Here is a 60,948-nt window from a genome sequence, read left to right as displayed (position 1 = left end):
CCTAAGGTGATTGGCTCGAATCCCGGAGTCCCATATGGTCCCCCGTGCTTGCCAGGAGCGATTTCTGAGCAGACAGCCAGGAGTAACCCCTGAGCATCGCCAGGTGTGGCCCAAAAACCACACACACAAAAATGAGTTCACAGTTCTGGGAGCCTTGCCTCTGTAATCAGGGCATTTGTTAGAATACTTGGGAAGCTGGGAGAATCTAGTTCACTCTTCATCCACCTTCTGCTGGGGGATTATGGGCAATCTTTGGCCTTCCTTGGGGTATAAAAATGTTATTCTCTACTCTGCACCTCATCTACACATGGTCAACTCTCTCCTCTTCCCTGTGTCCAATCACCCCCCCCCTTTTAATAAAGACACTAGTCCTAATAAGGTCGGGAATGCCACACACACACCCTTCTAATGACTCCAAGAGGCAGAGACCATGCAAAAGCAAGGGGTTTTTATTATACAAGCATGCAGGGGCCCTCCCAGAGGATGAGAGAGCCCCGACCAGATTTAACAAGCCTTTATATAGCTTTTTCAGACAGTGGAAAATTACAGTAGGGTGGTCCATTACAGGTAGTAGTGACACTTGACATTTGCTCAGTTACATTTTTGCAAGATTTAGATCACCACAGGTCACAAGGTTTGCAATAGTTAAAAGGTTTCTTTTTTTTTTTTCCGGGCCACACCCAGTTGATGCTCAGGGGTTACTCCCAGCTATGCGCTCAGAAATCACCCCTGGCTTGGGGGGACCATATGGGACGCCGGGGGATCGAACTGTGGTCCTTCCTACGCAAGCGCTTGCAAGGCAGACACCTTACCTCTAGCGCCACCTTCCTGGCCCCTAAAATGTATCTTTTGGTCAAGGGCAGGTTCTTGGGATTTAGGAAGGGGTGGGGTCCAGGGGATTAAGGGGGAGTCCTCGGGAAGCTGCAGAGAAAAATTATTTTATTTCTTTTGCCTTTCATTCATACTGGATTAGGACCTATCATAATGATGTTTTCAAGTTCATGCCCCTGTATAGACCTCCATATCATAGATGATCACAGTTTGAGATAGTTCTTGTGATACTCAGGCCACCATGAAGTGAAGAAGTGTTGAACCAGAATTGGCTACATATAAAGCAAGTGCCTTACTCCCTGTGCTAGGACACCAGCACATAATCATCTCATTCTTTTGTAAAGTAAAATAGTTTTAGGGGCCAGAGCAATTGTGTAGCTGTTAGGGCACTGGCTAGACTAGAGTTTAATTCCCTGCATCCCATGTGTTCTCCTGAGTATTCCCAGGTGTAATTCCTGAGTACAGAGCCAAGAGTAACTCCTGAACATCTCTGGGTATGACCCAAAATTAAAACAAAACAAAACTAAGTAAATAGGGAAATGGGAAGTGGGAGAGAGAGAGAGAGAGAGAGAGAGAGAGAGAGAGAGAGAGAGAGAGAGAGAGAGAGAGAGAGAGAGAAATGGGGAGTGGGAAATGGGGAGTGGGAGAGAGAGATATGGAGGAAAGAAGAGAGGAAGGGAGAGAGAAGATATGTCTGAGAACTTGACTTCAAGGGAGGAAAGAGCTGAAGGTACACCATAAAGTAAGAGAAGGAAATTCCTATCCCAGGTTGAAATGAGGTGATCCTAAAATGAGGGCAAACTTGATCAACACTCTTTAAGCACCACAGCTGTATAAAGGCTGAAAACCACTGGTCTGCTGCCTTGGTTATACCTACGGGTGTGAGGAGGTTGAATTCTAATCTTTTTTTTTTTTTTTTAATTCTAATCTTAACCTAAACTATTTCTTTATCCCAGGATCCTTCTCTTCCACATCCCACACTTAAGCCTTCATTATTGGTGCCAAGTCTTACTCTAAATATCTGTGCCTTCAGGTCTCTAAGCTTTTCCCATAGCCTTTCCATCCCCACCATGCTTTCTCTCCCGCTGCCTGGAAAGTTCCTACTCACTCTTCATCTCTTCTCTGAAGTGTTACTTCCTCAGAAAGTGTTCCCTGCTCAACCTGCTTTGATTGTGTCTCCCTTGCATTTATTCTCTCATAGTTTCCCTTCTTTCTGACCACACACCTCATGGCTCCTAAGTATTTATGATGGTTAATGGGAGCGCCAGATATTAATCTCTAGTCTGTAAGCACATCAAGGACTGGGATCTTTGGAGCCAGAAGCGATAGCACAGTGGTAGAGCGTTTGCCTTGCACACCTGGGCTGAACCCAGATTCGATTCCTGGCAATCCTTATGGTCCCCGAGCTTGCCAGTAGCGATTTCTCCTTCCTTCCTTCCTTCCTTCCTTCCTTCCTTCCTTCCTTCCTTCCTTCCTTCCTTCCTTCCTTCCTTCCTTCCTTCCTTCCTTCCTTCCTTCCTTCCTCCTTCCCTCCCTCCCTTCCTCCCTCCTTCCTTCCTCCTCCTCCCTCCCTCTTCCTCCCTCCCTCCTTCTTTCCTTCCCTCCCTCCCTCCCTCCCTCCCTCCTCCTCCCTCCCTCCCTCCCCCTCCCTCCCTCCTTCTTTCCTCCCTCCCTCCCTCTTTTCTCCCTCCCTCCCTCCCTCCTTCCTTCCTCCCTCCCTCCTTCTTTCCTTCCCTCCTTCCTTCCCTCCTTCCTTTCTTCCCTCTCTCCTTCCTTTCCTCCTTCCTTCCCTCCTTCCCTCTCTCCTTCCTTCCCTCCTTCCCTCCCTCCCTCCCTCCCTCCTTCTTTCCTTCCCTCCCTCCTTTCCTCCTTCCTTTCTTCCCTCTCCTTCCTTTCCTCCTTCCTTCCCTCCTTCCCTCTCTACTTCCTTTCCTCCTTCCTTCCCTCCTTCCCTCTCTCCTTCCTTTCCTCATTCCCTCCCTCCTTCCTTCCCTCCCTCCTTCTTCCTTCCCTCCCTTCCTTCCTTCCCTCCCTTCCTCCCTCCCTTCCTTCCTTCCCTCCCTTCCTCCCTCCCTTCCTTCCTTCCCTCCCTTCCTCCCTTCCTCCCTCCCTTCCTCCCTCCCTCCCTCCTCCCTCCCTCCCTCCTTCCCTCCCTCCCTCCCTCCTTACTCCCTCCCTCCCTCCCTCCTTCCTTCCTTCCTTCCTTCCTTCCTTCCTTCCTTCCTTCCTTCCTTCCTTCCTTCCTTCCTTCCTTCCTTCCTTCCTTCCTTCTGTCCGTCCGTCATACCTAGCTCTGTGCTCAGAAGTCACTCCTGGCAGGCTCAGGGGACCATATGGGATGCCAGAATTTGAACTCAGGTCCATCCTGGGTTGGTCGTGTGCGAGGCAAACACCCTTACCGCTGTGCTATCTCCCCAGCTCCACAGTAGCGGATTTCTGAGTACAGAGCCATGAGTAACCCCTGAGCACCACTGGGTGTGGCCCAAAAAACGAAACAAACAAACAAAAAAGAGGACAGGGCCCCACCAAACATGGATGTCATCCTAGCAACAACACACAGGATCCAGAAGAGAAGCCTCACGAGTATTTGAAGGAGTAAAAATACATCTTTGGGACATCTACTTCTTACTTCATATGAGCCACTTCATGTGGTATAGAACTAATGGGTGATAAGCAAAAATGTATTTCTCTGTGTGCCCTCTAGGAAACAGTGATCTCCGTGAGGATAAAATGTGGCTCCATTTTATCAGTCCGTAGCACCTTCCTCCCTGTCCTATGTATATTGTCTTATTGGAGGTAGAATAGTGGGAGGCACACCCATCTCAGCTGGATCTGTACTCAGGGTTCACTTCTGGTGGAAATCAGGGGACCAGATTTGGTGTCTGGGATCCAGCTGGGCCTGTTCAAATGTGCGAGACAAATGCCTCAAATTTTGTGCTATCTAACTCTCTTCTATGTATTCTTCATGCAAGATGTGGAACCAGAAGCTTGTCTTAGTAGTTGCATCATCTCTTTTTCTGTGGGTCAGCAATTTGAGAATGACTTCGTTGACTATCTCTACCTCAAGATCTTTTTTTTTTTTTTTTTTTTTTTTTGGATTTTGGGCCACACCCGTTTGACACTCAGGGGTTACTCCTGGCTATGTGCTCAGAAATCGCCCCTGGCTTGGGGGGACCATATGGGACGCCGGGGGATCGAACCGCGGTCCGTTCCTTGGCTAGCGCTTGTAAGGCAGACACCTTACCTCTAGCGCCACCTTCCCGGCCCCTACCTCAAGATCTTAAGGATAATCTCATGAGGTTGTCTTAAACACAGGGCTAGTCAACTGGACTTGGGCATCTGCTCAAGGCTCCCCTTGCCATCCAAGTATACTCTAGGTAGGGCATTAATATCTCCTAGGAGCAAGCCAAGAACAAGAGCAACGACTTGTTCTGTTGGTTTCATCTATGCCTTCACATGGAGACAAGTTTTCACACTATCTCATGGGTCATACAGGTCGACCCAATTCAAAGAGTGTGTGAGGCAAGGGGTGCACAATAGGGGATGGGAATAAGAGCTGGTTATGAGGAGTTGAGTGGTAGACTTTTATGCTGCCTGAAGAAGCAAGATGGGCCTGGTTTAGCGAAGGAACCACAAGAGGCACAGAGCTAGGAGAAGGTGTGGAAATAAAGGCTGTGGATTGACTGAGGCCTGAACTATGCCTGGTGGAAGTGCCTGGTGGGCGCTTCCCTGCAGGATGAACACCTATCTCAGGGCCTGACTAGTTTAAGGCCTCCATACACAAGTGCTGGGAGGCTCGAAGGCCTAGGCAGGGAGAGTGAGAAATAGTTCAACAAGAGAGACAAAGCCCCTCCACCCAAGCCCAGCCACGTGGGCGGAGCCAGACCGGCGAGCGGCGCCGGCGCGTCACTTCCGGGATCCGGGTCGCAGGGGATCACTTCCGGGTCAGCGGTGCATTGCGGCGGCGCGGAGGTGAGTGCGGCGGCGCGGGTGGCGGGCGCCGGCCCGGGGGCGGGGCAGAGGCGCCCAGACGGCGGGAACGGAGGGAACGGAGTGGGCGGGCAAGCGCGGGGGCCGGTCAGGGCGGCGGCGTCTCGGCCGCGGGCACGCGAGAAGCCTGGGAAGCCCTACCGAGAAGACGGCACCTTCTGCAAGGCCGAGCTTGCGCAGGTGCTCCTGGGCCTAAGCCTCGCCCCTGGAGCGTTGGCAGAGCCAGGTCCCCAGAGTCTAGCCCGGAGCGTGCCCGCGTCGCTTTGGGACCTTGTCCACCTTGCATGCACGCGGTGGCCACCCGTGCAGTGGGCACAGAGAGGCTCCATGTGCAAGAGGAACATGCATGGATGCTTTAGGGATGAATGCATTCCTTCTCACAAGGGAGAGAATGAGTGACATCATCTCACAACGTTTTGTTTTGTTTTTGTTTTTTTCCGTCACACCCGGTGATGCTGAGGGGTTCCTCCTGGCTCTGCGCTCAGAAGTCGCTCCTGGCAGGCACCGGGGACCCTATGGGATGCTGGGTTTCGAACCACCATCTGTCTTGGATTGGCTGCGTGCAAGGCAAACGCCCTGCCGCTGTGCTCTCTCCGGCCCTCATCTCACACTGTTTTAAAGCCATGGCAGCAAATATAGATTTATGTTCATGGATTGTTTGCTTATTTTGGTTTGGGGACCTCAGCCGGCGATACTCTCAGAGTTTATTCGTGGCTCTGCACTGAGCGATCACTCCTGGTGCTGGGGTGGGGTAGCGGGGAGATTCATATGGGATGCTGAGGATCTAAGTTGAATCTGCCGCTTACAAGGCAAGCGCACTACCCATTGTGGTAGCTCTTTGGCCCCGAATTTAATGTTTTATTACAGTGTTATAATATTTGGGGGGTCACTCCCAGCAGCGCTCAGGGGTTAGTTATTCCTGGCTCTACGCGATAGGCTCGGGGACCTTATGGGATGCCGGGATTCAAACCACCATCCTTCTGCATGCAAGGCGAACATCCTGCCTCCATGCTATCTCTCTGGCCCCCATTTTTCTGTTTTGTTTTGTTTTCAGTGTTGTAATTATTGTGGCTTTTAGACGATGCTGCGCTCCTTACTTCAGCTACTTACTTCACCCCATATGGGGGTGCCTGGGATCAATTATACTAGACAGGTCGTGTGCAAACCAAAGGACTTGCCCACTGTGCTTTCTCCAGCCTTGGGTATAATAATTCTTGAATGTAAGACCCAGATTAACTCTTGACGCTTCTTTTTCATTCCCAGGTCTGTCTCAGTTGATTTCTCAAACATTTTTAGGGTACTGCATTAAAAAAAATAAATTATTTAAGTGAATCATTGTGAGATACACAGTTACAAAGTTGTTCATTATTGTGTTTCGGCCTACAGTATCCAACTCCTTGACATTTTCTGCCACCAATGTCCCCAGTTTTCCCTCCCATCTGCTCCTGACCTCCCCTCTGCCTGACTCTAAGGCAGACATTTTTCTTCTCTATTCCTTTTTTCTTTTAGATATGGTGATTTGCATTATTGTCAAATTGTTTCATTAGAAGCCAACATACTATACTCTGGGTTTTATTAAGTCTTAGAAAAGATTTACCAGCACCACCATCCCACCACCACCACTACTACCACCACCACCACCACACCCACAAGAAAAAAAATAAGATTTGATTTGGGGCCGGAGAGATAGCATGGAGGTAGGGCATTTGCCTTGCATGCAGAAGGACAGAGGTTCGTATCCTGGCATCCCACATGGTCCCCCGAGACTGCCAGGAACGATTTCTGGGCATAGAGCCAGGACCCGAGTGCTGCCGGATTTGATTTCTGTATGTAACTTTGATAAGATTATTTTAGATTTACAAAATTATCGGGAAGATAAGTGAATTCATATAGCCAAATAATTTTCGCTTATTATTAATATCTTTTGGGGCCCCTACCTAGCGGTTTTCAGAAGTTAACACTTGGCTCTGCCCTCAAGAATCACTTCTGGTGGGCTCTGGGGACCATATGGGGTGTTAGCAATGGAACTCAGATCTGCCACGTGAAAGACAAATAGCTTATGCATTATATTATTGCTCTAGCCCTTATTTACATCTTAGTACAGTGTATCTATCACAAGTACACAACCAGTACTGATAAATTATTACTAGTTTTTGGAAGGCCCCTCAAGTAGTGCTCAGACAGCCTAGGCCCTAGAAGCTCTACCCTGATATTCTCTGCCTACCACAATCAGTGCAGTGGCCTGAGGAAGCAGCCTACTTATAGGGTGAGGAGGTTGCCAGGGTACTGTGATTGCCCAATAGTGCTGGGGCCTCCAGCTCAGTAATCTGCTGTATTTTGGGACTGTTTGATGCAGGAAATCAAACTTTGGGATACGTGCTAGTTGAGTACCCACACCCTAATGCTGTACTCTCTCTTGTCTCTGATTATGTATGATTAATGAAATAGCCCATACTTTACTGATTTACTCATCCCTTCCCTCCACCCCAGCCTATTTCTGGTCCCAGTTCCTTTGCCTCAGGCACAGCACATAATATTTAGTGCTCATGTCTCATTCCACTTCTTATGGACTTTCTTTTTTTTTTTTTTTTGGTTTTTTGGTTTTTTGGTCACACCTAACAGTGCTCAGGGGTTCCTCCTGGCTCTGTGCTCAGAAATTGCAGGCTCAGGGGACCATATAGGACGCTGGGATTCGAACCACCATCCTTCTGCATGCAAGGCAAACACCCTACCTCCATGCTATCTCTCCGGCACCCCTTATGGACTTTTATTCTTCAGTTTTGGGGCCACACCCAGTTATGCTCCAGAATCACTCCTGATGGACTTGGGCTGGGGGACCATATGGGATGCCAGGATTTGAACTTGGGTCAGCCTCATGCAAGGTGCAAGGCAAGCACCCTCACCACTATGTTATGGCTCCAGCCCCTCCTGACTTTTATGGTCTTTTAGACTTTGTTTTAGGGAAACTTGACAGTTTTGAGGAATAGTGGTCATATATTTTGTAAAAATGCGTCTCAGTTGGGATTTGTTTTTCTCAGATGATGCTGGGATTATGGTTTCTGGGAGCCTCTGCTTCTCTTGGTGCCCACCTATCCCAGCATGGTAGTCAGCGTTTCCTACCCTAAAGTGATTCCCTTCATTTTGGGGGGGAGGGAGATTGGGCTTCATCTGACAGTGCTCAGGCATCACTTCTGGCCCTGCTTTCAGGATTCACTCCTGGCAGGCTCAGGAGGACCATATCGGGTGTGGGGGGAGGGGGTCAAACCTAGGATGATTGTGCAAGACAAAAGCCTTACTTGAGCTATCCAGCCCCAAGTGACTCTTTTTCCTGCCTTTTTCTTGCAAGGAAAAGTCATATACCCTAGCAAAAAGAAGTCATGGAGAAACCCACATTTAATGAATATGAGATTGTGGTTTTCACTTAGAGACACCTGCACAAATTAAAAAAAAATATTACCCATAGATCATGTGAAAAACTCATTAATTTTTCTTTTTATTTCATTAATTTTTTTTTTTTTTTTTTTTTTTTGGTTTTTGGGCCACACCCGTTTGATGCTCAGGGGTTACTCCTGGCAATGTGCTCAGAAATCGCCCCTGGCTTGGGGGGACCATATGGGACGCCGGGGGATCGAACCGCGGTCCGTTCCTTGGCTAGCGCTTGTAAGGCAGACACCTTACCTCTAGCGCCACCTTCCCGGCCCCTATTTCATTAATTTTTCAATTCAGTCACTTAAACTACTATGGACTCGTGGATATTTGTTTTGGAGTGAGGACTGTACACAGTGGTGTGGGAGGGCTACTCCCTGTGTTAGGGAGGTTTCAAGTGACCATGCTGTTACAGGGTGCCTGGGCCACCACATGCAAGCATGTACTCTCACCCATTGGCCAGTTTTCATCTTTAGCATTATAATGTAGTACTGTTTAGTCTCTCTGTTCAAGTTTTTTTTTTTTTTTTTTTTTGCGAGTCATACCCGGTGATGCTCAGGGGTTACTCCTGGCTATGCGCTCAGAAATTACTCCTGGCTTGAGGGATCCTATGGGATGCTGGGGATCAAACCGCAGTCCGTTCTAGGCTAGTGCGGGCAAGGCAGATGCCCTACTGCTTGCACCACCACTCTGGTCCCCTCTGTGGATGTTGTTTAAACGTTGGCCTAGAAGCTATTTCAGTTGTTCCTGAATGCCCCCTTGACATATCCAATGTATATTCATGTTTTCTTTTGGTTTTTGGAAAAAACTCTGAACTCCAGGGATTGGAACAATAAAATATTAGATAGGGTGCTTGCCTCGCATGTGCCTAACCTGAGTTTGATCCCTGGCACCCTATGTGGTAGCCTGAATACTGCCAGGAGTGATTCCTAAGTATAGAGCCAGGGTGGGTGTAGTACAAAAACCAGGGGAAAAAAGACTTTGAACTCTAGATAAATATATGTTCTAGAATAGTTCTAGAATGAACCATTTCTCCAAAGCTCTAATTCCCTTTAGAAGAGAATGGCATTAGATACCAAGGCCGGGTTCTGTGTGCATTTATTGCTACTGGGATGGTCTTGAAAGGCTTCTAGACCTTTCAACAAGAGATATGTGTGTGCAAGTAAAACAGGAGTTCAGGGGCCAGAGCGATAGCACAGCCGTGCGGCTGACTCAGGACAGACCTCGGTTCGATCCCCAGATGTCCCATATGGTTCTCCAAGCAGGAGCGATCTCTGAGTGCATAGCCAGGAGTAACGCCTGAACATCACCATGTGTGGCCCAAAATCTGGGTTCACTGGGGTCTGCAACTTCTTTTCATTCCACGTAGGTCATGCTGTGTCTGGTCTCTCTGTAGCTTCCCATTGCAACTCTGACAAACCTAGCTCCCATCATGCATCTCAACTGTTCCATTCCTATATCTGCAGTAGCTTCAGGTCTGTTAACCGATAGCTCCTCTAGGTCACAAGTTGACCAAGTAGAGCACAAAGCACATCACATATAGTTCCTTTTATTTCTTGGAATAGTTTGTTTAGTCTTAGAATTCCACTCATTTCTAGAGTAAAGGCAGCATGTGATTCTCCTACCCTTCAGTCAAGTTACTTCCTACATTTGTAATATACCTGGGCTCAGAATGGCACGTTTTCCCTTTCATCCTGGGATTCCCCGACCTCGATGGTTTCTGAAACATTGACTTGCATTGCAGTTTATTCTCTGTGCCGTAAACTTTGAGAGACTTTGACAGTGCTCACTACCTTGTATTCATCATTAAACTCCTACACGGAGCTTTGCCTTCTATAGCTTTGCCTTCTCCCGGAATTATTATTTTTAGAAACTGCCTTGTATTTGATTGCGGAACTTCTGTGGTGCTGGGGGAGTGGATGGGGTGACCACACCAAGGGTGCTCAAGGGCTGTGTGGCCTTGTTTGGAACCCACGACCTCACACATTTCTTTTATTTTTTATTTTTTTTAGTTTTTGGGCCACATCCAGCGGTGCTCAGGGGTTACTCTTGGCTGTCTGCTCAGAAATAGCTCCTGGCAGGCACGGGGGACCCTATGGGACACCGGGATTCGAACCAACCACCTTAGGTCCTGGATTGGCTGCTTGCAAGGCAAATGCCGCTGTGCTATCTCTCCGAGCCCTTGGGATTATTTTTAATTTCTCTTTTTTCTGCTTTCACCTCAGCTATGCTGTTGACTCTTCAGAACATATCTATAACCTGATGTAACCTCCACTGTTTCCTGCTGCTTGGTGCTGACATGCCTTTCTGACTATCCTAAGTCATCTCCCTGGTTCTACTCTTGTTCCCCCATATGCCTGCCCATACAGCAGGAAAGATATCTTTATTTTATTTTATTTATTTATTTATTTTTTGGGGGGCACGCTTGTTTGATGCTCAGGGGTTACTCCTGGCTAAGCGCTCAGAAATCGCCCCTGGCTTGGGGGGACCATATGGGATGCCAGGGGATTGAACCATGGTCCTTCCTTGGCTAGCGCTTGCAAGGCAGACACCTTACCTCTAGCACCACCTCACTGGCCCCAGATGTCTTTATTTTAAATCATTATTATTATTATTATTATTAAAATGTTGTTGCTTTTGGGCTACTCCTGATGTTTTTGGGCTACTCGGGGCTTCGGTTCTGCTCAGGGATCACTCTTGGCAGAGTTCAGGGAATCATAGGGGCTGCTGAGGATTGAACCCAGTCAGTCATGTGCAAGGCAAATGCCTTACCCACTATACTGTTGCTTTCCTGAGTCAGATCAGTCACTCTTTTGCTCAGAGAAGAGAAGTTCTTAGAAGAATTTTATGTTGGTGCTGCTGGTTTTGATCCTGCCCCAGGCCCTCATCCCTCCCTGTTCCTCATCCTGGAGAGCTCCAGGATGACTATTGTTGACTGTTCTTGGACTTGCATTTTGCTTTGGCTGAAATTTCCCTTTCTCCAAGAGACTGTTGCTTGACTACCTTGTAGATATCATCTTCTTCCTCCTTTGATGTGGGATTCAGTTCTCGCCTGACTCACTTGGGGAGCCCATCCAACCTCTTACTACCCCTTCTGCACCATCTCCTTGTTGGAGGAAGCACTTGGTTGAAGGATCTGCTCCTGTTTTAAAGAGGAGAACAGAGACACACTGCTTCTCTTACCAAATCTTTGACTCAGCTCCTGGAATGGTCTAAAGACAGCCAGTGTGTCTGCTGTCTAGAAACTTGCCATGGAGCCACTATGAAATATTTGAGTCCAGGGCCAGGAAATAGCTATCTCATAGGACCTGGGTTTGTTCCCTGATACCACAAGACCTCCCAAGTTCCACTGGGTGTTGTCTTAATGGCCCCACACTGCTCTGGAGGACCTCCCTTCAAAAATGCTAATAATTAGGAGGTAGAGAGATGATAGTGTGATAGGCTGAGTGCAAGCTTTGCTTGCAGAAGTTCCAGGTTCAATCCTAGGCACACTTGATCCCCTGAACACTGCCAAAAGCAACCCCTAAGTCAAAATCCAAATAGCAGTTAGAATCCAGGGTAGTATTTCATGGGGTCCAGAGAGGGTAGGGTATTTACTTTGATGTAGCTGACCTGAAGTTGATCCCTGGCACTCTGATCCCTTGAACACCACTTGGAATGATTCTGTTTTTGGTTTTTCGGTTTTTTTGGGGGGGTCACATCCAGCAGCACTAGGGTTACTCCTGGCTCTATGCTCATATGGGATACCGGGATTTGAACCACCATCTGTCCTGGATCGGCTGTGTTCATGGCAAATGCCCTACCACTGTGCTATCTCTCTGGCCCCCCTGGAATGATTCTTGAGTACAGAGCCAGGAGTAATTCTTGAGCATGATTCAAAAAACGAATAAAAAAGGGGCCGGGAAGGTGGCGCTAGTGGTAAGGTGTCTGCCTTACCAGCACTAGCGTAGGACGGACCACGGTTCGATTCCCCCGGCGTCCCATATGGTCCCCCCAAGCCAGGGGCAATTTCTGAGCGCATAGCCAGTAGTAACCCCTGAGCGTCAAATGGGTGTGGCCCAAAAACAAAAAAAAAGGGGGGGGGCCAGAGAGGTGGCGCAATCAGTAGGGTATTTGCCTTGCATGCACTAACCTAGGATGGACCTGGTTTGATCCCCGCATCCCATATGACCCCCTAAGCCAGGAGCGATTTCTGACTGCATAGCCAGGAGGAATCTCTGAGTGTCTCTGGGTGTGGCTTCAAAACCAAAAAAAAAAATTTCAGTATAGTATTTCTTTTTTTTTTTTTTCTTTTTTTTTGGGCCACACCTGGCAGTGCTCAGGGGTTACTCCTGGCTGTCTGCTCAGAAATAGCTCCTGGCAGGCATGGGGGACCATATGGGACACCGGGATTCGAGCCAACCACCTTTGGTCCTGGATCGGCTGCTTGCAAGGCAAACCCACTGTGCTATCTCTCCGGGCCCTCAGTGTAGTATTTCTTAAAAAAAAAAAGAAGCATTTGGGGGCCGGAGAGATAGCACAGCCGTGTTTGCCTTACAAGCAGCCGATCCAGGACCTAAGATGGTTGGTTTGAATCCCGGCGTCCCATATGGTTCCCCGTGCCTGCCAGGAGCTATTTATGACCAGATAGCCAGGAGTAAACCCTAAGCACTGCCGGGTGTGGCCCCCCCCCAAAAAAAAAAAGCCTTTTGCTTTTTGTTTGGTTTTGGGGCCACACTTAGCAGTGCCAGAGGCTATTGCTGGAGGATCATGTGATCCCTAGGCATCTTGCATGCAAAACAAAAGTGATAAAGTACAAACCCTAAGTGGATTTCTTAGCTCACTGATGGGCCACAGCCTGCTGTTTAAAATCATGGATCTAATAATGGGCTCTGGAGAAGTCACGTGTATCCTAACTCTCAGCCAAGTAATCCCTTGGTTGGCTTTGCATCCCTTTTAACCTCAGTTCTTTGGTATTACTTCATATCCCACAATGGCTGTGAAGTAGCTGACATGCTAACTGTAGTGTGCAGTGCACATCTGGCAGATTATTATGTCCTGCTTTTGCATGACGGTGAAGGCAGGGAGGGGAGCAGAGCGTGTCTCAGGAAGCCCAAGGGATAACAGGTCTCCTAGTTAAGAGCTCATAGGTGAAGAGAACTTGTATAACTTCTGTAACTAGGAAAGGAGGACCCAGAAATACTGGCAGGCAGAGTAGAGGTGCAGAGAAGTAGCTGAGTTTCATCTTGCTGGGCACTGTACTCAGTTCACTTGGCACACTCACTGCTTCTGTGTTTGCAGTCACCATCCCCTTACATGACATTGTCTGTGTGAGAGTCTTCTATGGGAAATAATTTAAGGAAATGGAATGTTCTTAGTAGGCACATGATTGGTGCCTGCCCTATTTGAGAGCTGAGATGTAGAATATGTCCATTCCTATGCACAAACATGGAAAACGGGACATTGGTCTGTTTCTTTATTTTGGTTTTGGGGCTATGCTCTGCAGTCCTCAGGGCTTACTCTTCATGGTGATTGAGGAACCAAATGGCATGTTGGGATCAAACCTAGGTCAGCCAGATGCAAGGCAGGCTCCTGCCTGCTCTACTGTGTCTCTGTCCAATGTGTGTGTGTGTGTGTGTGTGTGTGTGTGTGTGTGTCTTAGTTCATTGTGTGTGTGTCTGTGTATTTTAGTTCATTGGATAATTATGTCTTCTGTCCAATGGGTGTGTGTGTGTCTTAGTTCATTGTGTGTGTGCCTGTGTTGTGTGTGTCTGTGTGTTTTAGTTTATTGGATAATTTTCTTTTTTTTTTTTTTTTTTTTTTTTATTAATTATTTTTTTTATTATTTTAATTATGACAACAAAGATGCAAAGAAAGAGGACAGGGTAAAGTTACAGTGGAAGCCCAATCACCCATAAACAGGATTCTCAGTAGTTCCATCGATGATATCCCAGCCTTGAACTTTCAGTCAAAGAACATTAAGAAAAACAAAACTGAACCCATGTACAATACAATTACTTTGTCCCTCAAATCCCCAGTTGTAGTACATATTGTTTCTTAGCAGCACACCATATAATCTAAAGATATTAGACTTATGTAACTCTTTAAACATTGAGGGCAAAGTACATTTATCTAGTTCCATGCACATGCTTACTAGTTTAAGTTAACCTCAAAAGTTTTAATGGGTTGTTTTTCTTAAGGATTGGAGTCAAGAGAACATAGTAAAAAACGATATTAAAGTGGCATTTGTTTGCATAGGCCCACCAAAACATAAGGGACATGGAAAGACAAATTATGGTCTAAATACATGGAGACCCTACCCCTGAAGTTTCCTGGCACAGGACTGGCTCTAGGCTCCAGGCAAACTAGTTTGTCCAATTCAAGTCATAGTCTGTAGTGGCAATACACCTCCATTCCTCACATAGTCTCTGTTGTTGGTATCATTCTTCTGTATTAAAGATCCTGGAGTCTGCATATCCCATATTGCAGTCAGGATGGTGCAGAGCATCCTCTCGTTTCACCTCACACTTAAGGGGCAATAGAGAGAACCATGTCCTGTAGAGCAGGTCATCGTTGTTGTCATGTCTTCTCGCAGGTCATTGTTGTTGTCACGTCTTCTCAGTGTAAACGGAAGTGTCTTATTAGGAGGTCGATGTCACACCCTTGGTAGTGTCTTTCCTGGTAGAGGACTGCTTCCAACTGTTGCTATAAAAGACCTTGGATGTTTCGTAGATAGCTTGCCTGGTTCCAGCGTGAATGGAGAATGCCCATTCAACTGAGGCCTATGCCAGGTCATTATATCAATATTCAGGGTGTAAGGTACATTGTAATGAGATTTATTAGATAATAACTAATCTGTATGTATAGTGTTTTCCCATTTTAATGTGTCTATGCAAACAAGGATCAATGCCACGAAGCGTTATTGGTGCATCTGGACGCAATAGGAACAAGACCAGCAATTTCCATGACATAGTTCAATCATAGGCATCAAACTGAGGAATAGTTCCACCACAATCCTTACTGAACAGCTTACAAAGAAAAGACAGGATGAAAAGTGGATAGAAACATCATGGTAGAAGAATATATAGAGAGTTACAGCAGTTAAAGAAAATAACCATAAAATATTCAAAAAATATATGTGTTCAATATGTGTTCGATTTGTGTCCTTCTAAATAGTTCTGGGATTTGTAAGATCTACTGTATGTCTTTAGTCAGAGATTGAAGCTGTGTGTTACTGAAGTTAAGAAGGGTAAATCTGGGGTACTGATGGTTGGGAGGAGCGCCCCCGCGCGGTTTCAAAATGTGGACTGGTATGAAAATGGCAGTGATAGACTGAGTATAGCTGAGAAATTATTTGCCTCACCCCAGATCAAACTACACCCCCTGATCCACCCTCTAGACCCGGCCTGGGAGTGGGGAAAACCCAGGGTGCCCCATGAGCTCCTCCCAGAAACCCACCTGGAGATCCGGAGGAAAGGGGGAGAGGGGGTTCGGGTGACCCAGGTCCGGGCCCCCCACCCTAGGCCAGGCCAAAAGGCCGCTGGCACATACGGAGGTCTGCCAGCTGCCTGCCCGTGCTGCTAAAAATCCAGCTCCAGGAAGGGAGAGAGACCCTCCCAAGCCCGAAGGACAGGGATTTAAGCCCAACCTAGGCCGGTCCCCAGACCCGGCCTGGGAGTGGGGAAAACCCAGGGTGCCCCATCAGCTCCTCCCAGAAACCCACCTGGAGATCCGGAGGAAAGGGGGAGAGGGGGTTCGGGTGACCCAGGTCCGGGCCCCCCACCCTAGGCCAGGCCAAAAGGCCGCTGGCACATACGGAGGTCTGCCAGCTGCCCGCCCGTGGTGTGTGTGTGTCTTAGTTCATTGTGTGTGTGCCTGTGTTGTGTGTGTCTGTGTGTTTTAGTTTATTGGATAATTTTCAAAAAAAAAAAAAAAACTATTTTGGCCTGTAGGCCCTTTAATTGCAACTGTTTATTTTCCAGTAGTCTCTTTATTGTTGGTATCAGAATTGAGCCAAGTGCCTTATTGAATTGAACCAAGAGCAAGACAAATGCTCTGCTGCTGCATCCCTGCCCCTGGTTTGGATTTCCTCAGGCCTCCTAAGAGGTGCTCAACTGACTGGGGGTTCTTCCCTGGCAATACTCAACCTCCTGCCTGGGATCGGTGGTTCTGTGCTTAGGCCCAGCGAGGTACTGGGTGCCACTGGACCAGAGCTGGCAGTGTCCAGAATAGAATCTGATATCTTGCCCTTGTTGGACATGTGCTCCTGCCCTTTGAGCACAGAGGACAAGGGACACCTAGGGATAAGGTGACCTCTTTTGACCTGCCACCAATATAGTCATAAACTATGCTTGATTGCCACGCTTATGTACTAGTTTTATTTTTTTCGGTTATCTTGCCGTGCAAAGCCATGCAGCTGACCCACACCGTCATGTTCGTATTTGGCATTTTAGGGAAGGGGGACTCCACAATGTCGACAGTGAAGGAGTTAAGGGTTTCTTAATTGCTGGACGTATGAGTTACTTCCTGTTTTTCAGAATTATGACTAGGCTGTCAAGAACTTTCTTTTGTTACCTGAGCCTTTTTCTTTTGAATTATTTCCTTGCTGTAAATTCTAGGAAGTCAGTTATTCACTCAAGGGGTATAATCACTTTGATGGCCTTGTAATGTATTGCCTTATTGCCTTTTTTTAAAAAAAGCGGGAATTAGGGAGGGAGAGAGGGAGAGAGTGAGAGAGAGAGAGGAGAGAGAGAGAGAGAGAGAGAGAGAGAGAGAGAGAGAGAGAGAGAGAGAGAGCACAAAGTGCAAGGTATCTTTGAATAGATAGTATTGTTTGGTTCCTGAGAACATCAGATCTCCCAGAGGCCCCATGTGTGATGTGTAACTCGTTGCTGATAGAGCACAGTCTGTGCCACACCTCCCACCCCGTTTCTGACTTTTGGCCCGGTCCTTTTATTGTACTCCAAATATTTACAACAATGTTGCTGTTAGTAACAGTAACAAATCTAAGTATCAGCAAACCCAGCAGGCTTCTCACTGTCTGAAGCATAAAACTTGAGGCCAAGGGCATTTTAAAAATGTCTGTTTATGAGGTGCCGTGAGGAAGAACTGAAAGCTTTCCTAGGCCTCAGTGTTCAGGGCTGGTGTCTGGAGGTGGGGGAAGGGCTGTTCGTTTCCTTGGGTGAAGCTGTTCTGGCAGCCACCCTGGAATTCACTTCAGAGCCAGTTTATGAGCCACCCCAAATAATCCGCCAGTGTCTGGCATCATACCTTGTACTTGCCTAAAAATGGCATTCCTAGGCTCACCATCCCACCTGATTCACCACACTCAGGCCCAGAGGCGCCTGGGCTCTTGCCAGGTCCCAGATCCTGGGAGGTGTGGAATAGCTGGTGTTTACCTCAGAGGACTCTACAACTACCCTGGCAGAAACCTATGGCCTTATCCTCTGGTCAGTGCTTGCAGCCGCACTCAGTCGTTCACTGGGCCCAGGTTAGCTCTTTGAGCAAATTTTTATCTGTGGTGTAAAGGAAAGCTCCCTTCTTGTGAATGCTGGGCTGTTTTTCCGTCTATGATGAAAATTAGAAAGTAAACAGCATAATTCTTTTTCACTATCAGGTTAAATGAGTCATATAATTTAATTCAATGTATTGTTTTAAAGTAATCAGTGTTAAAAAAAAAACAAAACATTAATGGGGCCCGGAGAGATAGCACAGCGGTGTTTGCCTTGCAAGCAGCCAATCCAGGACCAAAGGTGGTTGGTTCGAATCCCGGTGTCCCATATGGTCCCCCGTGCCTGCCAGGAGCTATTTCTGAGCAGACAGCCAGGAGTAACCGCTGAGCACCGCCGGGTGTGGCCCCAAAACAAACAAACAAAAAACAACAAAAAAAACATTAATGAGGGATCTGGGGTGCATTGGTGATGGGAATGTTGAACTGGTGAAAGGAGATGTTCTTTGTTTTTTTTTTTTTTGGTTTTTGGGTCTCACCCGGCAGTGCTCAGGAGTTACTCCTGGCTCCATGCTCAGAAGTCACTCCTGGCGAGCACGGGGGACCATATGGGACGCCGGGATTCGAACCGATAACCTTTTGCATGAGAGGCAAACACCTTACCTCCATGCTATCTCTCCGGCCCCAAAAGGAGATGTTCTTTTTGTGACTAAAACCCAACTACAGTCATGTTTGTAAACACGGTGTTTAAATAAAGATAATAATAAAAGAATTACTGAGAATTTTGGGTGCTCCGAGGCAGTCGTCAGGAGATTGGGAGCCCCAGCTGTGATCCTAAGCCAACTGGGCTCCCAGTTCAGTAAGTACCTGATGATGTGTTGTTGCTTGGGCCCTGTGGTGCCAGGGATTACTTGTGTGTAGAGGCTTCCAGGGTTGTATCAGCCGTCCTTGGGAGGACCATGTGACACCAGAAGTTGAACCTGGGTTGGCCACATGCTAGGCATGCCCCCAACCTCAGTACTCTCTCCCAACCCACTATGAGATCATTTTAATTGCTACGTTCATACTCTTTTCATGTAGCTAACAGCCATCTACATTTAGACCAGCTGCATTTCTTTCTTTCTGGGCAGAGGGGAGTGCCATACTCCACAGTGCTGTGCTCAGAGATCTCTCTTGGTGGCCTCGGTGACCCTATGGGGTTCCAGGGATTGCACCTGGGTTGACCTTATGTAAGGAAGTGCTCTACCTATTGTACTACTTATCCAGCTAATGCTGTTGTTGTTTGTTTTGAGCCCACTGACCTAGCAGTCAGTGCTCAGTGGTTACTCCTGGCAGGCAGGGGAACCATATGGAATAGGATATCTGGGACCAAACCCAGGTTACCCACATGCAAGGTAAATGCCCTAGCTACTGTACTCTCTTTCCGGCCCTATATTTCTTTTCTTATTTTTGTTTTTGTGCCATATCAGCAGTGGCGAGGGGCTACACCCAGAGTAGCACTTGAAAAGGCCAATCGTGGCAGTGACTATGCAGTGTTAGGGCTGGAACACTGGCCTTTTTGCCTGCCCTGCCCTCCTGGACTAGTTGTTTCAACTCAGCAGCCACCTGTGCTTCAGGGCACCGCCTTATCACAAAGCTCAGATTAGGCCAGACTTGCCTATTGTGGATCTCTGAGATCAACCAGGGCTTTGTGGTCTGGTGGGTCTGGTTCCAGAGGTGATTTGTGCTTTTTTGGGGGGAGGAGGGGTGCTGCAGGTAGGTGAGGGAGGGGCCCACATCCTAGAGCTCAGTCTTGGAGGCAGAGCAAGGGCCTCACCCTACAGGCAGACTGGGGATGGGCTTCTTGGCAGTGAGAGCGGTTTGGGTTGAGGCCTAGGGTTTCAGAACCCCAGTGCTCTTGAACAGTTCTTCCAACCAGAGCAGGAAGATGGGAGTGGGGGCCTGTGCAAAGAGAGGCCTGAGAAGTAGACAGAGACCCTTTGGTCTCCTGTGGCCTGTATCCCCAGTGCCTCTTGTTTGGTTTACTAGTGGCAGATCTCCCTTCTTCCCTTCTGGGTGACTCATTGTCTCACTTCACATAAACATTTAAGCGTTGGGGCCCAATGTGATAATACAGCCAGTAGGGCTTTGCAGGAAGCTGACCCAGGTTCCATTTCCTGCCTCTCAGGTGCTCTTCCAAGTATCGCCAGGAGTGATTCCTAAGTGCAGAGTCAGGAGTAGGCTTTGAACACTGTCAGGTGTGGTTTACACATACCCCCAAATAAAAAAGAAAACATTTCCATGTATATCTGAGCCTGTTTCATCTCTGCTCAAAAAACTTGAGTGATGGGGGCCGAAGAGATAGCATGGAGGTAGAGCCATTTGCCTTGCACGCAGCCGATCCAGGATGGATGGTGGTTCAAATCCCAGCATCCCATATGGTCCCTCATGCCTGCCAGGAGCGATTTCTGAGTGCAGAGCCTGGAGTAAACCCCCTGAGCTCTGCCAGGTGTGACCCAAAAAGAAAAACGAAACCCCGGGGCCGGGTAGGTGGTGCTGGAGGTAAGGTGTCTGCCTTGCAAGCGCTAGCCAAGGAAGGACCGCGGTTCGATCCCCCGGCGTCCCATATGGTCCCCCCAAGCCAGGGGCGATTTCTGAGCACATAGCCAGGAGTAACCCCTGAGCATCAAACGGGTGTGTCCCAAAAACCAAAAAAAAAAAAAAACGAAACCCCAAAATCAGTGTCAGGGTCCTCTGAGGTCCTCCACTCCTTGCTGCTCTTCCCTCCTTCCTCTCTCCCTTCTGGACCCCCCACCCCCATCTCCAACCATTTCCCTGACTTTTTGTCCACTGCACTTGCTTCACCTGTGCCTCCCTCTGCTCCTCAAGCAGTGTGTCCTCATGCTTCCCTTCCTGGTTACTTCAGTGCCTTCTGCTCTTCAGAGAGGCCCTTCCGTTGCCACATAAAATGAGATGATGCCTTTTAGTTGCTTTAAAAATGGGACTCACGGGCCCGGAGAGATAGCACAGCGGCGTTTGCCTTGCAAGCAGCCGATCCAGGACCAAAGGTGGTTGGTTCGAATCCCAGTGTCCCTTATGGTCCCCGGTGCCTGCCAGGAGCTATTTCTGAGCAGACAGCCAGGAGTAACCCCTGAGCACCGCTGTGTGTGGCCCAAAAACCAAAAAAAAAAAAAAAAATGGGACTCACAGCTGGGGTTGGAAAGAGCATGGAAGTAAGGCATTTGCCTTTCATGCAGAAGGACGGTGGTTCGAATCCCGGCATCCCATATGATCCCCCGTGCCTGCCAGGGGCAGTTTCTGAGTGTAGAGCCAGGAGTAACCACTGAGCGCTGCCGGGTGTGACCCAAAAACCAAAAACAAAACAAAACAAAAATTGGGACTCAGGGGGCCTGAGAGATAGCGTGGAGGTTTGAATCCCGGCATCCAATATGGTCCCCTGAGCCTGCCAGGAGCGATTTCTGTGTGCAGAGCCAGGAGTAAGTAATCCCTGAGTACTGCCGGGTGTGACCCAAAAAATAAACAAACAAAAAAATGAGACTCACTTGGGGACACAGTGGCCAACCTAGGATGGACCCAGCTTCAGTTCCTGGTTTCCCATATGGTCCCCTCAGCCTGCCTGCCAGGAGCAATTTCTGAGCACAGAACCAGGAGTAACCCTAGAGCACTGCTGGATGTGGCCCCCAAACAAAAAAGGACTTGCTCTTTTAGGGTGATGCTTCCAAGAAGTGCTCAGGAGATTAAGGGTCCCCACCAGCAATTTTTGTCTATCAGTGCAAAGACTGAGGATGTGGGCTGCTCAGCCCTTCAGTGCTGGGGGTGCCAGGGCCACCCTACAAGTGTGCTCGAGGATTACACCTGGTATCACACAAGGAGCTATGTAGTGCTGGAAATTGAAACAGGGTTTAATCCCTAGCATCTCATGTGATCCCCTGAGCTCTTGTCAGGAGCAAGCCCTGAGCACAACTGGGTATGGCCCCCAAATCGAAACAAAACAAATAAACTACCGTATTTTCCAGTGTATAAGATGACTTTTGAAACAAAAAAAAGTCAACCGAAAATCGGGGGGTTATACGCTGCATATATCTCAAAAAATGTTTCAATATGCCGCTAAACAAAACAAAACAAAAAATCAGGCCGCAAAGTTTCCAAGTCTCTTTCTTGGAGGCTCCTAAACAGTACTCAGGAGATCTGGGGGCCACTTCTGGCAAAACCCAGCTAACCTTGTTGGTGGTTCAGTGCTAGGGTCCGAGGATGGGGTGTTGTTTGGTTCATGTAGTGGGGAAGATTAATTGATGCCACCAGGGAATTGCCAGAAAAGGTGCCTATGATAAGGGACCAATAAGGGCAAGGCTGCTCGACCGCTTCTCTAACTCAGCCAATCCAAGCAGGCTTTTTATGCATGCAAATTAGATAATGTTCTGGACCCGAATCTACACTGTAAAAAGCCTGCTCAGATTGGCCAGAGTCAGAGAGGAAGTCTATTACAGTATAACATTAGAACCTTTGCTTGTTGTGATTGGCTCACTGTGGTACACACAGTTGCAGCACAGGAACATTCTGTCTGATACAGTGAATATAGGCCTAAACCTATGTTTTAACTGCAAAATTAGGGGGTTGTCTTATACGCCCAATCGTTTTATATGCCGGAAAATACGGTAATTGTCATATGTGTCATCTTATATCCAACCATGTGTGTAAAAAACATGAGGCCCCAAAAGCAGGATTTGTTGCATTTGCCTACATAGGAAACTGCTAAATGTTTGGAAAATACCTGTGGATTAGATTCTTGGCTGAAAGTGGACAAACAGTATCTGAAATCATCAATAAGTGTGTTTTTTTGTTGTTGTTGAAATGTTTGCATTTGCTGTTTATTTTTCCTCACCTCGTATTTAGAGACCTTTAAGACTTATAAAGTTGAGGGCCCGGAGAGATAGCACAGCAGCGTTTGCCTTGTAAGCAGCCAACCCAGGACCTAAGGTAGTTGGTTCGAATCCCGGTGTCCCATATGGTCCCCTGTGCCTGCCAGGAGCTATTTCTGAGCAGACAGCCAGGAGTAACCTGAGCAATGCTGGGTGTGACCCAAAAAACAAAAAACAAAACAAAACAAAAAAAAAAAGACTTATAAAGTTGAAAGGACAGTTCTGTGACTGCCACATAACCTCCACTCACATCCCCAAACTTTCAACATTCTTGTATTATTCGTGAGAGTGTGTGTAAGAGAGAATGTTAGTATGTGTGTGCCTGAGTTTGTGATAATGTGTGAGTGTATAGGTGAGTATATGGGAGTGCATATGTCAATGAACACACACACATGTGTGTGTGTGTGTGTGTATACACACCATGAAACTCAGCTGAAATCTGATTCTTTGCATTTAGAATTTAGAGAGGTGAGCACGGAGCCGTCAGGCAGCAGGAACTGGGCCATGGCCTCTGAACTGGACTTCTCACCTCCCGAGGTGCCCGAGCCCACTTTTCTGGAGAACTTGCTGCGTTATGGCCTCTTCCTGGGAGCCATCTTCCAACTCATCTGTGTGCTGGCCATCATCGTGCCCCTGCCCAAGTGCCATGAGGTGGTGAGTCTGTCCCTGTGTCCCTCTGGGGACACAGCCACAAAGCCATGGACAACAAGGACCATATCGATTCCACAGCACCCAATCGTGCTGTGCTTAGATGTGTGAAGCAGGTTTCTTCACTGCCTGCTGCATGTGAGCTCTACTGAAAGATGGTGGCTCCCTTTATAGACAGGAGATAGACATGTTCCTGTTTCCCAAGAATGAGGGAGTGCTGTGAGGATACCTGATCAAACCTGGCTGGGACTGGCCTTCCCCTTCCCTAGGGAGAGGAGCCGCATGTGTCAGGACCCAAGGAAGAATTGAGGAAGTGGCTAGTTCAAGGTCCTGGGTGACAGTGATGGCCAGGGATTGGACAGGGCCCAGAGGACTCTGGGTAAGAGAAACTTGATGAAATGGGCTGCTTCCTGTCTCTGACTCCCAACTTTCTTCTTTCACATTCCCTGCCCTCATCCTTTCTCTCATGACATTCATTTATTGGAGAAAGTAGATCATTATTGCATATGATACTCATATGGATCCTTTGGCTGGTTGCTTCTCACTTGATTTTAGCCAAAAGGCTGAGAAGCGATGGCTGGTTGCTTCTCTATTTTGTTATTGAACATGTGTTCTGATCTTACCATCTAGAGCAGTGATGGCTAACCTTTTTGAGCCCGAGTGCCCAAACTGCCACACAATGCCCGGTCCTCCCAATGGCCAGTCTGGCCCTGTTGCCAGGTGAGCTGCAAAGCAGACACCAGCATACTCGCCTCCCGCCGCCGCACCGCATATCTTAATTGCGGACCCCTTCCTTAGTGCCAGTTGCAAGGCCTTCATGTGCCACTGCTGGCACTTGTGCCATAGGTTTGCCATCAAGGATCTAGAGACTGGGTTATGGTCAGGTCAGAGGATGAGAACAACTTTGTTCATATATGCATTTCTTGCTGCATATTATTAACTGGTATATAGTTCCTCATTGTCACCCATGTGGAGAACCTGGGGTGAATGGGTGGATTCAGCCGGTAGTTAGCTGATCCCTACATTTATAGACACTCCTCCACAATTTGTCACCTAAATAATTTTAGCATTCACTGACTATCTTGCTTAGATCCATTCTATCCAGCATTTATTTTTATTTTTATTTTATTTTATTTATTTTGGAGGGGTGCACACCAGTGATGCTCAGGGATACTCTTGGCTCTGCACTCAGGAATTACTCCTGTCGGTGCTCAGGGGAACCATATGGGATGCTGGAAATTGAACCTTGGTTAACCACATACAAGCAAGCATCTACCCACTGTGCTATCACTCTGGCCCCTAGCATTTTTAAAAATATTTTTATTTGGGGGATTGTTTTAGGATACCCCCAGAGGTGCTCAGGGGCTATTCTTGACTCTGTGCTCATAAGTGATCCCTGGCAGTGCTCCATGGACATATATGGTGCCAGGGTTTGAACAGGGGTAGGCCAGGCAAAGAAGTGACTTAACTCCTATATTGTCCATACTCTTTTCCTGGAGGGGAAGGGGGGACTGAACTCAGTAATGCTCAGAAGTGGCCCCTGGTGGTACTCAGGGGACTGTATGTGGTGCTTTGGATTTGAGCCGAGTTGGTGGAACAAAAGACAAGTACCTTAACCCCTGTACTCTTTCAGTGAAGAAATATTTTTCTTTGCTTATATGACTATTCTAAAATGCTGTTCATACTGAGAGGCAGAGTAAATACTTAGTTCTTTCCCTCTGTTTGTAACTTTTCTTTTTTTTTTTTAATTTTTTTGGGGGGTCACACCAGGCAGTGCTCAGGGGTTACTCCTGGCTCCACGCTCAGAAATTGCTCCTGGCAGGCTCAGGGGACCATATGGGATACCGGGATTTGAACCACATCTTTCTTCGCTGTGCTATCTCTCCCGCCCGTTTGTTACTTTTCAAAGTAATAGGTTAAGCTTCATCTACAGACTTTACCAATGTATTTTTGAAACTACTTTAATGGCATTTCTTTTCTTTTTAATTGCATTTTTTTTTGGGGGGGGGGTTTGGGGCCACACCTGGTAATGCCCAGGGGTTACTCCTGGCTATGAGCTCAGAAGTTGCTCCTGGCTTGGGGGACCATATGGGACGCTGGGGGATATAACCGCAGTCCGTCCTAGGCTAGCGCTGGCAAGGCAGACACCTTACCTTTAGTGCCAACACGCAGGCCCCTTTAATGGCATTTCAATTAAAACTTTAAGTTTAATTTAAGTTTTAATTACTTTTTATTTTATTTATTTATTTATTTATTTATTTATTTATTGTTTTTTGGGTCACACCCAGCAGCGCTCAGGGGTTACTCCTAGCTCTACGATCAGAAATCGCTCCTGGCAGGCTCGGGGGACCATATGGGATGCCGGATTCGAACCAGTGACCTTCTGCATGAAAGGCAAATGCCTTACTTCCATACTATCTCTCTGGACCCTATTTTATTTATTTATTTTGGTTTTTGGGTCACACCTGGCGACACTTAGGGGTTACTCCTGGCTCTCTGCTCAGAATTGCTCCTGGCAGGCACAGGGGACCATATGGATGCCAGGATTTGAACTACCGTTGGTCCTGGGTCTGCCGATTGCAAGGCAAGCCCTACCGCTGCACTATCTCTCTGGCCCTTTACTTATTTTTTTAAATGCTTATATGGCCTCAAAGGATGCTCTCTCAGGTGATGTGATGTGTTGTCTTGCAGGGAATTGCATTAGAGACTTACTGTCCAGAGTTTCTGCTGGGGACAGGCTAACATAAGTTCCCTCTGACGAATGTGGGCAGATTTCTAGACTCTCAAAAGGAAAGCAGGTGTAGGGGCCAGAGCAATAACATAGTGGGTAGGGTGTTTATTTTGTACGTGGCTGGTCCCCAGCATTCCATACCGAATCCCAAACCTGCCAGGAGCGATTTCTGAGCACAGAGCCAGGAGTAATCCCTGAGGGCTGCTGGGTGTAACCCAAAAACAAAACAAACAAACAAACAAAAAAAGGCAAGCGGGTGTTAACACAAGTCATATTATTTGCACAAATAATTTAGGCACGGTGAAATATTCTTACCAGTCCTCGGGACTTGTGGGAACTATCCAAAATCCAGTGTCCTGATGCCATTCAAAAGCCAGCGGGGTTTTTTTGTTTTTGTTTTTTGGACCACACCTGGCTATGCTCAGGACGCAGGGATCACTCCTAGAAAGGCTGAAGGGACCGACCATATGGAATGCCAGGGATCAAACAAGGTTGGCTGCATTCTTGGCGTAAATGCCTTATCCACTGTACTGTGTCTCCAGGTCTCCGGATCAGAAGCAATCGTTTTTTTTTTTTTTTTTTTTTTTTTTTTGGGTCACACCCGACAGTGCTCAGGGGTTACTCCTGGCTCTATGCTCAGAAATTGCTCCTGGCAGGCACAGGGGACCATATGGGATGCCGGGATTCAAACCGCTGTCCTTCTGCATGAAAGGCAAACACCTTACCTCCATGCTATCTTTACAGCCACAGAAGCAATCTTTTGCAGGAATAGCTTAGAAAGCTATATATTCAGAAAACCTACAGCATTTCTATTATTTCTATTATTTTTTTGGCCACACCCGGTGATGCTCGGGGGTTACTCCTGGCTATGCTCTCAGAAATTGCTCCTGGCTTGGGGAACCATATGGGACGCCGGGGGATCTAACTGAGGTCCATACTAAGTCAGACACATGCAAAGTGAATGCCCTACCTCTGTACCATCGCTCTGGCCCCAAATTTAATTATAATTTGAAATAACTGGACTGGAGAGCTAGTATAGGGGTGAGGCACGTATCTTACATGCAGTTGACCCCAGTTCAGTTCTTGCCACTACATTTGCTTCCCTGATTACAGAGCCAGGAATAGCCTGAGCTCCACTAGACTTGACACAAACCCAGTCTTCCATAATAAATTTACCATGAAATTCAGTAAAATGTGAAATTTCTTTATGGAGGGGCTAAAGAGGTAGTTTAGAGGAGCCCTGGATTTGATCCCCATATCACATGGTGTCCAAGCACTGCTGGACACCTTCCCCACAAAACAATAAAAAATAAACAGAAGCAAAGTCATCTGTGTTCTGGTGGGAGTGTGCTTTTATGATGAAAAGAATTACAAAGTTCAGGACTTTGACCAGACTCTTTACTGAGATGTATTCTTTTTTGTTTGTTTGTTTCATTTTTGTGGGTCACACCCAACTGGCTCTGCACTTGTGCCCTACTCACTGTACAGTTTCTCTTGCCCATTGGGACATTTTCTGAGGCCAAATAAGAACCACAAAAAACATTTTTGGAGGGGAGTTTTGGGAATACAGAAGGTTGGACCTCACCGGGGGTGCTCAGGTGTTGCTTCCAGTCTCCCGTGTGAAAGGCATGTGCTCTAGCTCTCAGTCTTCTCCTAGCCCTGTTTCAGTTTTACACATTATTTGTTTTTGTTTAATTAAAAATTTATCGGGCCCGGAGAGATAGCACAGCAGTGTTTGCCTTGCAAGCAGCCGATCCAGGACCAAAGGTGGTTGGTTCGAATCCCGGTATCCCATATGGTCCCCCGTGCCTGCCAGAAGCTATTTCTGAGCAGACAGCCAGGAGTAACCCCTGAGCACTGCCGGGTATGACCCAAAACCAAAAAAAAAAAAAAATTTTATCTAAAGAGCTTATATATGAAACTATTTTTTCTGGGGCCAGAGAGATAGCATGGAGGTAGTGTGTTTGCCTTGCATATGCAGAAGGACGGTGGTTTGAATCCCGGCATCCTGTATGGTCCCTAGAGCCTGCCAGGAGCAATTTCTGAGCATAGAGCCAGGAGTAACCCCTGAGCACTCCCAGGTGTGACCCAAAAACAAACAAAATAACTTTTTTTCTAAGATAAAACTGCATAATAAAATTGGACCATTAGTTTCCTATAATCTCTGAGCCTCCACATTATTCTCTTCCTCCCATTTTGTTTGTTTGTTTGTTTTTTGGGGGTCACACCCGGCTGAGCTCAGGGGTTCCTCCTGGCTCTATGCTCAGAAATCGCGCCTGGCAGGCTCGGGGGACCATATGGGATGCCGGGATTCGAACCACCGTCCTTCTGCATGAAAGGCAAACGCCTTACCTCCATGCTATCTCTCCGGCCCTCCACTCTTCCTCCCTTTTTTTTTTTTTTCGGTGTTTGGGCCACACCTGGCGGTGCTCAGGGGTTACTCCTGGCTGTCTGCTCAGAAATAGCTCCTGGCAGGCACGGGGGACCATATGGGACACCGGGATTCGAACCAACCACCTTTGGTTCTGGATCGGCTGCTTGCAAGGCAAACACCGCTGTGCTATCTCTCCGGGCCCAGAGTGATTTCCTGACACAGAGCCAGGTAAAGCACAGCACTTTCTGATGTGACCTAACCCTCCCCCTCCCCAGCCAATAATAACATAATATATATAATCACATCTCATTTTATTTTGTATATGTTTATTTGATACTACCCAGGAATAACTCTAGGAGGAAGATGGGAGCCCTATGAGGTGCCAAGGATTGAACCCTGGTTGGCTGTGTGCAAGACAAGCAACCTTTCCACTGTATTGTCTTTCTAGCCCCCAAATACCTCATTTAAAAAAAATCTTTATTATTAAGGGCCTGAGAGATATAGCACAATGGTAGGGCATTTGCCTTGCACACAGCCGATCCAGGATAGACGATGGTTTGAATCCCGGCATCCCACATGGTCTGTGCCTGCCAGGAGCGATTTCTGAGTGCAGAGCCAGGAGTAACCCCTGAGTGCTGCCGGTATGACCCCCACGCCCACATTTTTGTTATTTTTATTATAACATCATGATTTACAAAGTTGTTCATAATATAGTTTTCTCAGGCTTCAAATGTTCAAACACCAATCCCACTACTAATGTGACCTTCCACTTCACCAGTGTTCCCAGTTCCCTGCCCACCACCCTGGACTGCCCCCTTGCAGGCACAAATAAAATTTACTTCATATAGTTTGTTACAAAACAAAGGCCAATAGAATTATTAAGACTTATGGTCTGGACCTGGAGAGATAGCACAGCGGCGTTTGCCTTGCAAGCCGCTGATCCAGGACCAAAGGTGATTGGTTCAAATCCCGGTGTCCCATATGGTCCCCCGTGCCTGCCAGGAGCTATTTCTGAGCAGACAGCCAGGAGTGACCCCTGAGCACTGCCGGGTGTGGCCCAAAAACAAAAAAAAAAAAAAAAAAAAAAAAAAAAGACTTATGGTCTAAGCATCAATTGATAATAATTATTATATCTCTTAATGGATAACACCTTGTTTTTGGGCCTTTAGAGATAGCACAGCAGTAAGGTGTTTGCCTTGCATGCAGAAGTACGTTGGTTCGAATCCCGGCATCCCATATGGTCCCCCGAGCCTGCCAGGAGCGATTTCTGAGTGTAGAACCAGGAATAACCCCTGAGCACTGGCGGGTGTGACCCAAAAAACAAAAACAAACAAACAAAAAAAATCTCATTTTAATTCCTGCAATTTAGGGAACTGACAGTTCATACAAATAAATTTTCTTCATAAACGTAACATACTGTTTTAGTTTTTGTTCTTGTAAAGCTTTTTTTTTTTTTTTTTTGTAAGTTTGTTTGTTTTTTTTTTTTTTTTGGGCCACACCCAGTAACGCTCAGGGGTTACTCCTGGCTATGTGCTCAGAAGTTGCTCCTGGCTTGGGGGACCATATGGGACACCGGGGGATCGAACCGCGGTCCGTCCAAGGTTAGCGTAGGCAAGGCAGGCACCTTACCTTTAGCGCCACCGCCCGGCCCCTCTTGTAAAGCTTTTTAATGAATCAGCAAAAAATACAGTACTGGGGCTGGAGTGATAGTACAACGGGTAAGGTGCCTTACATGTGACCCACGTAGGTTCGATATTCAGCATCCCATATAGTACCCCAAGCACTGCCAGGAGTGATTCCTGAATGCAGAACCAGGAGTAACCCCTGAGTGCTACCAAGTTTGGTCCAAACAAACAAACAAACAAAAAACAGTACTATTATGTCGCTAATTTGGTCCAGCAAATGGCCCCTGGTTATATAGGACTGGTACTGCCAGCTTTCCTGTGTACCACTATAAGGCAGCTTTCTCCATTAACAAGTTTCCTAAGAAAGTGGAAACTCCATCTTTGGCACACAAGCCATCTAGAGACACAGGTTGCTTAGATTCACTTGAAGGTTGTCCCTAGCTGAAACTGGGATTTGGAATTGGGAGGGTCATGTTAACAACATGAGGCCAGGAAGCCTGTGGGAGTGGGGAACTCTGGGAACCCCAGGCTTCCCAAGGGCAGGAAGTGGTATCTGGAGGCGGAGGGTGGCTGGAGGAGAGAAAAGTGATGGAGAATCAAGCCCTAAGGACAGCCTCGCTCTCTGCCGGTTGGCTTCTTAGGGCAAAATTGTTTCTCCTGCTTGTCCTATAGAAACGATGTTTATCAGTGACTTTTTGGGTTAGAAGACAATAATTTTGGCTCCAGATGATGGAAAAGCCTTTGAAAAGCTAAAGGAATGTCTTTACTGTTGTTCCAATAAGCTGATTGCTTTGCAACTAGTGTGTAACTTTAAGACTTCAGTCCTTAGCGATCATCTGAAAGCTCTTTGGGGGGTAATCAGAGGACACATTCAAATACTTCCCATCCTCCCCTTCCTCTCTGTAGCCGGAGTGGGAATCAGTTCAGAAAATGAAGCTCCCAAGTCCCTGGAATCCTCAGCCAAATGAGCACATTTTTCTCACTGACACCTCATTAAACCAAGACCTGAGAAAACAAATGTTTATGTGGATTTGGCTGAGGCCCGGGTCACACTTAATCTAATCATTTTTGTAGCCTGAATTATAAAATAAACAAGAAGGGGGTCCTGAATCTATGTCCTGTGAGTCCCTGCTGCCAGAGGGGCTCTATCTCTCAGGGGTTTGATTGATCATGTGGCAGATGTGGTGCGAGTGTCCTGGGGTAGCTCCTGGTCAAAGGTGTCTGTGTGGGCAAGAGGCTTGCGAGGGGCAGTGCCACCAGCCCTTCCTGGAGAGGCTCTTCTGTGCTTCCCTGGGGATAGTCAGCGACCTGAGCTGCCCCACCTGACAGAACCCTCAGAGCAGAGTTGCCCAGAGCATCATCCCCTGGTGATTCGGTTGTGCAGCCTCTTGCTCTTGGACATGTCCCTGAAGCACAGGCCAATGTTGGGCGGCAGGAGGGCTCTTGTTCTCCAGGGTTTAAGGCAGGAGGAATTTTAGCCAGCATCCAGGTGGCAGATGAAGAGCCAGCCAGTTGTGACTGGAGAGCTGGAAGTTATTTCATTCACTTAGTGCTGTATCTTGGAACCCAATTTCAGGTTACTGAGCCTGTCAAGGAAAATGGCCGTTCAGGACATGCCCGTCCTGCTTGAAGTGACTTATGTGCAGTGTAGATAGTTCACTGAGTACACAAATGTTGTCCTGGAGCAAGCGGCTAGGGGCCACCAAGGACCTCTACCCTCCTCATCTACATCACCCCCCACCTGCCTTTCTGTTCTCTCCCTGGACGTCCTGCCTCTATGTGAAGGGAATCTTGGCACCAGCATCTCTCAAAGCTTGTGTCTCAATTGCAGCATTCCAGAGGGGGCTGCCTTCCTGCTGGACCCAGTTCCAGAGTCCTCAAGGAAGGAGTTGTGGCGACCCACTTTGTGACAACCACTGCCATTGTGGGGGAAGCCAGGGGAGGCTGACTCCCACAAAATGGCTGCTGGGGAGGCCAGGGGAGGTTGGTTTCTACAGGATCTGGAAGGCTGTGTGGGCAGAGCTGAACCCGGTTCCTCTGGCTCTGAGAAGCAGGGCTGTGAGAACGGCCTCCTTGGGAAGGGGCTCAAGGAAAGCACAAGTGCTATTTGGATCCCCAGAGCCAGGCTGGAGATAATTCCTGTGGAAAATCTGCTGAGTTGTCCTTGGACCTTCACACAGAGTTGGGTGTCTCTTGAACCCTTTTTTGTTTTTAGTTTTGGGGCCACACCTGGCGACACTTGGGGGTTATTACTGGCTCTGTGCTCAGAAATTTGTTCTTGGTAGGCTCTGGGGACCATATCGGATGCTGAGGATAGAGCTCGGGTCAGCCACTTGCAAGACAAATGCCCTGCCTGCTGTGCTATCCTTCTGGCCCGCTTGACCTTACTTAGAAAAAGTTCTCTAATTCCTAGGGGCCCTTGCTAGACTTCTGATGCCTATGAACTCCCCAGTATGTCACAGAAAGCAGATTTTTCTGCTCACACATATCTTCTGGGAAGATTCCTAAGTGGAACGTGGTGGTTGAATGAGGGACCCCAGGCATTAGGGGTGGGGGACAAGGAAATCATAGTGGCTAGCCTGGCTCCCTGCAGACCTGCCAGAGCCTGTGAGTGTACTCCTAAATCTCTTCCAGATCTGGATCCATTTCTACACAGCAGGGTGTGGATCCACCCAGCCACCCTCAGCGGGTGGGTGTTGACTTTTAGTTCAGTGACTCATGCAGCAGGTAGTAATAGTTGATCTGCAGTTAATCATGCATTTCCCCCACAGTGTTAGCACTGACTCTGTTCATCTCCGCATGTGTCTGTCACCTCGCTCAGCCCCTTTCAGGACAGGCACTTGCACTGGGTTTGTGTAGATTGATGGAGTCTTGCCATGCCTCATTGGGCATTCCTTCCACAGAAACTTCAGAAACTCAGCTCAAGTATTTCCCTCGGATAGAAATTGTATTGACTCTTTAGTACAAGAGGTAAAAGTGTTTGCACCTATGGGGTGCATGGCCAAGCTCAGCTCCCTCCCCAGTGCAGCATGATCCCCTGAGCACTGCTGGAAATGAACAGAGCTGGTCATAGAGTTGGGTGTGGGACTCCTCTCCTAGGCTGCCTCTAAAATATAAGAACTGGGGATATTAGGGTCCACCTGGGCTCCAAGGCTCAAAGGGTCCTGGAGATTCTCCCTGTCACCTGCATTTCACTGAAATGCTTCACTTTTCATAGGCCCTTGTATTCCTCAAGAAGGTGGCTCAGAGTGCAAGTGGTAGGGTGTTTGCCTTGCACATACTAACCTAGGACTGACCGCAGTTCGATCCCCCGGTGTTCCATATGGTCCCCCAATCCAGGAGCGATTTCTGAGTGCATAGCCAGGAGTAACTTCTGAGCGTCACTTAGTGTGGCTCAAAAATTAAAAAAAAAAAAAAAAAAAAGTAAATAAATAGGGGTTGGAGGGATAGCATGGAGGTAGGGCTGTTTGCCTTGCATGCAGAAGGACGGTGGTTTGAACCCAGCATCCCATATGGTCTACTGATATTGCCAGGAGCGATTTCTGAGCATAGAGCCAGGAGTAACCCCTGAGTGCTGCCGGGTGTGATCTAAAATCCAAAAAATAGATAGATAGATAGATAGATAGATAGATAGATAGATAGATAGATAGATAGATAGATAGATAGATAGATAAAAGAAGAAGGTGGCTCAGGCGCCCCCAGGTTCTCCTGGATGACCCAGCAGCAAAAATTCCTTATCTGCCTATGCTCTCTTTCCAGAGGCCTATCTGCAGGTTTGGCTACATGTTCATGCCTTACTTCCCTTGGAGAAACGATTGTATTTACCATTTCTGCTAGGGCCATATTGAACTGGCCATGCCAGTGTCTACCGGGACCAATGTGTGAGTCCCTCCAGGACCATATGAAAGAGAGGAAAAGGCCAGGACCACCCCCCCATCCCCCCAAAGGGAATTTTGAGAAAATCAAGACAATTAACTGAGGTCAGCATTATAGTCTGTTAGATGAGAACTCAACAGAAATGATGGTGTAGATGATGCTCATATAAACTTGAGCATCACTTGATACCTACAGGGTGTGATGGCTTCTGGGGGTAGCAAGGCAGTGTCCTAGAAGTGTGAGACCCTGTTGGGAAACTCTACACAAGGATCTTCACTTTTTAAAAGAATTATTATTTTATTTAAACACCATAGTTTACAAAGTTGTTCATAACAGTTGGGTGTTGTGTTTTTTTTTTCACAGTGGCAAAATTGTTCATGATTGAATTTCAGTCACACAATGTACAACACCCTTCACCTGTGCATATTTCCCACCACCAGTGTCCCCAGTTTCCCTCCCACCCTCCCCCTGCTTGCCTCTGGGGCAGCATTTTTCTGGATTTTTGCTTTTAATTTGCTCCCAGTTGCCAGTGAAGTTCAGCTGCCTAGATAGCCGATGAACACAGAAAAGTGCCCGTTCTCAGTTCCTGGAGAGACAGGCTCGAAGAACCAACTTTGCAAACCTGCTCTGTGTTCTGTAAGCCTGGTAGGAGTTTGCACTTGAATTGGGAATTGGGGCATTTTTGACTTAATGAGCCATTCTGAGAGATTGCTCTTTGGTGGGCAGAGCAAAGAGATAAACACCATCGAGATGCTGACCGGCTTGAGGATGACAGCTGGACATACCAGGAGCCACAGACCAGTGGCAGGGGAAGGGTTTGCTGTCCTGCTGAATGTTGTCTTGAGTGGGCCTCTGAGCCATTTTTGCTAATACAGATACTTCTCACTTAACAACCAAGTTCCATTTCAAAGACTTGGTCGCTAAGTAAATTGGTCGTTAAGTGAGGAACTGCATGTACTATATACAGTAGTACAGTATATGCAGAGTACTTGACAATACAGTATTCTGAGTAAGTAAAATAACGAGAAAGATCAAACTAAAAACTTCCACTTGTTTTAATTTGCATAGATTGTGTAATTTACACACAGTACTGCAATGTATTACAGAACAAAAGTTATTAACGTAGGTACATTAAAGCACCAAAAACACAGTACTGTACTGTAGAGTGTACAAGGTGGAAAAAGGATATTGAAAATAAAATAACGATGAAGAGATGATCATAAGTGCAAGCGGTCGCTAAACAGGTAGGTCGTTAAGCGAGGAGTATCTGTAGTTTTCTCCTGCCATGCCCACCTGTCCCGTACCCTGAGCCTTCATGAATGCCTCCTGTCTTCCTTTCAGCCAGGCCTCACCTCCTGTCAAGGCCAACACTGGTTCCATCACTTCAGAGTCCTCTTAGCCACCACTTGGCACAGGTGCTGGGGAAGAGTGCCTTTGGCGAGGGCTGCAAGAGCTTGGGCACACTTGGTGCAGGTGCAGGTGCTGGCCTGCTGTGATCTCCCCAAGCCTGTGTCCTGAGCTGTGGGGACATTTGGGCCCTGCCCACAGGAGTTTCGGGGCACCCAGAGGGGCAAAGGCAGGAGAGAGGAGAGACCCAACGTTTTCTCCTGCTGGATATTAGAACTGTGTATCCTATAATGGATCATACCACAAACCCTTGAGGGTGGTAGTGACCTAGGCTGCAATTGGGGGTTACTTGCTTGAAGATCATATTATTATTATTATTATTATTATTATTTTATTTTATTTTTATTTTTGGGTCACACCCAGCAGCATTCAGAGATTACTCCTGGCAGGCTCGGGGGACCATATGGGATGCCGGGATTCGAACCACCATCCTTCTGCATCCAAGGCAAACGCCTTACCTCCATGCTATCTCTCTGGCCCCTAGAAGACCATGTTATTCTAAAAACATGGCTGAGTGGTTTATTTTTATTTATTTATTTTTTGGTTTTGTTTTATGGTTTTTTTTTTTTTGGTTTTGGTTTTGGTTTTTGGGTCACACCCAGCAGCGCTTAGGGGTTACTCCTGGCTCTATGCTCAGAAATTGCTCCTGGCAGTCTCGGGACCATATGGGATGCTGAGATTCGAACCACTATCCTTCTGCATGCAAGGCAAATGCCTTACCTCCATGCTGTCTCTTCTGAGTGGATTTTTTTTGGTTTGTTTTTTTTGTTGTTGTTGTTGTTGTTTGCTGTTTATGTTTGTATTAAGGTATTGTTGTAATAAGGTATTGACCTTATTAGTTTTTTTTGGGGGGAAAGGCCTGTGTCCCAAGAGGAAGGAACAGTTTTCATCCATGCGGTGCGTCCCTCTGTGCTGATTTATGGGCACAAGTGTGCCCTAAAACAGAGTGAAATAATAAAATTCCCAGTACTTCCTCACTGGAAGGAATTGGCTGCGACCTAGCCCAGATTCGATTATTTGAATCTGATGAATAGCAGCAATTTTCTGGCCTCAGGAGCTGTGGTGAGGCTGCTTCATTATTGATAAGGCCCCTTCGGGCCCAGCAGGAGGCTGCTTTCACTCCAGTACTGACCCAAGAGGAAGGGACTTGCATTTGGGGCAGTGAGGCATCCCACAGAGTGAAAGGTGGGGCTGTGGGGTCTGGAACCTGCCGGCTTCACGGCTTCAAGGGAGAAGAAACAACAGATCCTCCTTTACTCTGTGTGGCCAGAGTCGAAATCGGAATTGTGCTATGCCTGGCAGCTTTGTCGGGGGTGGGGTGGGGGGTAGGTGTGGTCAGGGGTGGTGGTGGTGGCTGTGCCACTTTAAACCAACCACCAAGTCTCACGAGATTTGCAAGATGGGGCCTCACCTGCAAGATGGGGCCACTATGGTCATCTGGCCTGTGAGGGAGGCCTTACAGACCTTCACATGAATTTTGCTCAGCACCTTTTCTTCCTCATCACTCTGTGTGCCCGGCAGAGACTCTGTCACATTAGGTGCACTCTAGGCTAGGAGTATGGCGCAGGCAAGGGTACAGATGGGGAGATGCTACCAGTAACCTACAGTGTGAAAAAGCCGGCTCCCCAAGTGGGGCATTGTAGGGTCAGGGCTAAGGTGGGGGACCACACTCGTGCTCTCTGAGCTTGTCTTAACTGAGGAGGGAACCAGCCTGCCTGTGGGAGCAGAGAACTCCAGGGCCCACCAAGGCTGTGATCAGAGAACCAGGGTGCAAGAGTGGAGACAGGATGGGGCCACTGGGTGTGTCCACAGGGACTGGGCAGAGTGTCTGTGGGGACAGCTGGGCTGTGGGGACAGGCAGGCGGCAGTGAGTACCCAGAAGTGGTGTGAGGGTTTCTAGCTTGGGTAACCAGGTGGGTGATGGTACCAGGAGCTGAGTAGAAAGGAGGAGGAAACATAATACCTGCGGTGACTTGGTGGCTGGGATGTGTGTGCCCGCCCACAGAGCTGCTGTCATCAGTGCAGGCAGAGTTGGCCTGGGGAACACTCGCCCACTCCCCTGACTCCTGCAGCTCCTCACTCACCAGCAGGGGGCTGAGGGCCCCCTTCTCCTGGGCAGATAGAATCCAGAACAGACTATTTTGTCATTTCACTTCTGGTCCCAGGAACTGGTATACAGAGAAAGTCGATTCTGCTATTTCTTCAGTCTCCCTCTTGCTCAACCCTGAAGTCCCTGGAAGCCTGGAAGAGGCTGTGAGGCCTTTGACCTAAGCTTGATTATGGCTCTGGGGCTCTCCTGCTGGGCCCCTAGATAAGGCGCTGCCCTTGCTCCATATGTGGGACTCAGTGAGACACCATATGGGGAGGAAATAGGCCCTGGATGTGTACCCAGCACCTGGCCCACTGTGAATACTAAATATTAGCAGTCCTGAGGCAGCTATGATCATTCACACTCTGGGAGATGCTTTCTCTTGTGTGTGTGTGTGTGTGTGTGTGTGTGTGTGTGTGTGTGTGTGTGTGTGTGTGTGTGGTGGGGGTATATCAGGGCTTAAGCCCAGGGCCTCACAGGGAAAGACATAATCTCTTTCTCTGGACATATCTCTAACCCACATATTGGATTTAAACTCTGCTTATGTTATCTGTGTTCAGACAAGGCACTTGCCTTGCATGCAGCTGACCCAGGTTCGATCCCAGCACTTCATATGGTCCCCAGAGCACCACTAGGGGTGATCCCTGAGTAGAGCTAGGAGTAATTCCTGAGCAGGGCTGGGTATGGTCCAAAAACCAGAAAAAATTTAAATAAAATCTGCTTGTATTATCTGTGCCTATGAAGAAAGTAAGGCTCAGTCATATGTGCTCTTTCCTTTTTTTTGGGGGGGGGCCACACCCAGCATTGCTCAGGGGTTACTCCTGGCTGTCTGCTCAGAAATAGCTCCTGGCTGGCATGGGGGACCATATGGGACACCGGGATTCGAACCAACCACCTTTGGTCCTGGATCGGCTGCTTGCAAGGCAAATGCAGCTGTGCTATCTCTCCGGGTCCATATGTGCTCTTTCCATGGTGATAAGCAAGTAAAACTTTCAGGATGGAAAGATTCCACATGCTCCTCCACCCCTCGACACCACTTGTAACTCCCAAAGCAGTGCTGGGGATAATACCTGTACAAAGCCAGAAGTTGTTACTGAGCAAGATGAGATGTGACCCAGAAACAAGCAAAAGAGACATTTCCATGGTTTTATGGTATCTTGCTGAAATCTTATTCATTCATTCATTCATTCAGCAATATTAAAGTCCCAGAGAACAAGCTGGTGAATGGGGGCAACCAGCCCATAAACTTGGAGGAAGTGATGGTGAGATCCTGATGGCATATTAGGCTTCTAAGGCAAGGTGGAAGAGGTATGTCCTGCTGGGCGCACCCCAGCTGAGAAGGAATGTGTTTGGGAGGTGCCAAACCTGGGGACAGTCCCCCTGGGTGGCTGTAATGCTTTTCAATAGAGGTGAGCTTTGAAGCCATCCCAGCACAGGTGGGAGGGTAGAACTCAGGAGAAGTGATGCCAGGAGAGTGGGAGGTGGGTTCACAGGGGCAGCTGGTCCTGGACCCTGATGCCAGAGAGAACAATCAACATGAGAGAGCAAACCTTCAGGACATGGCGACCTTCACAAGAGAGGCAGGACAGAGTGGGGACCTAACGCTGGGCTATGTCTGGAGGTAGAGAGGAGCTAGTCAGGGGCGAGGGTAGGGAGGCACTGGGGAGGATGAGATGCCAGAGAGTCTGGGCTGAGAAGCACTGGGGCGCCACTTTGTGCTACTCTCTCCTGGGGTCCCAGCTTAAACCTGGGCAGCTATAGGCCCAAACATCCGCCATCTGCCTGCCTAACCCAGCCTGCTTGTCCAAAGTGTCTGGGCTCCCACTGGCCTCATTGGGACCTCAGGGCACAGTAGTCAGTTCCCATGTCTCTGCACAACTGGCACAGCTGGTGCCTCTCATGTGCCATTTGACCTGTCTCCTCCTAATGAGCTAACTCTTTCCTTCATTTTCCTTGGCCAAGTTTTGTGAACGGTGCTGGCATAGGGGTCAGATGGAATGGGGGTTTTGGAACAATCTATGTCCTGGCCTGTCGTCAGCCCTGAGTGCAGGGACTGAGTGCCCATTTCATCGTTTCTGGTAGCAGTAGCCACAAGCTAGTGGGGGCATTGTGATCCAAAGGTGCAGTAGAATTCTGACAGTGCCTCAGCCATGGGACCACATCTTCAGTCCCCAGTCTTATGGGGACAGGGGAGAGTGAGCTGGAAATAGGGTGAGAATTCCTCATCTCAAGCAGTGTACCTTCCCTCTGAAAGCTTTCTTTGGCTTTTGTTCTCTTCTTGTAGCTGAAGGAGCTCCATGGTGGGGTAGAAGGAGTGATTGGAAGTTTGTAAGAAAAATCTAGGGAAGAGGGAGACAGATAGACAGACAGAGGAGAGTAGAGACGTGTGTGTATGTGTGTTTGTGTGTGTGTGTGTGTGTGTGTGTGTGTGTGTGTCTAGGGAAGAGGGAGACAGACAGAGGAGAGTAGAGACTGTGTGTGTGTGTGTGTGTGTGTGTGTGTGTGTGTGTGTATGTGTGTGTGTGTGTGTGTGTGTTGGGGGTGGATAGTGGGGTGGGAGGTAGTGAAGTCCATATGTGGGAGGATGAGGCCAGTGGCTATGTCGATGCTTCCTGGCTTTCTGGGCTTCCAGGGCCAGATGGATTTTATTCACATCCTGCCTGGACACTGTGCCCTGATTTGGCCCTTAAAGAAAGGAGGGGACATGACCCAGATTGCAACTCCTTACTTCTCTTGTGTGAGCCTCAGCATCTGGAACAAGCCAAGCCTGTCAGCCCACTGAAAATCAGGCTGGGTCTATAACTTTAGAAGCTTTTATTAAAAAAAAAATTCAAATAAGTAAAAACAAAAAGTAGTTCTTTTTTTTTTTTTTTTTTTTTTTTTTTTTGTTTTTTGGGCCACACCCGTTTGACGCTCAGGGGTTACTCCTGGCTATGTGCTCAGAAATCGCCCCTGGCTTGGGGGGACCATATGGGACGCCGGGGGATCGAACCGCGGTCCTTCCTTGGCTAGCGCTTGCAAGGCAGACACCTTACCTCCAGCGCCACCTACCCGGCCCCACAAAAAGTAGTTCTTATAAGTGCTGAGGCATTTGTACAGTATTTGCCTTGTATGCAGCCAACCTGGGTTTCATCTCTGCTAGGAGAAATCCCTGAGCATAGAGCCAAGAGTAAACCCTCAGTACCACTGGGTGTAGACCAACCACCCACCTTCCCTCCAAATAAAAGCAATAGCAGAAACAAAATTAAAACCAGACCTTACAGGGAACTCCAGGAGACTACCAGAGCTTCCTTGGTGCTGTGGGTGCCAGGTCCCAGTAGGGAGGAACCAGCCTTGGGGTGTCAGTGGCACACATCATCTAAGCAGGCCTCTCCTTTTTATCGCCATACAGGAGGGAGAACCGACTGAGTCCCGGAGCACCGAGGCCACCAGGAAGCCCAGGGCTGTGGCTCCTTCAGCCAGCAAGAGGCCTAAGAAGGAGACGAAGAAGAAGCGATAGAAGGGAAACCTGCAGCCCTGCTGGGCCTCTCTGGGGCCTCACAGTGTCCCATTCCCACTCGCTGTCCCAGCCTTGGTGCCCAGGATGTCCTCCTACCAGAGAGCTGGACAGTAAAAACAGTCCCCAACTAGCTAGACCATCACTTTCTCTGCCTTTGACTTCTGTGACCCGTCAGAGCTGGTGGTTGGAGGCTGCAGACCCTGTGAGCAGAGTCTGTCCTGGAGGCCTGTTCAGAAGAGGAATCGGCCCCCAAAGGACACTTCCTCTCTTACTCACCATGTCAAGCCCACCTTGCAGCTGGGCCAGTGTCTCCTGCTGACAGACACATCTGCCTTCCTTCCTCAGCTGCCTGCAATGGCCGGCGGAGCCTGGCCAGGCCTGTTTGTGGGACTTGTGACATCTCGGCCACAGTCGTGACAGGGGTCCCCCAAGTGTCACAGCCTTATTTGAGTGACGCATGGCTGGTGGTAGGCATTCAGCTGGGTGAAGGCCGGTGTCCTGGGCCCCATTCACGGAACCTCTGAGGTGGGGTGCCGGGCAATCTCACATCATCATCTCCACTTGCCATTGCCATCTGTCACCCCAAGTTTTCTCATTCTCTGACTTCTGAGACATACCAGGAAGTGACCATCAATAAAATGGGCTCATGCTGACCTCTTTGTGTTGACTCCTGCGTGTCACTGAGGGGAGCACTAGATTCCATAAAAGGGAGCTGGGGAGCTGTGGGTGCTACTCCTACAGACAAAGGGTGGAGCGTTTCTGCAGGCCCAGCCATCCTGGGCCTCGTGTCAGGAGGGCAGCTGGCTCTTCCTTACTGGAAACTCACTGTCCACAGAGGCCAGGTCCCACTCACACCAGGGCTCTCTTCACCTGAGGAACAGGCTTTGAGGCCTCTTAGTGGCCTGAGAAAAACCCACCCAGCAGGGCTCATGTGGCTAGGGGCTCCCTGGCCCAATCAAATGTCCTGAGTGAGCTGCCAACCAGAGGCGTGCTACACCCGTGGGGATGGGGTCACTCAGCTCACTTGGCATTTGCTACTTTCCCCACTGTGACAGCCACCAGAGGAACATAAAAGGGGAGATTGTGTTAGGGCCGGAGAGAGAGCGTGGAGGTATGGCATTTGCCTTGCATGCAGAAGGATGGCGGTTCGAATCCCAGCATCTCATATGGTACCCTGAGCTTGCCAGGAGTGATTTCTGAGTGTAGAGCCAGAAGTAGCCACTGAGCGCTGCTGGGTGTGATCCAAAAACCAGAAAAGGGGTGGGGGATGGGATTGTGCTGCCCCTTCAGAGATGGGAGACTGTAGGGAAGAAACCCAGGGCTTTGGCCTTCCTGAAACACTGACACACCTGTGGGGTGGTGGTGCTGGAGGGTCTTGCCAGGATTGCAGGGCTGTGCAAGTGGTATCTCAGGCTACAGACATCTTGGGACTGAGCATCTGCCTTGCAGAGGGCCAGGCTTGGCTGGGCATCTGTGGACAAGGGATCTTACCCAGAACTTCATGCAGAAATGTTTCCTGAGTATCTCAGGTGCCCAGAAGTCTGCCTGTGGGAAATTTGGACATGCAAAGAGGCTGGTGCTCAGGGCTAGATTGATAGTACAGTGGGGAGGGCGCTTGCCTTGTACCCGTCCAACCCAGGTTCAATCCCCAGCATCCCATATGGCTCTCTGAGCACAACCAGGAGTGATTCTGAATATCAGTGGTGAGATGTGGCTCCGGGAAAAAAATAAAAGATGCTAGTGCTTGGATGGGGCTTTAGTGGATACTGTTCCATCAGGCAGAGGGACACCCAGCTGTCTGGGGGAGTCACTTGACAGAAGGGAGGTGGCAAAACTGATTCTCAAAGACATAGAGTTGAGAGCAGAGGGAAGCTTCCTGGAGAATGAGGGCCAGACCAGCATTGTTCCAGCTTCCAGGGAGAGAAGGTGTGGCAGCATCGGTTGCTGGGCCAAGAACACCCCTATTTGGTGCGACTCCCTTAGTCTGTCTCCTGCAGAGGCTGTTGCCAAAGAACAGCCCTTAAGAGGACAAGATCTGGTTTTCCTTCACACCTGATTCCTACTGCCCAGATGAGCCCAGTCTCCTAGTTTGGCACCCCCTCCCACCAGACTATCACCTCAGATTCCAGGCTCCTATCTTTTCGTTTTGTTTTTGAGCCAAATGTAGTGGTACTCAGGCTTTACTCCTGGTTCTGACTCAGGGATCACTCTGGTGTGACCCAAAACAACAATAGGAAATTTCAGAGCCTAAAGAGAAGCTCTTGTTTTATATGCTGCCACCTGGATTTGATCCCTGACATTGTCTATGTTGGAGATCCCTGAGCACAGAGGCAGGAATAAGCCCTGAGTACCACTAGGGTGTGACCTGCCCCCAAATACTTAATAAGCACCAGTCTTAGGAAATGCAAATTAGAAATATAACTTGCTACCACTATGTACCCACCAGAATAGCTACAAGGGAAGAAATGGGCCCCACCAAAGTTTGGGGTGTTGGAGTTGAGGCTGGATCTTTAGACATGATACAATCATTTTCAAAGACTGGGGTTTTCATTTAAAAGGTTAACTTGGGGGCCAGAGAGAGAGAGAGTACAGTGGGTAGTGCACTTGCCTTGCATGTGGCTGACCTAGACCTGGATTTGATCACTGGCATCACCTGGTGATGCTCAGGGCTTACTTACTTATTCCTGACTCTGCTAAGAGATCACACCTGGTGGGCTCTGGGGACTATATAGGCAGGTGAAAAAATCTACCATTGAATCACCAAAGATTTAGTAAGAGACCATCCATATAGAGTGCTTAGGATCGAACCCAGGTTGGCCTCATGCAAGGCAAACTCCCTACTCACTGTACTATTGCTCTGGCCCCTATGACTAGGTTTTTCTCAAAAACAACAAGGACCCGGAGAGATAGCACAGCGGTGTTTGCCTTGCAAGCAGCCAATCCAGGACCTAAGGTGGTTGGGTCGAATCCCGGCGTCCCATATGGCCTCCGTGCCTGCCAGGAGCTATTTCTGAGCAGATAGCCAGGAGTAACCACTGAGCACAGCCGGGTGTGGTCCAAAAACAAGACAAAACAAAACAAAACTACAATAAAAAGTTAATGTGGTTTTGTGGCAGAGTGTCAACCTTTTTCATCTTGTTTTGGTTTGGGGCCACACCTGGTGAATTCAAGGCATACTCCTGGCTCTGCATTCAGGGATCACTCCTGGTGGTCTTAGAGGTTCATAATGGATTCAGGACTAAATTGGGTCAGCTGCATGCAAGGCAAATGCCTTATCCATTATACTATTGCTTTGGCTCTCAGAGTGCCAGCCTTGAGAAGCCAGGCTATGATTCTATCCCAGTATCTCCACATGTGCCACATATAATCCTGGGGCCCTGTCACTACAATTCCCAGCGCCAAAAGTGTGATCCAGCCATGTTTCCCAGGAGTCAGAGCAATATAACAGTGAGTCGGGAACTTGCCTTGCACATGGCCAACCCGAGTTCAATTCCCAGCATCTCATATTGTTCCATATGTCCACCAGGAGTGATTCATGAGCTCAGAGCCAGGAGTACTCCCTGAGCACTGCCAGGAATGGCTTCAAAATAAAAACAAAAGATGCTGGAGTGGTAGCACAGCAATAGGACATTTTCTTACATGCAGCTGATCCAAGATGGACGTGGGTTTAATCCCTGGCATCCCATATGGTTCCTCAACCAAGGAGCTATTTCTGAGTGCAGAGCCCCAGGAGTAATCCCTGAGCACCGTTGTTGTGGCCCCCAAGCCAAAAGCCAACCAAAAAAAAAAAAACAAACAAAATAAAAACGAACAAACAAAAATGTGTGTGCTCTCTAGCACATGGCAACAAACTGCATGACTGCTGGGGAGCCCCACAGCCAAGTGTGTGATCCCTAAGGACATGTAACTTGAAAGTCTTGTGCTGGCTAGAATGTTCATGGTAGTAGATGGGAAAGCTTGCAGAGAAAAGAATATTGAAGAGAAATATTGTAAAAGCCTCCATATACTTAACAGCAAACTGTGAGTTGTGGGGATCCAGCAGTCACTCTCTTTCCATAAAACCATGCACTCCAAGGCCTATGTTTTCCCTCTCTTCTTGTTTTCTTGGGTGATAAATTGTCCAAACCTTCTAAACATATCCAGCAGACTTAGGAACAGACACGAGCCTTTTCTTCTCCTCCCCTGGGTGGAGCTTTGACATGGATTAATGGCAAGAACAAAAATTAATGAAGTGTTTTTTTTTTGTTTTTTTGTTTTTTTTTGGGCCACACCCAGTAACGCTCAGGGGTTACTCCTGGCTATGCGCTCAGAAGTTGCTCCTGGCTTGGGGGACCATATGGGACACCGGGGAATCGAACCGCGGTCCGTCCAAGGCTAGCGCAGACAAGGCAGGCACCTTACCTTTAGCGCCACCGCCCGGCCCCGAAGTGTTTTTTTTAATGGTCACCCTAGTTCTTAGAGTGACTGTTGCCAGTCTCAGTCCATCAAGAAGGTCATAAAGCAGTATGGTCTCTGTCCCTGGTGTGTTTTATGACGATCAGCATGTGTTCAAGGAGAAGAGAAGGATCTGGCTGAAACCATGGTTGTTTCTTCCCCCCAAAGCTAGATTCTCAGGGAGAAAAGAGATCTGTATTCTGGAGACTTCCATTCACTGAAGAGAAGCTTCATCTTGAGATTTCTTTCTTCTCTAAAAGTCCACAATGTGTTTCATGGTCTGCCTTGTCTCAGAAACTGGCAAATGGTGCTGTGAATGAATCACCCCTCTTCTTGGGAATATTTTGCTCCAAGAGCTCCAGGGGGTGAAGTTCCACAGAAGGATAATGGGCCTCTTGAATGAGCTCTCCCCGCCCACCCGCCCCCATTATGTTTCACCAGGACAAGGTTGGGGCCTGTGCATTTCAAGAGCCTACACTGGTTCTTGGGTGAGCTGTCAGAAAAGGCTGGGGGCCAATCCAGTTCTGCAGACGAGGAAACCGAAGCTGAAGCATAGATGGAGGGGCGTGGAGCAGAGCCAAGGCCATCTGGGTCTGATTCATCACCACTGATTGTGAGCCCAGGAATTGTGCCTTTGTTGACATGTACTGACTTTCTCTTTTGGAAAGGAAGGGTTGAAGAGCCTGAAGTCCCATTGGGGTTTCTGTCACTCAGGCACTTGGACCTCGCTGGAAATCACTTGGTAGATACCAAGGTCTTGCTTACAGCACCAAAAGTTCAGGTCAGTTCAAGCCTACCTCACCCCTGCCCTGCACAGGTACTGGGTCATCGAGGAGGACCAGATGGTTGGCCTTGTCTTCACACATTGCCACAGGCTATGGCAAGCCTGGGAATATTATATCCTGAAGGGTTTGAGGGAATTTAAGGGTCTGGGGCCCCTGACTCAGCCCGGAGGAGACTATATAGAGTAAGGCTCTGAGGTGGATGAAAGGAGACGGATTGGGCCGGGGTTCAGCTAGGTGAGAGAGCATCTGCCCTGCACCTCAGCATAGCCACCTTGCTCTGGGCTCCACTCCGCATGCTCAGTTGGATCCCATTGTCTCTGCACTGCCACCAAGTGTATAATGCCTGGTCACCACAGCAACAAATGGAAGGGTAGGGGAGATTAATTATAAAATTAGAGGACCCACACTGGCATGCTCAGGGTCTCTTCCTGGCTTTGTGCTTGAGGTCACTGTCACTTGGGGTCATTTGTGGATCTTAGGGCAACCACATAGCAGTAGAGATCAAAGCTGGATCCCCACGTACAAAGCATGCACTTGCCATTGAGCTGTCTCCTTGGACCAATTATAATAAGGTCAGGGTATTTTTGGGGGATGAGGGCAGAGAGGACTGGACATTAGACTCTTAGCCAGCAGTGCTCAGTGTTAATGCCTGGTACTGTGCTCAGGAGTCACTTGTTGGGCCTGGAGAGATAGCACAACAGTGTTTGCCTTGCAAGCAGCTATCCAGGACCTAAGGTGGTTGGTTTGAATCCCGGTATCCCATATGGTCCCCCATGCCTGCCAGGAGCTATTTCTGAGCAGACAGCCAGGAGTAACCCATGAGCAACGCCCGATGTGGCCCCCAAAACAAAAACAAACAAACAAACAAACAAAAAAGGAGTCACTTGTTCAAAGGAACTGTATGGTGCTGGGGACAAAACTGGGGTCATCCACTTACAAGGCAAATTTTATCTTACCCCTGTTGAGGTGCTGTGGTGGTGCATGTCTGTCGCTGTGTCATCCATACATGCCTGGCTGGCTGTTTTCCATGGTAGTATTAGTGGTTCTAATGTGAGCAGTACCAGGGCTCAAACTCATGGCTTCACTCTTGCCCATCCACAGCAGGTATTTATACTGCTAAACCTTCCCCATTCCTTCTCAGTAATGCGCTATTTCATATGTGAGGACTCCTTGGGACTTTGTCAGCATAGTTATCCTAATTTGAGCCTCAATTTCCTCACCAGAAACAAGCACAATAATGGTACTTTTTTTGTTTCTTGGGCCACACTTGGTGACGCTCAGGGGTTACTCCTGGCTATGCACTCAGAAGTCACTCCTGGCTTGGGGGACCATATGGGACGCGCCACCACCAGCTCCTAATTCTTTTTTTTTTTTTTTTTGGGGCCACACCCAGCGGTGCTCAGGGGTTACTCCTGGCTGTCTGCTCAGAAATAGCTCCTGGCAGGCACGGGGGACCATATGGGACACCGGGATTCGAACCAACCACCTTAGGTCCTGGATCAGCTGCTTGCAAGGCAAACACTGCTGTGCTATCTCTCCGGGCCCTAATTCTTTTTCTAAAGGAGATCTGAAGACGAGAATGAGTTAACACACAGAAGGCCTGATGCAGAGATTAAGTATGTTGGCTCCAGTGTTTGTTCAACATCTCCATGGATAACTCAAATTTCATTGACATAATTTGGCCAAAACTGTACTCCTGACTTTTTCCCCTCAGTAGGCTCCTCCCCCATTTCTCCCTTCCCCCCATTCTTCAAACCGCAGCCTGGGGTGGGTCTTATTCACCTTTTCTGTGCACTTACACACCCCATCCGCAAAAGGCCTGAGCAGGATACATCCCTCAGAAGTGCTGCAATCATAGGGCTGAAGAGATAGCACATCGGTAGGGCGTTTGCTTTGCAAGCAGCCAACCCAGGACCGACAGTGGTTCGAATCCCGGCACCTCATATGGTCCCCTGTGCTTGCCAGGAGTGATTTCTGAGCACAGAGCCAGGAGTAACCCCTGAGTGCTGCCAGGTGTGGCCCAGAAACAAAACAAACAAAAGAAGTGCTGCAGTCAGCCCCTCCTCATCTCTGACTCTGCCCTCAGGATTTCCCAGCCTCCTTGTGGACTTTCTCCTCTCCAGATGCCCCTGCAAGGGGCCGGGCGGTGGCGCTAAAGGTAAGGTGCCTGCCTTGCCTGCGCTAGCCTTGGACGGACCGAGGTTCGATCCCCCAGTGTCCCATATGGTCCCCCAAGCCAGGAGCAACTTCTGAGCACATAGCCAGGAGTAACCCCTGAGCGTTACCGGGTGTGGCCCAAAAACAAAACAAAACAAAAAAAACACAAAACAAAACAGATGCCCCTGCACTCCCTATATGCAGGGAGTCAGGGGGATCTTTCCAGAATAGGGTCAGGGATACTTCCCCTGTTTAACACCCTGCCCCAAGCACCACCCTGGGCCTCACACACTGAGTCAAATGCCAACCCAGGCCGCTCTGAGCTCTCTGTCTGCTTTTCCTTCTACTACTCCCCCAGACCAAGGAAGTGAGGTCTCAACTTGGGGCCTTTGCTGAGACACTCTCCCTGCTGTTTTGGAGTGGGGGGGGATCTTCTTTCATCCATTTAGTTTCCACAGAAATGGGGGGGCTGAAGTGATAGTACAGTGGGTAAGGTACTTGCCTTACAGACAACCTGTTTGATACCTGGCATCCCATATGGTCCCTTGAGCACCTCTAGGAGTAACTCCTGAGTGTAAAGGCAATAGTAACCCCTGAACATTGCTGGGTGTGCCCTCCCAAAAAAGGGGTGTCCCTGGGAAGTCTTTCCTGAATCTGTTCTCTCCAGCACCTCTCCTCGCCCCAGTCTGCCCCCTACTCCCTTCCACCCTAGCACGGAGCATGAATTGGGTTTCTTCATCTATAGATTAGTTCTGAGTTTGTCACCACCCCTCATGCTATTTAGCACCCAGGGTGCCACCTCACCTTCTAAAGCCTTGCCCAGAGCTCAGTCACTGGCTCTGTCTCCTTGGCAAGTGTCTCACTCTCTCAGATCCTGTTGTTGTATGGGATATGGCAGGCCTATGGTGGTGGATTCCTCTTCTCACTGGCCCCAGGAGACAAAGGGAGGGAGGCAACCCTGGTTGGCCCAGGATTTGCTCTTTCAGTCTCTGGCTGGGCAAGTTGGTGCTTGTACTGAGAACTCTGCAGTGTTTCCTGAGTTGAAGGGGCCAAATAGCCCCACCCTGAGACCCTAGAAAACCCAACTTAGGAGCCAGTACCTCCAGGAATGAGGAGGCCTCGGGGAACCTCACTCTAGTCCAGGGAGCTTATTTGTTTATTGGACAATAAACTTCTTGTAACTGTTGGGCCAGAGCTGCGATGGGGAGAGAGGGAGCACATCCGGCCCTGAGCTGTGGAGTCTCTCCTCAGGCCACTCTTTGGAGGGGGAAGGTCTCATCTAGGTGCTGTGGATCAGGAGGCTGAGACCCTCTCAGTACAGAGGCTGGCTTCCTGACCACCCTGAGTATCTTCCTGAGCTGGCCAGGAGAGGAGAGCAGTGAGGCCAGACTCAGGACATGACCTGGGGCTGGCTGGCTGGCTCTGTTCCTAGGAGCCTAGTGAGGTGCTAGCCTAGGGCTGGGGCTGGAACAGGCCTGGCACTGCTCCAGAACCCGTGGAATTCAGGCCTGACCTGAGTGTCCCGTCTCAGCAAGCCTGGGGCCTGTTCAGTGTCAAATCCTCATGTCTATAGTGAAGGCACAGCCACGCTGGGGTGAAAGGAACATTCCCCTTGAGAAGTATAGGTGGAGTCAGCCAACTTTGGTCCAGGGTGGAGGGCCAGGAGAGGAGACCTAGAGTAAATGGGATTGGGGGTGAGGAATACAAGACATAAGTGGGAAGTGGGGACTGGGGGAAACCAGGAGTGAAGACCTAGAAGTGAGCCGGTGGCATGGGGTCTGGGCAGTGTAAACAGTGGAGCCTCCCAGGGGAAAAGGCAGGGGGGACTGGGGAGGCTGAGAGGCCCACAGGACCTCCTAAGGGTGGGCCTTGGCTCAGGGGATCCTGGAGGAGCTGAGCTGTGTGTTAGAAATAGAAATAGAGGGCCCAGAGAGATAGCACAGCGGCGTTTGCCTTGCAAGCAGCCGATCCAGGACCAAAGGTGGTTGGTTCAAATACCGGTGTCCCATATGGTCCCCTGTGCCTGCCAGGAGCTATTTCTGAGCAGACAGCCAGGAGTAACCCCTGAGTACTGTAGGGTGTGGCCCAAAAACCAAAAAAAAAAAAAAAAAAAAAAAAAAAAGAAAGAAATAGAAATAGAGGGGCTGGGAAGGTGGCGCTAGAGGTAAGGTGTCTGCCTTGCAAGCACTAGCGTAGGACGGACCACGGTTTGATCCCCCGGCTTCCCATATGGTCCCCCCAAGCCAGGAGCAACTTCTGAGCGCATAGCCAGGAAGAACCCCTGAACATCAAATTGGTGTGGCCCAAAAACCAAAAAAAAAGAAAAAAAGAAATAGAAATAGGTTGGGGCCGGAGAGATAGCATGGAAGTAGGGGGTTTGCCTTGCATGCAAAAGGACGGTGGTTTGAATCCCGGCATCCCATGGGGTCCCTCAAGCCTGCCAGAAGTGATTTCTGAGCGTGGAGCCAGGAGTAACCCCTGAGCGCTGCCAGATATGACCCCAAAACCAAAAATCAAAAAAAAAAAAGAAAAGGGCCCGGAGAGATAGCACAGTGGCGTTTGCCTTGCAAGCAGCCGATCCAGGACCAAAGGTGGTTGGTTCGAATCCCGGTGTCCCATATGGTCCCCTGTGCCTGCCAGGAGCTGTTTCTGAGCAGACAGCCAGGAGTAACCCCTGAGCAACGCTGGGTGTGACCCAAAAACCAAAAAAAAAAAAAAAAAAGAAATAGGTGCGATAGCACGACAGGGAGGACATTTGCCTTGCACGCAGCCAAACAAGGTTTGATTCCTGGTATCCCATACGGTCCCCTGAGCCTGCTAGGAGAAATTTCTGAGCACAGAGCCAGGAGTAACCCATGAGCACTACGGATTTGGCCCATTCCCTCCCCGCCCCCCCCCCCCCAAAGAAAACAGTAATAGGAGAGGCTGAAGTAATAGTATAGCTGGGAGGATGTTTGCCTTGCATGTGGCCAACCTAGATTTTGATCCCTAACATCCATATAGTTCTTTGAGCCTGCCAGAAATGATTTCTGACACAGAGCTAGGAATAACCCTTGAGCACCACTAGGTGTGGCTCAACCCCTATGCTGTACCCCCTTCCCAAGAAAAAGAAAAGGAAAAAAGAAAGGAGGAATAAAATAGGAGCAATAAACTGGGGAGAGGAGATAAGAGGCCAGGAAGTGAGGAGGCCAGGATGTATAAGGAAGAGGCAGGAGTGGATGTCAGAGGGGGTTGAAGTCAAGGAGGCAGAGGCCGTCTGTGTGTGTGTGTGTGTGTGTGTGTGTGTGTGTGTGAGATATGCATGGAGTATGTGGTATATACGTGGTATATGTATGAGGATGTGTTGACTGTTGTGTGTGTGTGTGCTACTTGTGGGGTATATATGTTGAGTATGTTTAATTGTGTGTTGTGACCCCCAAACAAACAAAAGAAAAAATTAAAAATAAACAAATAGAAACAAGGAATTAAAGAGAGGCAGTTGCCTTGCTTGTGGCAGACTGGGCTTTGGTTTCTAACAATATATATATATATATATATATATATATATATATATATATATATATATATATATATATATATAGTGCCCTGAGCATGGAACCAAAAGTAAACTCTGAGCACTACCAGATGTGGTACACACATAACATACACACACACACACACACAAAATGAAAGCAAATAAACATTAGAAATGATGGGCCCAGAGAGATAGCACAGCGGCGATTGCCTTGCAAGCAGCCAATCCAGGACCAAAGGTGGTTGGTTCGAATCCCAGTGTCCCATATGGTCCCCCGTGCCTGCCAGGAGCTATTTCTGAGCAGACAGCCAGGAGTAACCCCTGAGCACTGCAGGGTGTGGCCCAAAAACCAAAAAGAAAAAAAAAAAAAAAAGAAATGAGAGTATATCATTCATGCCGTTGCACTGTATCATTACTTTCCCCTTCCCTTCACCATGTGACTGTTGGTATGGTGGCCAGAAGTCACACACACTTGGTTTTGAAGGCCTGAATTTACCAGTCCTGGTGTGGTTCTGCAAATTCACAAATGGCAGCCTATGGGCCTCACTCATCGAGTTTAATCCCAGAGTCTGACCTCTGAGTCTCTACTATGTTTTGTGAATATAGCATGAATTCCTTTCATGGCCAAATATATAGGCATCATTCATTTCACATTTTGGAGTTTATTACAAGTCATCTGTCATGGGAAATAATGACAATGACTACAGAAGTCACCATGGTTGGAGAGTCTCCCATGAGTTTGCCACAGTCAGCACCAAGTGCTGCATCCAGAGTTAGCAAAGGCTGGAGACAGGCTGCACAGCAGTAGGTGACATGAGCCACGTCCAGGTTGAAGCTGTTCTGAGCCAAATGTTTTGGCCAGATCGTGGTGGTGGCTCCTTTGCAACATTCTTCCTTCTGTTTGCTTTCACCCCAAAAGTCTGATGAATAGGGATGTATTTCCCTGGTTCTGCCTAGAGGGAGGCTTTATGCTAGGTAGCAAGGGAGGGGTTGCAATCTTTTTCATCCCCCCAACCTGCAGGTCCCAGGACACAGACCTAAATGCCCATGTTCAAGGTGTGCAGAGGCCACAGCAGATGATGCACAAGGCTTCCAGCTGCAGCCCCAAAGGCAACAGCTATGCCTCTCTGAGCCACGGCTGCTGTTGTATCAGAGTAATGGAGAGGGGGAAGTGGGAGACAGGAGAAGGGTTCAGGGAAAGGCCTTTGGGGTGGGTGGGGGACTCGTGCAGGCCTTGGAAGGCAAGTGAAGTGTGGCCAGGGCAGACCCCAGGAAGCTCCAGGCCCCACTGTGGGACAAGTTCCCCAACCACAACAGCCTGGCCGGGTAATTCCTAAACAGGAACAGGAGGAGGAAGTTGTATAAGCTCCATCAGCCGGTGAGTGGGAGGCAGAGCTTGGTTTCATTTCCAGACGAGTCCTGGATCTGTTCTTGGGCTCGGGTGCCCGCCCCCAGCCCTGCCCGTCCCCTGCTGCCTCTGTCCTAAGCTCTGGTTTATGAATACCATAGCTCAGTTGGCCAGACAGGAGTCATCAAGGCCATCTGGGGAAGTCCTATCTTGGGGGGAAGTTGTGGGAGTGGTCATAGGCATAGACTCTTCAGACTAGACCATTGCTGTAGGTTGGAGCTTCCCCACCCTCCCTGCCTGAAAAACTTTCCCATCCTTCACAACCCCACTGAAATGTTCCTCCCAGGGAAACTCCTTGAGAATCCCCCGCTGCAGAAAACTGACCAGTTGTCTTCTCTCTGAGCAACTCCAGTATAGCACTTTTTTTTTGTTTTGTTTTTTGGGCCACACCCAGCGGTGCTCAGGGGTTACTCCTGGCTGTCTGCTCAGAAATAGCTCCTGGCAGGCACAGGGGACCATATGGGACACCGGGATTCGAACCAACCACCTTTGGTCCTGGATCAGCTGCTTGCAAGACAAATGCCGCTGTGCTATCTCTCCGGGCCCCAGTATAGCACTTTTAAAAATAAACATAATCAGGAGCCGGAGCGGTGGTGCAAGCTGTAGGGCGTTTGCCTTGCAATCGCTGACCAAGGATGGACCCCTAGGTTCGACCCCTGGTGTCCCATAAGGTCCCCCAAGCCAGAAGTAATTTCTGAGTGCAAAGCCTTGAGTGTCACCGGGTGTAGCCCAAAAACAAAACAAAACAAAAGACAACCCACCCCAAAACCACCACCAACAAAACCAAAAAAAAAAAAAAAAAAAAAACCAGAATCGGGCCCGGAGAGATAGCACAGTGGCGTTTGCCTTGCAAGCAGCCGATCCAGGACCTAAGGTGATTGGTTCGAATCCCGGTGTCCCATATGGTCCCCCGTGCCTGCCAGGAGCTATTTCTGAGCAGACAGCCAGGAGTTACCCCTGAGCATCTCCGGATGTGGCCCAAAAACCAAAAAAAAAAAAAAAAACCAGAATCAGCAGCTGGAGAGATAGTCCAGGGGATAGGGCACTTGTCTTGCATGCAGCCAGCCCAGATTAGATTCCCAGCACCTCATTCGATACCCTAAGCCCTGACGGGTGTGATTCCTGAGTGCAGAGCCAGGAGTGAACCTGTGCACAGCTGGATGAGATAAAAACAACCGAAAAAAAGTAAAACCACCAGAATTATGGTGGCACCAGAATTATGGAGCCTCTGTACTTTATGCAGCTGTTACCAGGTAGCACAGTTAGCTTTATTACCTACATAGGTTGTACCTGATGGGCTGTGTCTCCTGGATACATAGGCATGTGTCTCTCTTGCTCTCCTGCTCTCGAAGATTCCCCATCAGGCCTCATCTGGCAGTGCTGAGATCTTGGAAACCTGGCACAGAGGAATGTGAATGCACAGACATACCTTCCATCTCTAGAGCTGCCTCACAGTGATGAAGAGTAAGATTAGTGCCGTGGATGCCAGAGGCATGTAATAAATCCTTTTGATTTCCAGAACCCCTGATCGAGTTGTTGTAGGGGTTGTCACTTCCTTCTCCAGACCTCATTCTCCGCATTTTGGAAAGACAGGTTTAGAGAGCGTGGTCTATGCACTGAAACTCTCTCCTTCGCTGGAAAACACAACCTGGCACATATCCTACAACTGGGTTGCTCTATTATAACATCTTTGATTTTATGGTGCTTTTGCTACAACTCATGAACCAAAGTCGGAGCAAGATCATGAGAGACTGAATGTATGCTTCCTATAACAGAGACCCTGGGTTTGATCCCTGGTATCTCAGAAAATCAGATAAAATGAAATGTAGGGGCCAGAGGGATGACTCCAAAGTTTCAGGCTTTGCATTCAGGAAGTTGGGGTTTAAGTCCCTATCCCTCCTATCCCACCCCACTCTGCATGGTTTTCCAAATACCACTGGGAGCATTCCTCAGGATGAAGCTCGGAACAGTCCCTGAGCAACAACACATGTTCCCCAAACACCAAATACCAGCAAAGCAAATCAACTGATGAATGAGAATGGCTAACACTCAAACATTATTCTTACTTATTTATTTATTGGTTTTTGGGTCACACTCAGCAGTGCTCAGGGGTTACTCCTGGCTCCAAGATCAGAAATTGCTCCTGGCAGGCACAGGGGACCAATATGGGATGCCAGGATTCGAACCAATGACCTTCTGCATGAAAGGCAAATGCCTTACCTCCATGCTATCTCTCCGGCCCCTCAAACGTTATTCTTTTGCACACTTAATCTGTGGCAAGGGCCTCCTTGGCCTGAGTGCCACATGAGATTTAACCTTCATGGCTCTTTTTTGGTTATTGTTTTTTTGGATCATATCAAGCAGTTCTCATGGGTTACTCCTGGTTCTTCACTCAGGGATCACTCCTGGTGGTGCTCAGGGGACCATAAGGAATGCTAAAAATTGAACTGGGGCCAGTTGCATGCAAGATAAGCATGTACTGTCTCTCTGGCCCCTAATCTTCATGGCTCTTGAGGCATCTCTAGGCTGTCCTGGAGTTCATTCTTGGTAACCTGGATAACTCTGAGGACCTGTCAGCTGTTTGGAGACCATTTTACTACTGGAATATACCTGATGCTTTTCGCAGATAAGTGGCTCTGGTGAGGTAAGACCTGGTCCTTGTCATCTAAGGGATTTTGTCTCCTAAAATGCCTACCTGTGTCTCCTGGCTGCTCAGCATGTGTCACTCCATCAATCATTCTCCAGAACCTGTTCCCATTAATCCTGTCATCTGTGGCAAAAAGGGTCACCACAGCATTCTCACCCAAAAGCAGTGAGTTGAAAGTGAAGGATCCTATATGAACATTATTATTTGTTTTTTCGCCTACCAACTGTTGCTATAGTCTGTGGTTCTAGGAGCCTGGAAATGTAGGAGTCAGAAGCCTCCTGAGAGGAGAGTGAAACTCAGAGTTGGAGGTGGGCTCTGTGTGTCTCTCCTCCACCTTTTTCTAAGGAAGATCCAGATTCAAGGGGCAGATTCAAGATCCAGAGCAACAGCACAGTGGGTGGGACATTTGCCTTGCATGCAGCCCACCCAGGTTCGTCCCCAGATTCCATATGGTCCTGAGCCTCCAGGAGTAACCCCTGAGTGCCACAGGGTATGCCCCCCAAACAACAACAACAACAAAAACCCAAACAGACTCAGGCTCAGTCCTGTACATCATCTCCCCACCGTTTACTCATCTCCACAAGGGGACAGCCTGTAGCACCCCTGGCCTCCTGCTTATGGGGTGAAGACTAAAGGACAAGCTACATGCCAAGCCCCCAGAATAGGACATGGTATTGGAAGTTGCCTGGCAGTTGCCAGGCTGAGACTCTGAAGTCCTTGAGTCTCAGCAGGCTTCTTGGTCTCTGCACTGTGGGGTCACAACTCTGGCTGCAGATTTCCGCCTTGCCCTTTGCCCTCTGGCCAGGCCGGAGAGATCAAGGGCCCAGGCTCCTTTCATCTTTCCTCACAAGCATTCAAGAAGGCCAGAGACGATGCAGGAGGTGATGTAAGTAGAAAAAGGGGCTGGCGCTGTGGGCCAGTGACTCTCACAGACCTGGGGGAGGGAGTGTCTGTCTCTCTGGAGTGGGGGGTGGGGTTTGACCAGTGGCAGAGTTTCTCCTCTTGCAGCCTTCATAGGAGCTGCATGGGAGGGCAGGAGAGAAGTCTCTCCTTTCTCAAGGCAGGTCCTTGTTTTCCCGTGACACCCCTTCTCACCACTCTGGGCTGGGTAGAATTTAAAATCACCTTCCACACTTTATTTCCAAGCTCAGGTTTAAAAGTAAGACAATCTCTGTTTGGTGGTAAATCCAAATTGTAAACAAACATACAAAGAAACTAGGGGTGATCTTTATTTTGGGCAAAATAAGGTGTAACCTAACAGGATGGGACCCCCAGGTTTCCTACTGGGAGCTTCCCCCAGCCCAGGAGGGGAGGCTGTGAGAAGCTGAGTCCTACAGGATTGCTTTGGGAGGTTATCTACCTATCATCTTGTAGTCCCCTGCTCAGGTGCTCCCCAGGGTCTCCTGGGAATATACACTCACGCTCTCAGCTCTGGAGCCAGGAAGCCACTCTTGGTGCCTGTGCCTGCGCTTTTGGACACTCCCCGGGCACAGATATGAGTTCAAGGCCCTTGCAAGGGCAGCCAGGGACCGCCTCAGCTAGGCCTCAGCCCTGGCTCCGACAGTCCTCCTTTCCCCCAATCTGTCTCCCTTTCAGTGACAGCAGATCTTCCCAGGCCCCAAAGCTCAGCTTGGCCCTTGGGAGCTCAAGGAATACCCCTGTACCCTACCACAGCCCCTTCCCATGCCCCATCCCCTATCACAGCCCCCCTTTACATGACACCCACTGACACTGGCCTGGCCATCGTACTGTGCTGTATCCCCTTAGAGTCCTCACTGGACACTCGGCATGTGGAAGGGCCTATCTGTCCCCTGGGTGCTTGCAGTGCTTTCAGGCTTCTGTACCCTCCCCTCCATGCTGGGCCCTGCAGGGCCTATCTGCCTACTACCCTCATGATGCCCACACACCCAACACTCTTCCCTCTGCTCAACAACTCTAAGAAACTGGCTTCTCCCTGGTACTCCGCTCTGACTACTGCAGCCAGAAATGCTCAGTATTGAATGGCCAGAGGAAGAAGAGCAAGACTTAGCCAGAGGGTCTGGGTAGATGGTGGCATTTCAGGCAGCATGCTCAGCAGGTATGGAGACCACAGGGAAGGAAAGCAGTGGAGGGAGAGCCAAGGTAAGAGGTACCTTACTCTTACCTTGCTCAAGGTAAGAGGACTGGACAGGAAATTGTTGGTACCGGTAAGAGCCGATGCCCTGAGAACTGAACTTCTCTGGGTTAGCTATGAAGGGCTGTGCTGTGGGAGCTGCCGAGTCCATTCATGACCTACAGTGAGAGTCTAAGAGATGTTTGCAACCAGTCGAGGGGGGGCGCAGTGCCAGACTCCTACCTCAACCCTTACCAACAACCACGTGTTTGGCAAAGACAATGTGTCACTAAGGCAGGCCAGAAAGAAACTCATATCTACATAATCCTGGAAACTGGGTGGGGAGGGGTGTGGTGGGGAGGAAGATAGAGCTGCGGGGGAGTTGTGGGGATAAGGGGGGCTGGAGGTTAACTCTACTTTAACAAAGGGTCAGTTAAAGCTTGGGGTCAACTGAAGCTCACACTGTCACAGGGACAGTTTTTGGATGAGTTGGAATGTGGGCCCTGGAAACCACTCAATGGGCTAGAACAGGGGGCCGGAGAGATAGCACAGTAGGTAGGGCTCTTGCCTTGCACATAATCAACCTATGTTAATCTCCCCACCACCATCACCACCCCGCCCCCGGCATCCCATATGATTGCCTGAGTCTTCCAGGGTAATTCCTGAGTGCAGAGCCAAGAGTAGCTCTGGAGCACCACCAGGTGTGACCAAACAAAACCAAACAAAAATAGTGAAACCATGGTGCTGGCCACATTCCTGTGGAGGGCCTCTCAGAGCCTAAGCAGGGACAGCAGCCCTTGAGCCAGGGCTGCTCCAGAGCCAAGACGCTATGTCAGAGCCACGACGTGTCCAATCTACAGGATTACAAATAACAGCACGGGTCTGCGACATTACCTTGGATGAGCCCTAAGACTGAAGCACAGACTTTAGCTCATTTTGCAGGTTTGATGTGCTGGGGCTCAGAGCCAATATCCATGAAATGGCAGAGTTGAGACTTGAACCCAGGTCTGTAGATCTAACGCCTGTGGGGTTTATTATTTTGGGGGGGGGCCCAGACCCAATGATGCTTAGAGACCACTCCTAGCTCTATACTCAGTGGACCATCTGTGATGCCAGGAATTGAACTAGCGAGTTAGGGTCAACTATGTGCAAGGCAAGAGCCTTACTTTCTGTACTATCTTCCTAAAAATCTGCTTTCTAAATCCTTAGTCATCCCAATTGTAGAAGTCTAGAACTTTCCACTAAGCCCCTGGGATTGAATTTAGTGATATGCTAGTAAATATTTAACAATAAGCTTTCTGTAAAAAAAAAAAAAAAGCAATAGTTTTGTTTCAGGAGCACATGCTTTGCATGTCTGAACTGACACCACACAGTTTCCGGAGCACTGCAACAGGAGTAGTAAGTAGCCTTGAGTGCTGGTGGGTGTGGCCCCCAAAGCAAAACCAAAGACAACAAAAACAAAAGCCTTGGTTTATTGCATCTTCTGCTTCCATTTCCTGAGTGGGTGAGTGGGTCTGTAGCTGGTGGTATTTTGCCAGCGTGGGGGCAGGAGCTTGGAGTTGGGAGAGGTGAATGTGATCTGCTACTGCCCAGCACCAGCATGCCCTGGATGCATTTCCCACCCAGCCCAGAATGCCCAATAAAGAACTTCCGCAGGTCTGGCGAGGGAGGAGGGCCGAGAAACCTGCTCCTCCACCCTGGCCTGCCCAGAGTCCTGGGAAGCAGAGGTTAATTTTTAAGCCAGTCTTGCAAACAAGTACAGTCATTTCCCGGCCTGGCTTCTTGGGGGGTTTTGAGCAGCAACCCCCCCCCCTGGCCTCAGTTTACCAGACGTAAGAGCTACCATTCTTGGATCATAGCCCTGGCCGCCTTCACATCTGCTTGTTCCAACCTTCCCCAACTCCTGTTTTTTGGCAGGGCCTGGACAGGCAATTTTTTTTTTTTTTTTTGGTTTTTTGGGCCACACCGTTTGATGCTCAGGGGTTACTCATGGCTAAGCGCTCAGAAATTGCCCCTGGCTTGGGGGGACTATATGGGATGCCGGGGGATCGAACCGCGGTCCTTCCTTGGCTAGCGCTTGCAAGGCAGACACCTTACCTCTAGCTCCACCTCGCCGGCCCCTGACAGGCAAAGTTTTTTTTTTTTTTTTTTGGTTTTTGGGCCACACCCAGCAGTGCTCAGGGGTTACTCCTGGCTGTCTGCTCAGAAATAGCTCCTGGCAGGCACGGGGGACCCTATGGGACACCGGGATTCGAACCAACCACCTTTGGTCCTGGATTGACTGCTTGCAAGGCAAACGCCGCTGTGCTATCTCTCCGGGCCCGACAGGCAAAGTTTTGATGGGTTCTTCCTGATATTGTAAGGACAACTTTAACCTCAGATCATTCTGGCTCAGGATCTTGCTCCTTCTAGTCTTTGGCCTTGGTCCCGCTTGAAGAATCCCCCTTAGCTTCTCTCCAGGACTGCAGCTGTTTGACCTGGTGGGTCTCAACTTCCCAAACAAGAAATGGGGGAGTTTTCAGGAAAGAGCAGTGAGGGCAGGAAATGTGGCTAGAGAAGTAGTCAAAGATGGACTCGTGCCCATCTGCCTTTCTTCCTTAATTCCAGTGAAGAGTTAAGGCTTCTGGGGGTGCATGTGGGAGCTGAACCAGAGGTGGTGGTGGTAAGACACTGCCAGATAGAAATAGCAGTTACACAGCATGCCCTTAGCTGCTGTATTCCAGGTCCTGCATCCATATGCATTTCACTGAAAGTAAGAGCCAGTCCTTTTTTTTTTTTTTTTTTGGTTTTTGGGTCACACCCAGCAGCACTCAGGGGTTACTCCTGGCTCTACGCTCAGAAATCGCTCCCTGCAGGCTCGGGACCATATGGGATGCCAGGATTCGAACCACTGTTCTTCTGCACGGAAGACAGGCAAACGCTTTACCTCCAATGCTATCTCTCTGGCCCATCCATATGCATTTTAATGCTTTCACTGAAAGTAAGAGTCAGTTCTTTTTTTTTTTTTTTTTTTTGGTTTTTGGGACACACCCGGCAGCACTCAGGGGTTACTCCTAGCTCTACACTCAG

The 60,948-nt window shown here is 48.8% G+C and overlaps 1 protein-coding gene across 1 annotated transcript; it reads left to right on the top strand.

The window, feature by feature from the left end:
* The first annotated feature begins 4,779 nt into the window (after positions 1–4,779).
* On the top strand, positions 4,780–41,184 carry MANBAL (mannosidase beta like). The gene is made up of 3 exons (XM_049779437.1): positions 4,780–4,803; positions 23,051–23,247; positions 40,735–41,184. Exons 2-3 carry the CDS (start codon positions 23,098–23,100, stop codon positions 40,840–40,842), a joined length of 258 nt encoding a protein of 85 aa, XP_049635394.1. The 5' UTR covers positions 4,780–4,803; positions 23,051–23,097; the 3' UTR covers positions 40,843–41,184.
* Positions 41,185–60,948: the final 19,764 nt, after the last annotated feature.

Source organism: Suncus etruscus, chromosome 9, assembly GCF_024139225.1.
Source record: "Suncus etruscus isolate mSunEtr1 chromosome 9, mSunEtr1.pri.cur, whole genome shotgun sequence".
Lineage (NCBI taxonomy): Eukaryota > Metazoa > Chordata > Mammalia > Eulipotyphla > Soricidae > Suncus > Suncus etruscus.
Note: the sequence above shows the minus strand (reverse complement) of the source record. Positions and strands in the feature narration are given on the sequence as shown.

Bases quoted from the DNA above. Each gene is read 5' to 3' on its own strand.
- MANBAL (XM_049779437.1), top strand. From the start codon at position 23,098: ATGGCCTCTGAACTGGACTTCTCACCTCCCGAGGTGCCCGAGCCCACT. The intron at 23,248-40,734 runs GTGAGTCTGTCC...ATCGCCATACAG, and splicing joins TGCCCAAGTGCCATGAGGTG to GAGGGAGAACCGACTGAGTC.